The 72,089-nt window shown below is 31.5% G+C and overlaps 3 protein-coding genes and 4 pseudogenes across 3 annotated transcripts in view; 4 read left to right on the top strand and 3 right to left on the bottom strand.

Annotated features, from left to right (window-relative positions):
* Positions 1-13,322: 13,322 nt before the first annotated feature.
* Positions 13,323-13,858, bottom strand: LOC149060440 (uncharacterized; annotated as a pseudogene).
* A 1,636-nt stretch (positions 13,859-15,494) lies between these two features.
* LOC149060439 (uncharacterized) lies at positions 15,495-18,428 on the bottom strand (annotated as a pseudogene).
* A 2,520-nt stretch (positions 18,429-20,948) lies between these two features.
* Positions 20,949-21,725, bottom strand: LOC149060438 (uncharacterized; annotated as a pseudogene).
* A 13,727-nt stretch (positions 21,726-35,452) lies between these two features.
* On the top strand, positions 35,453-35,990 carry LOC149060437 (uncharacterized). Its single transcript, XM_089218640.1, has 2 exons — positions 35,453-35,637; positions 35,699-35,990. The coding sequence occupies exons 1-2, from the start codon at positions 35,453-35,455 to the stop codon at positions 35,988-35,990; spliced, it is 477 nt and encodes a 158-aa protein (XP_089074766.1).
* A 7,272-nt stretch (positions 35,991-43,262) lies between these two features.
* Positions 43,263-46,148, top strand: LOC149060436 (E3 SUMO-protein ligase KIAA1586-like; annotated as a pseudogene).
* A 22,767-nt stretch (positions 46,149-68,915) lies between these two features.
* LOC149060435 (uncharacterized) lies at positions 68,916-69,731 on the top strand. Its single transcript, XM_089219234.1, has 2 exons — positions 68,916-69,443; positions 69,530-69,731. Exons 1-2 carry the CDS (start codon positions 68,916-68,918, stop codon positions 69,722-69,724), a joined length of 723 nt encoding a protein of 240 aa, XP_089075360.1. The 3' UTR covers positions 69,725-69,731.
* Positions 69,732-70,882: 1,151 nt separating this feature from the next.
* LOC107172331 (E3 SUMO-protein ligase ZBED1-like) overlaps positions 70,883-72,089 on the top strand; it is a 2,767-nt gene continuing 1,560 nt past the window's right edge. Inside the window, exons 1-2 of the mRNA XM_089229116.1 lie at positions 70,883-70,923; positions 71,941-72,089. The exon at positions 71,941-72,089 is cut by the window's right edge and continues 140 nt beyond it. Of these exons, the coding sequence (XP_089085242.1) occupies positions 70,883-70,923; positions 71,941-72,089 (190 nt within the window). The remainder of the gene's footprint in view (positions 70,924-71,940) is intronic.

Below are 72,089 nucleotides of genomic sequence, written 5' to 3'. Positions count from 1 at the left end.
CATTGTACGAATTTGTTCCCAATTAAGTTGGTCGTGACCACTACCGATTTTGGGTAGAGCCTCTTTATTTATATTATTAGATTCACAATATTCTCGCAGGTTTTTTAATGCATAAAAAATTGTTTCATACGTTGGCTTTTGTTGATGTGAATCTTTAGTTATTATGAATAAGATATTACGTTCGTTGCATTTTATAGCTGCTATCTCCATGACTTGCTTATTTTGTTGAAGCAACTGGTCGACTTGACCGAATTTTCTCCTAAATTCTAAAGCTATTCCTTTAGACATTTTAAAATCTTTGGACACACAATGTCCTAGTGCATAATCTGCTGTGGCTTGAAATAAATCTCCTTCTACTTCTACAATATTTGAGTTCGTTATTATTTTCGATCGTATATCATCCATATATTTCTCGTATGCAAATGAAGTATGATGTGTAGGTTGTGCATAAGAACTGACTTGTGCAATGCGACTTAACGCATCTGCGTTTGAATTTGATGTTCCTGGCTTATAAGTTATCTCATAATCGTGTTCTTCTAATTGTAGACGCCATCTCATTAACCGAGCCCCCGGATCCTTGACATTAAACAGCCAAGTCAACGGTTTATGGTCTGTGACAACTGTGAATCGGCGCCCAAAAAGGTAGGGACGAAATTGCTTGACGGCACAAACTATCGACAGTAATTCTTTCTCTGTTGTGTTGTAATTCTTTTCGGCTTTATTTAACGTACGCGAGACATATGCAATCGGTAAGTCAGATCCTACTTTCCCCTGTGACAGAATGTCTGTGTCCAGTGAGTACTTGATTCATCAACCTTTGAAAGGTCACTGGGGCTCCTTTCAGCCCAAAACACATTCTTTGAAATTCGAAATGGCCTTGATCCGTGCTGAAACCTGTTTTTTTTCTATCGTCTGGATGTAGTTTTATCTGGTGATAGCCACTCGCCATGTCTAGGCACGTGAAGTATTTTGCTTTTCCTAGTTGATCAAGTATTTCTGTGATATTTGGCATGGGAAAAGCATCTCCAAGAGTAATACTGTTGAGTTTGCGGAAATCAACAACTACTCTGTATTTTTTGTTACCTAAATCATCTGTTTTTTTTGGGTACGATCAATAATGGTGCATTCCAAGGGCTATCGCTTGGCGTTATTATACCATATCGTTGCATTTCTCCTACTTGTTTAGCTATTTCTTCTTTTTGGGCGTAAGGAAGTCTATATGGCTTTTGGTGGATTGGTTGAGTTACTCCAGGAGTTTTGATTTCATGTTGCACTGCATTTGTATACGTCATTTGGTCTCCTTCTAAAAAGAATATATTTGAAAATTTACTACATAAATCTATAATCACTTCTTTTTCTTCTGTGTCCATATGGTCACATTTCAGTGTGTTCTTCAGAAGTTGGATACGATTTCCTGTATTTACATTAGTGTTATTTGACTGTAAGTTATTCATTGAAATTATATCGAAAATTTCATGTGATAAATCTGAAAGTTTTTGTATTGGTATAACTTGAGTTTCCTCCGTTGGATTCATAACATTTATAAGTATTTGATTGTTTTTTACAATGTTTAATATATTTCTACACAAAATATGTTCACCTATTTTTTGTGAATGGATGAGTACATTTGGTTGTTCAGCAGAATCTTGAACATCAAATTGTATTGGAATGATCATCTAATGTCTAGCTGGGATAGTAGTTGTATCATTTGTTTTGGAAGTTAATTCTCCTTTACTAACGTCAATTATGATTTGATTATCTTTTAAAAAAGGGTTTCCTAATATTCCATCTCCGCTTATTGGAAAGGTTGAATCAACTACTTGGAATTCTGTTTTGCAAATTGTATTGTTTATTGATACGTTTAGGGTTGTACTTCCTAAGGTATTGACTAATTGGTCATTAATTCCTTGCATTTGGTAAATTTTATCATCAGATACCATGACATCATCTTGAAGTGCATTTATTTTAATTATATTAAGATCTGCTCCTGTATCTATGAGGAAATTGGCAATTCCTTTAACACATTGTGGTATTTGATACGTAGCATGATTGTTTGTTAGTTTGATTTTGCATGTTAGAATATTTAATTTTGGGCTATTATTTTCAATTCGCGAACCGGACAAACGCCCTTTCTGGCCGGTTCCTTTTCGTTTCCCGAATTCGATTGATTATTATTATTTGATTTTCTTGTATCTGCATTTTTCTTCTTATAGCATACATCTATAGTATGACCAATTTTCTTGCAATAAATACACGATACTTGTTTAGTCTCCTGATTTCTTTGATTATTGAATCCTCTGGATTGTTTACTCTGCTGTCCAGTATCGACATTGTTGTATCCAAATCTACACTCATTTGTATTATGGTTTGCTTTTTGGCAATATTTGCAATACTTACTAATATTCATATTATTTGGTTTGTTATTCAACAAACGTTGTGTTCCTTTATTTGATTGATAAATCTTCTCTTCTTCTAAACTATCCTTTATGGCTTCTTCTAACGTTGAGTGATTCTTAGGTTTGACTACACCTAGAATAGTAGATGGTAAACTTTCAATATACGTAGTTAAAGTTGTTTCTTTTATGTAACTATGTATAGCTTTAGCGTCACCAGCAGATTTATCCTTTGTGCTTACGTTACAAAGTTCATGCAACAGTTTTTCTACTCTCGTTGTATAATCTCGTACCGTTTCACCTTGTTGAAATTTAGTAGTAGTAAGCTCTAACTGAAGATATCCGGTGTGCGTGTAGCACAGAAAGTGCCTTCTAAATTATCTCTAAGTATTTCCCATGTGGAAATTTCTTTATGTTGGGTTATCGCGAACGCCTTGCCTGACAATTTAGTAATTATAACTTGTAAGAGTACCGGTTGTACGGTTTCATCAACATTTCGCATGACAAAATTACATGCGTTTATAAATGGGTATATTTCCTGTACATTCTCTCCATTGAAATGTGGAATTAACCTTATTGCTGTCTCTAAGGATAGTGTGGTCGAAGTAGGTAGTGCCATTGTATTATTAGATTCTATAGTTTGAATATTATCTTTTGTACCTATCAACAATTTTGAATTAAAATTTTTATTTGTTATTTTCGATTCTTGTATTACGTTTTCTTTTTGATGGTTAATCAATAATCTAGTAACAGCCCTAGAGGATCCTAACAGACTTATGTCAATCGAACGTGATGGTACGTAGTTTTCGTCTAGATCAGAACTCTCGGAACTACTGTTACTATTATTAGATCTATCTGACATGCATTCAATTGTATACGTAATAATAATAATAATAAAAAAAATAACAATAAAAAATAATAATTAAATTAATATGACAAGATTATAATGGTTTGTAGTATCACCACTCCCTATAGATATAGAAACAATAATAATCATACAAATACTAATAGTAACAATGACAACGACTTATAGTCGTACCAGTCGACAATAATACGTTAAAAAAAAAAATATATATATATAATATATATGTATAGTAATATTTTAATAATTAGCTTACAATATTACCCATGAATGCATCGCATTCAGTTGCATTGTGCTCAAGTGATTGTGTGTCCCACGACGCGTTTGCGTTGGCGTAACAGCTTATCGCGACAAAGGCGGCTTTAGCAACACAGCGGTGGTGGTGACTGCACTGTGGCGACGGTGACGACGACAACACGTACGGCGGCGGCACCGTGGCTACAATGGTGTTGTGAAGAGTAGAACACGACGTTGAATAAAATGTGTGTCCACTATAGACGGTGCGCTTGTTGTTGACAACTGGAGCGCCCGTGAAAAAAAATTTTTTTTTTTTTTGACGATGGTAGCTTATATGCCACTTCTCAACTGATATTGATATACCTACGTGGACGAAGTAGTTTTAATATTTGCAAAAAAAAATATAAAATTACCTCGAATAGATATATATTAGATATATGTTATGAACGACACCGCGTACGCCTGTGATGTCCCGTTATATTTTATATTGTGTCTCCGGTTGTATCCGAAGACGACAATTTGTTGAAACCGTTCTCTGTGTAGTGGGTGATAATCAAATGTTATTAAATAATTTATTAATAAAAGAACACACGTTTTAGATTTAAATGATGATTGATATTATATACTTTATTAGTTTTTAAATTGACATGTAATTTATACTATAAGCAAGCACACTACTTAGCTCGAATGAGTCGAGTTTCAGACTAAACTGCCGACAGGACTGATACTATCGTCTTGTCGCGCAAAAGCAAAATAACTAAGATAAGACGCTTACTACATACAGGCGTTATTATATTCTGTAAAACAAACGTCTCTATAGTCTATAGTGTGGGCATATAACACCCCCCGGGTTAGACGGAAGATCATTATCCTACTTTTAAACAATTATTTTGGGTAATGATTTTCCTTTTCTTATTTTAAGTTCTACTTCATTTTGTTCCGTCGAACTCGGTTGGTTTACATTGGCATTTTTAATTTTCTTAAAATTAAATATTTTTCTTATTATTATAATTGACAGAATAATTGTTAATAAACAACATAGTATAATTAAACCAATAACATAATAATTTATATAAATTGAAGATTGCTTATAATATAAATTATCTTTTGGGATAGTGACTTCATTATCATCTTTATACTTTGAAAATACCACTTCTGGGGCTACAAATTCTTTTATTGTGTTAACATTATGTATATATTGAGTCAAATTCATAGTTGGTATGAAGTCTGATTTTAATTCTGAATAAATAGTTCTAAACGGAATCATGCGATAACCTCCTGAAATTGCGGAACATTGTTCGCTTAGGGATAATATACCTGATCCAGTTAATACTTCTGTAATTGAATCTTTATTGGAACACGTTAAAACTAAATTTTGGTGTTTTACCGTGAAAATCCACGAATTTGATGACATGAGCTTATGAAAAATCCCATGTTTAAATGAAGTGTATTTTATTTTACAAAAATCTGTTAATTCTGTTATATCTGAATAAGAAATTAAATTTATTTCACATTCGTTTGATGTCACTACCCTTTTGGCTAAAAAGTTTTTACAAATTTTAAAACGGTTTGTATCAGTACACAAACTAACATCGTTTTCGCTTAAGTTAATAAAATATTCCTGATCAATAGTTATGGCTATAAACTTAAATCTAGATTGTATAAACATAAATCTATTATTTTCTAAATATACTGGGTTTGGTAGAACATTATATAGTTTATACATGTTACTTAATACTAAGGGAATCGTATTGATGAATATAATTAAATCATTACTTCTAACGATTGTAGTTTGCATTATTCTATACAGTTCAGACATACCAGATACATCTAATTTTACAGGAATGTTTAAGTCAGGTGAAAGATTTAATTTTATCAATTTAATTTCATCTAGCAATTGATTTGATGATAGTACTAAAGGGTGTAACTTCCCATACATAGCCGAATGTAAGATTTGAATAATTTTTTCTATTTCTAAAGCATATTGGTTAAATATTAATTTTAGATTTAAAATTTGATTTTCCAATATAATTTTGATATTTTCATCACTAAACTCTTCACGTTCTGATAAAATAAATCGGCGAATTTGTCTTATGTTATTTTGTATTTCCGTCGTTGCGTCTATAGTTGGTTTATTGATCATTATTGCATCATTAGTATTCGCAGGAGTAATTATTAATTTACTTTCTGCTAAATTTTGAGATTTCTGACCACTTTTTATCATTGTTCTAATATTTGAGTATAATTTATAAACATCGTCTATTTTTATATACCCGAACAGAGTATATATCATTTCTTTTATAATGTTGGTTACATCACGTTTATGTTTTGAATGATCCTGTTCTTCAACTATTTGGACTAATTTGTTAGTCTCAAATTCAAATTCGTTCAGAACTTTTTCTGATGTAGTCTTAAACAACGAACAAATTTCAGATGTATAAAATTTCTTTTTTAAGCATAAGAAACTGCATTCATTTGAAAAACTTTCGGTCGCTTCATTACAAAGTGTTAGAGTTTCTTTCTGAACATTTTTGATTTGTAAATAATGTGCCTGATAAATGGAGACATTTAAATATACTGCTATCTCCCAATTTGCAGCTGTTGTATGCATGTCGGAGATATAGTCGAAGTAGATTCCTGGTGATTCTTTTGCATACGAGATGTTGTACAAGGGTTCTGTTTTAATAAGATTTTCCATCATACATATTATTCTGAAACACCATTGTGTATTATTTGACTACAAGTTAATATATAAAATATATTATATTATTATTATTATTATATATTTTTTTTTTTTTTACACTTAAATTTAATAATACGAAATTATATTATATTACACTATCCCTTTTTTTTTTTTTTTTTTTATTATTATTTTATTTTATGGGAAACACGGTTTAAGTTCGTTTATGTGCATTTTCACTTCTTTTCGTTCTTTTTGTATTATGACATTTTCATTGTCTTCTAATTGAGTAACCAAATACGGTCCAAGCCATTTAGGACTTAATTTGCCTTTCGGTTGGTGATTTTTTATCCAAACTCGATCACCTACATTGAAGTTAATTTCACGTCGATTTTGATCATATGTTTCTTTGGATTTTTCTTTACTTAATAATATGTTTTCTCGAGCTAGTTTGTGTGACTCTTGAAGTTTTTGTTTCAACTCGAAGACATAATCATTGTAGTTGTATCTAGGTTGAGGAGTTCTACTTAATGTATGTGGTATTGAGGCAGAGAATCCATATATTAATTCATATGGTTGGTGTTTGATTGTTGTATGTATCGTTGTGTTGTATACAAACATTGCATATGGTACATAGTCATCCCAGTCATCAAGATGCTTATCGACATAATGTCGAAGATAAGCGGCTAACGTTTGATGTGACCTTTCAAGTCCACCATTAGATTGAGGATGATATGGTGTCGTGTGCAGTTTATCTATTTGCAATAGCTTACAACAGGCAGTAAATATTTTACCCATGAATTCTGTACCACAATCTGTTAAGATTGACTCCGGTATTCCATGTTGGCATACAAAACCTTCAACGAATGCTTTCGATACCGAATTCGCATCATAAGATACTAACGGATATGCAGCAGAAAACTTTGTTAAATCGTCCTGTAGTGTCAATATATAATTATTTCCTTTTTTAGACGTGGTGATTGGTCCAACAATATCTAGGAATATACGTTCAAAGGGTTTTGAAGATGTAGTTGTTATAACCATGGGTTGTTAGACGGTTTTATTAAGGGTTTTATTTCGCTGGCATGATTGACATGACGATATAAAATTTTGCACATCTTTTTTCAATCCTTTCCATGTATGTTGTTGTTTTATTCTTTTGATTGTTCTGGAAATTCCTTGATGACCTCCAAGTGGTGAATTGTGAAATTCTTCTATAATCTTATATTTATCTTCTTCTGTATATGTGTCATCAATGAACACTAGTACTTTGGTTTCAGAACCTTTAAAATGGAATCGAATCATTGTGCGTATTTCAGACCAATCTAATTGATCTAATCCACAAGATATTTTTGGTAATGCGAGTTTTTTTATTTTATTTGAATCGCAGAAAATTCGTAAATTTTTTAAAGTTAAAAACATTTTTTCATTAGAAGGCTTCTGCCAATGTTTTTCTTTTGTAATTAGGTAAATAATAGTTTTTCCATTTACTTGTAACGAAGCTATTTCTGTTACCCGTTTATTTTGATTTTTTAGTTTTTTAATTTGACCAAATTTTCTTCTAAATTCGAGACCTATCCCTTTTTTCATACAGAAATCTTGAGAAACACAATTTCCTAATGCATAATCATCTGCAGCATCGAATAAATTACCCGCTGTTTCAGTAACATTATTGTTTATGATGACACGTTGGGATATTTCTTCAAGAAATTTCTGATATTCGCTAGTCGATTGAGGCGTAATTGCCGTGGTAGTAGAAACTGCTATTCTGCTAAGAGCGTCAGCATTTGTGTTCTGTACTCCTGGTTTATAAATGACTGAATAGTCGTATTCTTCTAGCAGAAGTCGCCACCTAGTAAGACGAGCGCCTGGATCCTTAACACCAAACATCCACGATAGAGGTTTGTGGTCCGTTATGATGTTAAATTTTCGACCGTAGATGTAAGGGCGAAATTGTTTAACCGACCAAATTATTGCCAACAGCTCCTTTTCAGTAGTATTATAATTAATCTCAGCTTTATTCAATGTGCGCGATGCATAGGAAATTGGCAAGTCTGACCCAATGTTTCCTTGCGATAATATTCCTCCTATTGCACAATTACTGGCATCTGTTGTAATATTGAAAGGTCGAGAAAAGTCAGGAAATTGAAGTATTGGTTCTCTGGTCAATATGGTTCTAAATGTTTGAAATGCGTCTTCACAAGCATCTGTCCAAATAAACTGTTGATCTTTCTTTAATAAAGATGTTAATGGTTTTGATATTTTACTGAAATCTTTTATAAATTTTCGATAACAACCTATTAATCCAAGAAATGATTTTAGCTCTTTAGCATTTGTTGGAGTATTATAATTAGTTACACACGATATCTTTTTTGGATCTGGTTTTATTCCTTCATCAGTTATCAAGTGACCAAGATAACTTACTTCTTTACTTAAGAATTGGCATTTCAGTGGTTGAAGTTGCAAATGATATTTACGAAATTTTTTAAATACATCTTGTAAGTTATTTTCGTGATCTTTAATAGATGTTCCAATAACGATTACATCATCCAGGTAAACAAAAAATTTCACACCGTTGAGACCAATAAGTACTTGATTCATAAGTCTTTGGAAAGTTGCCGGAGCTCCTTTCAGTCCAAAACACATTCTGTTGAACTCAAAATGGCCCTTTTCGGTGCTAAAACCTGTTTTTTGTCTGTCTTCCGGTCGCATTGGAATTTGATGGTAACCACTCGCCATGTCTAAGCAAGAGAAATATTTTGCATTTCCCAATTGATCCAAGATTGTATTGACATCAGGCATTGGAAAAGCGTCTCCCACAGTAAGGTTGTTTAATTTACGGAAATCAACTACAACTCTGTATTTTTGTCCACCTGAGTCATCGATCTTCTTTGGCACTACCAGCAATGGAGCATTCCATGGGCTATCACTGGGCCCGATTATTCCATCTTTCTCCAATTTTTCAATTTGGTTATCTATTTCTTCTTTTTGTGAATATGGAAGTCTATAAGGTCGTTGATAGATGGGTTGTGTTGTTCCTGGTGTTTTTATTTCATGATATACAGCGTCTGTACATGTAATTTTGTCTCCTTCGAGAAAAAATATGTCAGAAAATTCACTGCACAATTCTTCAATTGATACTTTTTCTTCAAGATTCATATGATCTGTTTTGAGTAAGTTCTTTAGAAGTTGAATCCTATTTTGTTCATTTTTGATTACTTTATTAGTATGTACAAAATGTTTTATCGATTCTTCATTTATAATTTCGTGTGATAAATCTGTTAGTTTTGGTATAGGTACCACAATCTGAGTTTCTGCTGGGTTAATTATACTTATGAGAATCTGATGATTTTTTACTTTATTTAATATATTTCCACATATTATTTCATTATTTATATTTTGAGCGTAAACTAGTATGCTCTGATGTTCTTGAATTTGTAGATCTGACACATCTACTGGAATAATTGTTTCACATCTAGCTGGAATAGTTGTGACGTCATCTAATGTTGATGTAATTTCCCCTTTTCCTACGTCAATGACAATTTGATTCTCCATTAAAAATGGTTTCCCCAAAATACCATCGCCTATAATTGGAAAATTTGTCGGAACTACATGAAATTCACTTTCGGAAGATTGATTTCCATTTATGCCTGTCAACATTGTAAATCCCATAGTCTTAACCGTTTGATCATTTATCCCCTGTAACATGAATATTTTTGTGTCTGATACTTGAACATCATCGTGAAGAGCATCTAGTTTTATTAAATTAAGGTCGGCCCCTGTGTCTACAAGTAGTTTTACGATCTCTTTTGTACATTGTGGAATTTTATATAAAGCATGATTATCAATTAATTTGATTCTGAATGACAAGGTTCTTGCAGGTTTAAGGCTATTGTTTTTAATGCTTTGACCGATTGGTTGCCCGAGCCATTCGGTCTTGGCCCGTTTCCCGAAAACTGTCCATTGGATTTATTTGTTTTTTTCTTTTTGTAACATACATCTTCGGAGTGTCCCGGTTTATTACAATAAGCACATGTTATCTTTTTCACATCTTTATTATTTGGATTTGAATGTACTTTTGATTGAAACTTTTGCTGGCCTGTATCTTGACTGCGATTTCCATATCTACATTGATTTGTAAAATGGTTATTACGATTGCAAATTTCGCAATACTTTTGATTGTTATTTTTGCCTTGGTTTCCTCCTTTAAGTATTCGTTGAGTCTCTTTTGATGATTGGTAAATTTTCTGCTCTTCAAGACTTGCCTTCATTGCATCTTCCAGTGTTTCAAAGTTTCTTGATTTAATCACTGTTCTTAAATGAGGTAATAATCCTTCTACGTACGTCGTTAATGTAATTTCTTTTATATATGTACGTATTGCTGTGGCATCTGTGGTTGGTTTTCCCTTTGTGCTCACATTACATAATTCATTGAGTAGATTTTCAACCTTTGTAGAATATTCATGAATTGACTCTCCTTGAGACTGTCTTGTTGATGTAAGTTCAAGTTGTAGATACCCTGGTGTACGTTTAGCACAAAAATTTGATTCGAGTAACTGTTTAAGTCCTGCCCAATCTTCTACATCGCGATGTTGAGTTATCGCAAAAGCTTTTTTACTTAATTTTGTACGAATAGCTTGTAACAAAACTGGCTTTATATCGTTATCGACATTAGACATTACGAAATCACATGCGCTAAGATAAGGATAGATATCAGCTGAATCTTCACCATTGAAAAAAGGAACCAATTTAATGGCTGTTTCTAATGAAAGAACTGTATTGTTCATTTTGGAAATGGTACACGAATTATCCACCCCCAAAATTTTTAAACCTAGTAGTTCGGTATTTTTATTTAATTGTTTTGGTAGGTTATCTTCACCTATTTGATCCGAAGGTACTGAAGTTGAAATATTACCTCTAGTATCCGAGAATAATGATTCTACACTTCTAGATTTCCTATGGTATCTTTTATTTTGGTGTGTTCGCGACCTAGTATTTGGGCCAGTTTATATTAAATTATTGTCAAAGTTATTTGGTATAAGAGTATTATAATCTTTATTTACTGTAGATGTATCTGGGCTCCTATCAGTGCTACTATTACCACTACTTGATTGAGTAGACATACATTAAAAGTGTCAGTTTGTTATTATAATGTATAATAAAAACAAAACAAAACGATAATAATAATAAAAAAAAACTACAATTATGTTACTATGTCAGTAGGTTAATAATAAAAAAAAATACAGAAATTTTATTCTATTATTCAAGTTAGTGATAATAATATTATTATAACATAAAAATATTTATATTTTATTATTATTTTTTTTTTTTTTTTTTTTACTTAGAGTATGACGGTCTTTGTTATTACTCCGGACTGCATAATAATTGACTTCTTTGACAGACTATCTGGATCCCTTGTTGAACTCGCCACGTCTCTCGGTGTCGTTCCCACGTAGTTTTCAAGTTATTTCGTTTGAAGTTCTACGCTCCGAAACCGGTATGCGCGGAGACCACACTGGTGGGTTTTGTTTAATTTGAACGATTAATTAATTTCTGTTTACTAATTAATCGATGTAGACGAGATGTAGTGTAGCTTATTGTACAAGTGTGCCTATTTGTATCGACAATACGTGTTGATTGTGTATTTATAATGAAATATTATGTTGATACCGTTTTTACGTAGGTGATATAAAACAAGTAGCACCTCCTACGGTGTATTTGTAGATGCGTGTGGCGTAAATATCGGGGACTATAGAATAGTTTCCTCACCAATCTTTAGGTAAAAGCGCCTCCGTGTGAATTTATTCACTCGTGTTCACTTTTTTTTTTATTTATAAAAATTATTTGAATATATTACTCACTAGACAGAATTTCTTTCAAAAGAAATTAAAATTAAAACGGCTACCGCTGCCACCAATGTTATGAACGCCACCGCGTACGCCTGTGATGTCCCGTTATATTTTATATTGTGTCTCCGGTTGTATCCGAAGACGACTATTTGTTGAAACCGTTCTCTGTGTAGTGGGTGATAATCAAATGTTATTAAATAATTTATTAATAAAAGAACACACGTTTTCGATTTAAATGATGATTGATATTATATACTTTATTAGTTTTTAAATTGACATGTAATTTATACTATAAGCAAGCACACTACTTAGCTCGAATGAGTCGAGTTTCAGACTAAACTGCCGACAGGACTGATACTATCGTCTTGTCGCGCAAAAGCAAAATAACTAAGATAAGACGCCTACTACATACAGGCGTTATTATATTCTGTAAAACAAACGTCTCTATAGTCTATAGTGTGGGCATATAACATATATTAGTTATCCTTCTGAAGTTGTTTCTCTTCCGAAAATTATGACCGCGACACCGCTGCCACCAGTTGTTGTGCTCGTACGGGTTGTTCCGTATGAACGTTGTTTTTTCGGTAGTGTGAGGGTTCGATTTTAGGAGAGAGTACAACAAAACAGTTTTAAAGATTTAAATACTAATATAATTTTATTGTGAGTCGAAATATATAATTCACTGTATAATTTATTATTGATGGTCAGAACGACGTACAAGTTTAAAAGAGCTAAGACGACTGACTACGGTTCCCTAGCGGGTGCCGTGTAGCCGCAATATTCCGGGAGTCGCCCACACATTAGGCGTTACCCGTAGACTACAATAATATACTCTTATATTCTAATACAACAGGCTAATACAATATACTAATAGCTAATGCGTTCATAACAATATTATAAAATGTTAAATTAAAAATGTTTCTATCAAAATGTATTAATTAATTCTTTTTAGTTTTTTAAATATTAAAATGAATTAATAGCAATATATCAAGTGTTTAATGATGGGTTTTCTTAGGAACATAAATAAATGAAAAGGACTTGCTGGTAAAATGTTATCTAAACAATTACTAAGTATAAGCAACACCATAGGCGTGTCCAGATCTTTGACGCAGAGGGTGCAACCTGGCCAAAGCCCCTTAGCCTCCCCCTTTTTGTACAATTTTTGTTAATTTCAAATTCGTCCCTATTTCAGATGGCATATAATAGATGTGAGTAGGTAAATAATTAGAATAAAATCACGTATAAATAATAAATATTATATTATATAATATATATGTGTCAGTTAGAAAATTTTAAAATAATTAAAGTTCTAGTCGCCGTTATGTATTGTTAAGATGTTTGAACTTTTCAATTATGTCTTCTGGATCTAATTCAGATCCCAATTCCTGTTCAACAAATACTATAAAATCATTGACTCCAATCGATCTTGCGTCATACAACTTCTCAGCTTTGTTTTTACCAGACTTAATTTTGAAAAAGATATCTCACAAGAGCAACTTGTGACTGGCATTGTTACAAAAAGAGTTAATATCTTATAAATATTTTGAAAACTATTACATAAATTATTAGTGGACAGATTATTTAACCACTGATAAATAGTTTTGCTAGTTTTACCAATTTCAAATTCTGGTAACGATTTTAACAATCTGAGTTCTGCTTCAAGTTCACTGTAATTTTAGTTAGACCTATTGGAAAGTAAAATTAAGTCATGTTCATGCAGGTTACACTGTAATAAACATCCAATTGCACTTATTAGTAAAAGTGTTTCTTGACTAAAACGTTCTTCTTATCCGTTTAAAAGGTCATCTAAAACTGTGTAGTACACAAAACATTTCATTTTTGTTTTTTTGTCAGAGGTAAAATGTTGAGTATTGTTGATTTCAATTCGACTAGACACTTTTTGTTTGTTTTATATTTGGTATCTCTATTTTTTGTGAACTACAAATGTCCAAAACTTTGTCAAATAATGTTGAATAGTTATCTTCATCGGTTCTTAAGTCAGTTAATGATTTCCTTAGTGCTTCAACAATTGATACGGCAGCTAAGAAGTCTAGGTCTAGTGATTGCAACCTTGCGCTAACTTTGCGAATTTGAATCAGAATAGGTTTTAAAACAGTTAAAGCAAATATAAAATTGAAACTTTTTAGATTGTTGATAAGTCCATTTCCATCATGTTATCATGATATACGGAGGAAAACATCGAAATAAATAAATCGTTATTATCACGTAATCTTGTTAATTGTCCCTAAATTTGGTATAGTACAATTGGTATGTTCCGACAAATGCATTTGACCCACTTTTGATTTTGATGCTACCGCTTATCAAATAAATAATAATATCAAGTCTGAATAGAGTGGTTATGTATATCTAAAATTTTAAATCCAAGGAATATCTTAGTTCCTGCCACCTGAAATCGCAGGGGGTGCCGGCGCATACCCTGCACCCCCCTTGGACACGCCTATGAGCAACACACTTTTAAGAATTTAGTTATAATCATTTGAGAAACTATTAAATTTAATTTTTTTTATAGTTAAATAACTATTTTTTATTTCCATAGAGACAAAATATTGTTTCTATGGGAATAATAAATAAATAATAATAAGGAACTTCTATAACTACCGATGCCTAGCATTAATTATTTATCACATAATTTATATAATATATATGTACCTACCTATCTTCATGTTCCAATATTTGGCATAACATGTGCAGTGCTCAGTAGAGGAGGAGATTTAATTACTCTAATTGTGTTAGATCTTTTTTGCCCCTTCAAAGGTGATGGAGAAGAACTGTAACTTCTATCTTTTTTTGCCCTGGCTTTTCTAGAACTTTTCATTTCTTCAATACCTGACAATTCAGAATCATATTGCGCCTTGGAAGCCTTTTTCCTTGCTTCTTCATATGATACTATAAATATAAATTAGAAAAAATAAATGTACTAATAAATTTATAATATATTATTTATCAGTCAATAATGTTAACAGGGATTGGAAATAAAGTTGAGGTAAATGCGGTTGGTTAACTCAATATGGCTGCAAGTAATCAAAACCTAGGTTCAATAACTGGTCTGTTGGCTTGATTTTTAGCATTATTTTCAATAAGTTAACAATAATAATTAATAAAAAAATGTAATTTACCAGCTGAACATAGAATTCTAGCTTTTAAAAATTTGTGATCAAATTCGGTTATTGGGATTCTTTTGACAATACAGTGCTTAAGAATATTTTTTTTTGTGGGCCAAATACATTTATTTTGATGATACCAAAAGTTTGGTACTGCCTCAACGGATTCATCCTCTAAATAATTGACAACAATCCATGAGTCCATTGTTATGTATATAAATTATATAATATGTACCTGAAATTATTAATTAAAATATTATAAGTTTTATAAGTATTAGAGTACTAATTTAAAATTATAAGAAAAAATTACATTATTTACAAAATTAAAATCTTAAATTAATGATTTGGATTTTAACATTCGGTATGTATTAGTGGTATGGCTATAATTTGATCATCATGTTGTATAATCATTATTTTTTTTTTAATATCTGTCAATATCCAATGTTTCAAAGTATCAGATATATTTCTTACTATAAATATATTAAATATGGATGAATCCATCGGCTTATTATAATATGGTAATACTGAATTAAATACTTTTCCCAGAATAATTATACCATGATGAGTTGTATTTATTATATTCATGCATTTAACTACTTCTCCAAATTTAGACAGAATATAACAATCTTTTTCATTATCCACATTTACTTTAAACTTTTCTAGTTTGAGGCATTTGTATTGGGTGCCAGTTAAATTAGTATCTATAGGTCCATTTTGGTGTGCATTTTCAAGTTTGGGAAACTTTTGTTCTACATTGTGTTGTTCCGGGTTGAAATTGTTTTGCAGTTCTGAATATCTATTAATGACTTGTTCTAAACATTGATCATGTTTCCGTACTTTAGTTTTTAGTTCTTTCATGAAATTTTCAAAAACAAATGCACTAGAATTATCCAATGGCCGAAACCTACGATAATCATCAATTAGATGTAATAAACCATGCACATTGAATGATACATGTTCGGTGCCATATAATTTCTCAAAAGACTCAACAAAATAATGTAGTAGTTTATCTGCAAATTGTACAATATGGCTGTGATCAGGACTTAATAAAATCATCATCGCTACATTAAATGACATAAAGTTAATATAAACTTCATATTTAACTACATTTTTCAAGACAATGGGACCAATGTAAATTAAAAATAAACGAAGTTCTGTGGCTTTCCAGCGGTTAATTTCATTAATTGGCCTAGTTTTTCTGACAAAATCACTGGTGATGTATTGTTTAATGTCTAATAAAGACTTATTTAATTTTCCAATAGAAAAACTATTCAGACGAACATGAACTGGACCTTTACTCAACCATAATAATATTAATTTCCTTGTAACACCAAGAAGAGTCAAGTGCATGTAGTCCATTGAAAATGAGGACACTAAATTTAAATTAGGAATTTATATCAACTTGGATGGTGTTGTCGAAGTATGGTGATCATCATACATAAGATTTTTATACGACTCGTGAGTTCTTTTAGTTATTTCTATATTAGAATAAGGAAAACATACACGGTTTTTATAGTATTCACCTTCTATAATGCAACGCGAACAAGAAAAAAATCCCGAATGATATTTAATTTTTAGAAGAAATGCACAAGCTGGTGCATCACAACAAAATACATCAATGGTTACTTTTATTGAAGTAGTTTCATTAATTTTAATGCCATTATTAACAAGATATTGAGCTTCTTTAACAAATTCATCTAAAAACAAGTCACTATCTTTAGGTTTCTCGTATCCATGATATATTCCCACAGGAAATACTTGTTTAGTTGGTAGTCCAATCACATAGGCTAAAATGTGCCAAAACTGGCTATTACTACTTTTGGACAATGGGAGGCCGTCAATGCCTATTGCTACTTTAATTTCACTTAAATTAGAAGTGGCATAACGAAGAAGTCCTGATTCTAATCCAAAATGAAAATATTTTCCAGTATTAACAGGCAGTAATTTTAATCCAGTTTATTTAGGTGTTGTTAATAATGATCTACTATCATTAGGTAAATTATCTGTATAAATATGTTTATTTTTCTTAAGAACTTTTAACAATTTATTGAGTGCAATGTGAGATATGTTACATTGGATAGCCCAGGCACTAAGGTCTTCTTTAAAAGTGTAATCTGGGCTTCTGGCTGGACTAATGTTATTTACCTATACCAGAAAAAATAGTACTCAATTAATTTAATCAGTTAAAATATGATACTAAAATTGTAAAATACAAGTAACTATTATGTATTGTTTAAAAAATAAAATATATATCTTTAACTACCTAACCTATATCATAATTTCTATTTTTCAATTAAATCAGCTGAATTTATTGTGTTAACAAAATTATTATTTTTCATATTATTATTAACACAATAAATGCAGATAATTGAATTATAAAATAGAATTTGGAATAATAAATACATATATTATATAAATCAAACATGGTTTAACAAATATTTAGGAGTTATTATAAAATACCTCTCAATATAACCATTTAATACAAAAAAAAATTATGATTGGTATAGCTATAATTAGAGATATTAAATAATATTAAAACTTTATTTTTGAGCTATTAAAGAGTTGTCTTAAAATCATGAATTATACTAAAGCATATTAAAATGATAAATGTAAGATAGGATATATAAGAATATGCCTATTTATAATTAAATAGATAAAAATAAAAATAACGATTAAAGTATGATCAAATGTTAACATAAAAATTGTTAACAGCATTTTTAAATTGTTTAACTGTCAATAGATCAAAATTTTAAAGTATGATAATGTAGGTATAGATTGTATACCATAAACCTATTATAAAGAAATAGTAATAGCATAGGTATACATCTTTTTTAAGTAAATATTCTAAGGAAAGTTGCAATTTTACTTAGTAACCAATACCTCATAATTTGGAAGAGAATGTAAAAATGAAAATAATGAGCCTATTAAAAATTATGCTATCTTGAGTCTTGACTTGTATAGTTTAGTTTATCTTACAAACAATCATTATCTTCAAATGTTCCTATTAAAACGTATACCTACTAAAAATATTACTCTAATTTAACAACAATGACTTACATCTTCATTGGTTAATCCGTTATTGATAGACAATGTGCTGTGATTATTAATATTAATATTAATATTATCATTTATGATAATATTACTACTATGTAATTCTTCACGAATTTCATCTGCAGCATCACCCAATGGTTTATCTCTCAGTTTATCTGTATCATCATCACTAACTGTAGATATTTCCTCGTAATTTATATCTGATGTAGAATAGATTTGTTCAAGCATGGCCATTTCATTTCTAATCTTTCTTCTCTTTGTTATATTAATATTATTTTTATTATTATTCATATTTAAATTGTGGGTATGAAATATATAGCTTTGGAATATATAAGCTGTTATATAAAATAAAATATCATATTTAGTATGAACTTATAAAATAATACTAATTAAACAATATACCTATCTACGTAATAAGTTCAATTCCGACTATGTAGCCTAGGTAAATTGTATACTTAACTAAGTTTACCAAATTTCTTTTTATACAAAATAGATTATTATGTAAATAACAAGTTAATATTACACTATTATTACCGATAGTACCTAATTAATTCTAACTTCTTTTTGAACATAGTTTCAATAAAGTTGTCTGCATCTATTAGACATTTACAACATCAAATTGGAGTACATCAGAACTGATTTTCTGTAGTTAATTTTAATATTAAAGTGAATTTACTCTGGAATTTACTATTATCAAACTTAAAGATAAGATCATTGTCAGGAAAAAACTTTGTTTTTTATTTGGAATTTGTATATTAATTATTGATTATGTAATTTTGAGTAGGTACCTATGTGTCAGAGCATGTAGGTAGGTACATGTAGGTATTATTACTCTAAGGTTAGGTACCAATAACAATCATACAACATTATATAAATTAAAATATATAAAAAAAAAAAAAAAACACAAATAATGTCCTTTATATAAGTTGTATACAATATGTAGTATAGGTACCTAGTAAGTTAATTTACTCATAGCGACTCACATAACCATAACAGAAATTTGGTTCTGATAGATGCAAATTGGAAATTTACTGTGGTACTTATTACATACGTTTTTATATGGCTACAACCATTGATTTTAAAATATACATTATATAGATAAATATAAACATAAATGTATATAGTATATTTTAAAATCAATGATACAACTACATGCACAGTATGTAATATCCTCATTATTAATAATAGCTATATACAATATAATATAACGCACACTATTTAAAAAACGTCACGCACTGTGCCAAATAGGTACTAACAAATTATAATTTTAACATATTAACCTATAACTAAATATACTAACTATATATACCTACAGGATACCTGTACTAATAATCGTATCTAACTAACTACCTACTCACTTTTTATTAATATACTAGTAGGTAATATCATGGGCGCCGTGAGGGGGGTGCAAGGGGGTGCAAGTGCACCCCCTTGGCTTGACAAAAAAAAAAATATAATTTAAAAATTAAATTAAAAATATTGTATGGTATTAAAACTATTTTATTTTGCATAATCATCTACATTATTTCTACTATTAATTGCTATACATTTATACTTATTTTGTATTATTGTCTATATATATTATTCATATTATGTATTATAATACTTATTTTTTAAATAATAATTGTAAACGCCTAGGTTTTTTTCCAAATTCTTCAATTGAATTTTCAATGAATTTGGTATCCTCTTCTAGTCTCTTTCTATGTACACTCATCATACACAATCCGGACAATCGGTCATCACCCATAGTGGCTCTGTTCCATGTCTTGACTCGTCTTAAAGTGCTGAATGAACGTTCAATGCTGCAAGTTGTTGTTGGAAGAGTTGCTCCGATCTTGATTGCGTCGGCTACAGCTGGATAAAAATCTTTTGACATTTCGATCAAATCTAAGTACCTACCAGTTAATTTATTTATTTTTATTAAATTTAAATCGCTACCCGTGTCTAATAGTAATTGAACATTTTCTGTATTAAAACTAGGTGATTGTAACATTATATGATTTTTAATTATAGCTGTTGAAATGCGTAAGCATCGCTCTGTGAGGGTTCTGCATCGATTATTTGATGTACCAATCTCACCCCACTCGAGGTTGGCATCTGAGCGTTTCCCGACGAATTTGCGTTATTCCTATCGTTTCGCTGTTTTGTGTAACAACTCGAAATTTCGTGTCCTCTTTTATTGCAATGACACGGCGATGCTGGTGCGAGGTGGTGCAGCGTCGGCCGGTCAGGTGTGGTGAGGTAGTAGTGATGTGGTCTGGGAACACCCAAGAACTTACACTACGGTACGGTGAAATATGGCTAGGCCACGTTTATTCACTAATCACGTGTTTGAACAAAAGAAAGAAAACAAAAAGATCACACTAAATGTCGTTGTCCGTGCACACGAGTGGGTGTTTTGTGTCGTTGGTCCGTGCTTCGGTTGTCGGTACGACGGTCGGTGAACGAGAGAGCGATCGGCGGCGGCCGGTACTCGTCCGGCGCGACTTGTCTTCCCGTCCCGCCTAGCCTTTGCGGCGTGGAGGGAGAGTTGACGGTGCCGCGTCGTTGTCACCCGTGGTGGTGGTTGATTAAGTCGTAGACCGGTCGCAACGGTGCCTGTACTTTGTACTGGCTGCCGCTGCGTACCGTGTCATACTCCCCCGCCAAACCACCACACGGGGTACTTGTACCAACGCCGGTGCTCGTCGCGGGTAGTCCGGCTTGCGCTACCTCTTGCTAGTGCTTGAGGTAGGCTTGCCCTACCCATGTTGCCTAGGTTCTAGGTGACCCGGCCGGAGTGAAGAACGACCTGTTATCGTACTCCACTTCCGGTAACCCCTCCAACGACAGACCTGGCGCAGCTAGCCAAGCGTCCTCGGCGGTGTTCGACACGGCCGTTGCTTGGCTTGACTTAGCCGGGCTGGTGGACGGACCCGGCTCCTTGGAGCTTTGCTCCTCGATCGCCGGTTGGTCCACCTCCATCGCTGCCTGTGGTGTTTGTTCGGACGAAGGTTGGCTGGCGGCCTTCGGTTCCGAGATCGGCACAGTGAGCTTAGCTAACCGGTGTTGTTGGCTTGCCTCGCGCTCCCTGGCCTTTCTCTTCTCCTTTAGCTGTTGGAACTTTCTCCGGTTCCGTGCCAGCTGGGCCTCCGCCTTCACCTTCACCACCGGTGTGGGGGGTACCCCTGACGGGCCGGGTACCAGTGCTGGCTCCCTGGGCGGCGGGGGACCAGACGAACTTGTTGACTCGGTGGTGGCCGGGTGTGTGGTTGGCCTGACGGGTCTGTGTCTCGGCGGCCTGGACTGTGAGCTATTGCGGCTGCCTATCGTTGACGTCTAAGGTTGTGGCCGCAACCGGCGCTCGATGTCCGCTGTCCGGTCCGCCCAGCCCCTGTTGTAGATGGCCGCCCTCACCGGGTCCTGCAGTAGTTGGCGCGTAGTCATCCTACTGACCTGGGCAGCTGTCGTTGGTTGGGCCGCATCCACTAGCCCGAGCCGCGCAATCAAGTCGGCCACCTGCTGCCACTTTTCCCCGCTTTGGTCACTCATGTTGTCTGTAAACGTCATTATTGCAGAGAAAAGATACATAATTGGTCGGTGTGTATATTTGTTGACATCGACAGACAAAATTAATCTATTTTAATTTCGTCCCGCTGGTGCGCGTTTTAGGCAAGACACATGTAGTTTTCGTGGTGGCTGCTGGTCGGTCAGGAAAACTCCTTTCCCGACTTGCTTTGCCAACCCTACCAGTCCCCACCATTTCGGTGCGAATCCGGCATGAAAATTACGATGTGCTTTTGATAAGTGGTGTGCTCTGTAGTATACTACGTCGCCCTTGCTGAACTTCACCGGTGTCCCGGTGTTCGCGCTCGGTTGTACCACTACCTTTTTGCCTAAGACTTGTTGCTCCCGCACTACCCTCTCTTCTTGTGATTTTCCGATATTGACCGGTGTTGAGCCTGACAGTGCCCAATCTCCGGGCCTCTTGCACTCGTCCCGAGAACGAGGACCGCGGGTGGGTAGCCTGTCTGTTCGTTACACCTGTTCCGTATCGAAAATAGAATTGCGGGTAGTTTCGTGTCCCAAGATTTGTGGTTGCCGTCGACAAGCCGTGCGCGCAAACCTTTTTTTAAATCCTGATTTCGGCGTTCAACTGGGTTGGCCCTCGGATGGTAGATCGGTGTTGTCCAACCCTGTGTTCCCCATCGTTCTAACGCGTTCAACATTTCGTTCGACACGAATTGGGGGCCGTTATCGCTGAGACACACGCGCGGGTAACCGAAACGTGAGAAGAACTCGCGTTCTAGTGTTTCGATTATTGTTTTAGAGGTTGCTGTGCCTAGGGGGTAAGCCTCGGTCCACCTACTAAAACAGTCGGTTGCTACCAGTATGTACGATTTTCCCTTACTGGAACGTGGATATGGTCCCATCAAATCGATACTGATAACTTCCCATGGTTGTCGGGGGGTTCTGGGTTGTGTCGGATCGTTTGGGCGCGAGTTAAGTGGTTTCGTGCACGCGCAAACGTGACATGCACCGACATATAACTTCACGTCGTTTTTCTGACCTTTCCAATAATACCGTTGTCGAACCGCCCTGTATGTCTCTTTCCAACCCGGGTGGTTAAATAAGACGTGGTCGTGATACCTCCATATCACATGTTGTGCTTTGGATTTTGGTATCGCGACGGGGGTGTTAGGGCCAATGTTCACACGTAAGAGGCCGTCCGAAAAGACATATGTGTCGATTTTCGATTTGGCGCTCCGTGTGTTACACGCTGGGCCGCCTAACGTGATATTGGCAATCATATCGCGGATCGTAGTGTCCTCGGCCTGCCACTTTCCGAGCGTGATTGCGGTGAGTGGTGTGTCGTCCCTAACGTGGTTGTCGTGTATAGAGAAGATGTGGTCCCTTTCGAAGTCAAAATTGGTCGTCGGCGGTGTGGGTGGGCCTATCAATTTTTCCTCAAGCAGGTCTTCGTCTATAGGGGTGCCGTGTACCGGATCCCGGGATAGCAAATAGGGTGCTTCGTTTTGTTTTCCCGGGAAGTGTACGGTACTAAAATCTAAATTAGCTAGTTGTAGTGACCAACGTGTTAATTTAGAATTTTTGTCTTTTGCCCTGTGTAACCACGTTAGTGCCGAGTTGTCGGTTAGGAGTTCGAAACGACGGGTCTCGAGGTATGGACGAAATTTTTCGGTTGCCCAGATTATGGCTACGCACTCGCGTTCGACCGCGGCGTACCGTGTTTGTGTCTCACTAAACTTTTTGCTTGCGTAGGATACTATGCGTCTTTCCTCCGGGCTGTCACCCCGTTGAAAAAGAACTGCACCTGCTCCGATCTCGCTTGCATCAGTTTGTAGGCAAAACGGTTTACTATAATCGGGTGGCGATAATTTCGGAGATGTGACTAGCGCGTTCTTAATTGACATGAACGCGCGTTGTTCTACATCGGTCTACTTCCACCTTACTCCCTGTTTCAATAAATTTGTTAGGGGTGCTATGGTGTCCGCGTAATTATCCACGAACTGGTTGTACCAGTTGCACACTCCCAAAAATTTTCTTACGTCCTTAACCTTTTTTGGAACCGGAAAATTGTCTATGCAGACCAATTTTTCCGGTTGTTTTTGTATCCCTTCCGAGTCTACAATGTGCCCCAAAAATGAAATTTCGCGAAGACCGATTTTACATTTTTTTGTGTTGCACGTTAGTCCGAACTGTTTGAGACGCTCGAGAACCTTATCTAAGGGGGCCTGGTGTTCGTACTCGTTTCTTGAAAATACAACTATATCATCTAGGTATACTTGTACGAACTCGTCCTGGTACCCTCTCATGACTTCATTCATGAGCCTCACGAACGTCATTGGACTATTTTTTAGACCGAAAGGGAGGACTCTAAATTTGAACAGCCCTCTACGTGTCCGAAAAGCTGTGTATTTTCGTGCCTTTTCGTGGAGTGGTACCTGCCAGTATCCGCTCCGCAGGTCAAGTACACTGAAAATTTTTGCACCCCGCATTTGCCTAATCATTTTAATTAAATCAGGCATTGGGTATGCATCGGATTCCGTCACGTCGTTGAGCCGCCTGTAGTCGACACAGAGACGGTATGAACCGTCTTTTTTCTTTGCCAAAACTACTGGCGCAGCCCACGGCGAGGTGCTTGGTTCCACGAGCCCTTGAAGTTCCATATCGCGCACCATATTGTCGACAGCATTTTGTTTCTGTTGTGGGTATGGATATGGTTTTAACGCGATCGGTGTCGGGTCTTTAAGCAAAATTTCGTGTTCAATTAATTTGGTACGTCCTACTTTTTCACTGAATACTACCGCGTATTTGTTTAATACTTCGGTAAGTATCGTGCGAGTTTCGTTGTCGTTTCCAAATTCTAATTGAGAAAAGTCAAGACTAGTGGTGGGTGGTTGTGACTTCCCTTTCCAGCATGTCGACGTACGAATTTGCCTACCCATGTGTATTGTACACGCGGCGTAATCCCAGGAGACTTCGTTATCTACGAGAAAGTCATGTCCTAGTAACGCGCCGCAATACAAGTTGTCTAAAATAGTTTGTGAACTTTCGGCCTTTTTTAGGGGCTTACTGATCACCCATCACACAAGGGGAACACTTATGTGATGACCCATAGACCGAACCGCGTGGTGTCCTTTGGACACGTCGGTAGAATCTATGGGCTTTTGTACACGCAATGGGAAATGAATCCCAAAGATCTATTTAAAAGGGAAAAAGTAAATAAAATAATATTAATAAATAAGAAAACGTGGCAAAGTTGAAGGTAATTATAATAGTGTATTTTGCATGGCAATTACTATTTAGAAACAATATATATATATATACTAGTTAGGCACATGGCAGAGTGCACATAACACAGAAAAATATATAATAATTAGGCACATGGCAATGCATAAGAAACAAGGGGAAAAAAAAAAAAAATATATAATAATTAAGCACATGGCAATGCATAAGAAAACAGGGGAAAAAAAATATGAAAAGATGGAATACCAATGTTACGGCTCCGACAAGCGGTTACCGGCAAGGGAATGGTATGTCAGACGACATACCATTATATAAACATCAGAGAGAAAGGACCCACGGCTCCGCAAAACGGTTACCGGGGCATTGCGGACAAAATGAAAGAAAAAATATATAAAAAAAAAACATTATAGTGATATATAATAAAAAAAACCAGGGGAAGTAGGGGGGAAAAGATATTTTACGACTGCAGCTGATGCCTTGAGACGTTGGTAACCGGTGGCTGCGATAGGCTGGCCTCGTGGGCCGTCGACACCTCAACTCGTGAGCGACATGGCCCATCTGCACCGGTTACAATGATGACGATTGAATATGTTGGTCGCCGAGCCATCCTCGGCCCCAGATCTGAACTTAGCCCATCATGTCGTCGACGGCAACAGATGAAAAATTGAAAAAAAGAATGGCGATGTTGACCGCGTGGGTTGACCGGACCGGATCGTCGGCAGATTGAACACAGGAACACAGGAACAAAGAACAACACGTACGTGGACTCGAACCAGCGATCTTGAAAAAAGTGTCGAGGCATCAACGGACAGCTTGGCTTGTCGGTGACCGTTGACGAAATCTTGAAAGAGTGGGGAAGCAGTGTCGCTTTTTGCGGGGAAAGACAATATTATTGGGCTTCATAACGTCTTGTCAGCAGGTACTGGCGGACGCGATCGTATCGCCGACGGCGGCAGGTGGTAACAGCTGCCGAGACAGACCGCCGGACACTGCCTTGAGGAGGGGGCGGGGGACAATAATAATTATGTAATAGGACTATTGTTCGTCTTAATCGCAACGCGCTATGGTGATTAGATAAATACAATTAAAGTAATGGTCGCAGACCGATAGGTATGGTGATATATTGATTAAAGGGAAAGGTGGGTTCAATTGAATAATGATATTGTAGAGGCTAAAATTCTGTGACGTTACAAGTTGCCCCTATTCTGAGGGGCAACTATTCAATATTCAATATTCTTTTATTGAGCGCCCCTATTCTAGCTTCGAATGTGGAGGTGCCACTGGTTACCGCCGTGTGACCATCCACCATTCGGACTGTGTCTGTTTGCCCGTAGATGTGTGATACACCGTATTTACGGGCTACGGCTGGGCTTACATACGATTTTTAAGCCTGCGAATCTAATAAAGCAGTTACGAAGCCTGACGGAAATTCGAGTTCGACCGCAGGGGTCGGAATTTTGTCCGGGCGTGTTCGCGTGCCGTTATTATTTGTATTGCCATCGGTTGTGCGGGACAACTGGTTCTGAACCGCGACAGAGACTGTTTGGTAGTCGGTGTTAACCGCCATTACCATACTGTCCCTATCGGTTGTCACTGTGCCTATCCGATGGTCTACTTGCGCAGACTGACCTAATGCGGAGGTGTGTGAAGCGTGTGCGCTTGTGTCCCCGCCACCCGTGTGGGTGGACACCCGTGTCTCTGTTGCCTTTGTCCCTACACCTGTAGCTCCCCCAAGAGCCGGTTGTGGTTGAACACGCGTGTCACCGGTGAGGTGAGCGTGTTCGGTGGTGGGGTGGTGTAGGTTGGGGGTCTGTGACTGGGTGTCTATAGTTGTTGTGACGGAATAAATTTTCGTAGTTGGCTGTTCGTTTTGACGAACTACCACACTACGTGGCTGTCGAATGCCTAATTTTTTTCCGTCCGTAATGCCGACCTTTGGTGATGGTGCGTGGGGGGGTGGTGATGAGTCGGCGGGAAGGTCTAGTCCCCGTCGACTCCCCCTCCGTTTCCCGACCTAGTCGGTTTGTGTGGGCACACGCTGTGCCAATGGAGTTCCCCACAATATCTGCACGGTCGTGACGGTCTTGGTTCTGTTGAACCTACCGGCACTTTTTTTTTGACCGGGAATGACTTTTGTGGGGGATCCCACCCTTTTTTGGGTTTTGGGGTCCATTGTGTGGTGGGCGGGTTGGTTGTGGTCGTCACCGGGTCCAAAACGTTCGCGATGCGTCGAAGCTCACTGAACGTTACCGGTCGGTGTAGACGTATATGCGTACGGAATTCGTCGCGCGTTAATCCGGCGATAATACCTACCAATTCCGATTCGGGTAGGCCAGTATTTACGCGGCGTGCGAGCTGATTTTTATTTCGCACAAATTCCGTTAGCGATTGCCTTGGCGTTTGTCGTGTTGACACAATGTCGGCGCGCAAACGAGACTGAATTTCGGGGTTATTGAAATTTTCGAAAAATTCCTCCCTAAATTCTGTCCAAGATAGGTCGAGTGCCCTGATAGAATTATACCATGTACTCGCCGTTTCTTTTAATTGCGGCTCGACCGCCTTGAACCAACCCGCGGGGTGTATACGCGCTTGTGTCAGAATAGCTTCGGTGTTATCTATATACCTAACGGGGTCCTCAGCCCTTGTTCCTGAGAACTCGGGTAAGGAGGACCTGGCCGCTCGTAAATCGTCGTATGGTATAAGCACCGATCGTTCCTGCGCGCGTGTATTGATCATCATTAACCCTTAAATAATCATAACGGCGTTATTAAGGATCAAAATTACTAATAAAATAAGTTGAAAAAAAAATATGAAAAAAAAACTGTTACAATACAATACAATATGAACTGCAATAATGCTTTTAAAACAAAAAAAAATGTGTCTATGTGTCTTTCATATTTTTTTATTGGTAATGCTATGGACTAACGTCCCGCATTGTCTAGTTCACGGTCAACTAGGTACCAGCCGAACCAAGATAGGGTAGGATGCGACCAACTTTGTAATTATAAGAGAGAAAGCATTTCGTGGAAATCATTAACGTTAGGGCAACACGTAATCATGTGGTTAGACGACTATGAAAGATCGTTGATAGGTGTGCACAGGATGTGGGATTATGCATCATTACAAAAGTTACAAGAAACAATGTCATAATGTATTATTATAATGTATATTTTTTCATAATAATAATAATGTTAATAATAATATAAATTATCGAAGTCTGTAGCCGCATGGGATACGCATTTAGCTCGTACGTGGGCGAGTGGCATTTCCGTCAATCTAGATAACTTTACCACATCCGTGAGAACAGCGACAAGAGCAAGTAGACTATGGGGAGTAGAGGGTAGCACTATATAAGGGACCCCGAAACGGCCTGTATTCAGACGCGACTTGACCAGACTAGCCAGAGCACCTTCACGCCAGTCTGTTGTTTAATTTAATTCATTGGACTTAGAAAAATTTCTTACAAACAATATTTTGAACTTAGAAAATATTCGAATCAAACCGAATTTATTCTATCATTCAGAATACTTAACTTACATTCAGCTTTCATGTTATAAATAAATATATGTTTTATCACAATAAATAAACAATTAATCTAATTAAGAAGAATTCTACGTTGTGTAATTATCTCAAGAGTCACCTTCCAAACATCATCCTTGACTACTGATACCTGTAGGCGACGTGATCACTACAGTAATAATATAATTTCTAATTTTTTCGTTAGGTTAGGTTCGCAATCCGTTGCAGGCAAACAATTTAAATACTTATCAGTAATTATATTTTTAATAATAAATAAGTAATAAAATCAATTTTAAATTCTCAATATTACTATTATTTTAAAATTCTAAAAATTCAAAATTTTGGATTAAAATTTGATGGGTTTAAGCTATTAATTTCAAAAAAGTTGAAAAGTCGTTTTCAAGTAAACTTCATGACGAATTCAAATACCTTTTCGGAATTTGTTTCCGATAATTATAGAACAATCAGTACAGTTGGCAAAATATAGGTATATTTTGGTAGAAATCACAGCCTGGTGGAATCCCCTTAATATTCTAGAATAAAAATAAAAATATAAAGTATTTTTTTTAATTAGGTATTTGAAATACAAGCTTTACTTTAGAAATAGGAAAATAACCATTATTCAATGCTGTACACAGAAAAACGTGTTAGTACGAATATAAATAAAAGCGTATAATTGTTGAATATAATATATTTTTGTAATTTTAAAAATTAAAACATATATTTTTTAAACTTTTCAGGTGTTGTGATTCTACTTTTTCCGCGAACTATTTCCCAACAGTAAGCATTGCCTTATTTACAGCAGCATCACACTGACTCTCATTGTAGTTAGTATTAGTGGTAGTTGTAGTTTTAGCTATAGTTTTAAATAATAATAAAAAAAGTAGTTTTAACACGCCCCCCCCCCCCCAAAAAAAAAAAATAAATAAATAAAAAGATTTGTAATTAAAAAAAAAAAGTAGTTTTGTGGTAGTTGTAGTTGTAAGTAGTTTTAGTTTTAACGAGGTCCCCCCAAAAAAATAAATAAAAAGATTTGTAATTAAAAAAAAAAAGTAGTTTTGTGGTAGTTGTAGTTGTAAGTAGTTTTAGTTTTAACGAGGTCCCCCCAAAAAAATAAATAAAAAGAGTTGTAGTTAAAAAAAAAGTAGTTTTAGTGGTAGTTGTAGGTTTAGTTGTAGTTGTAGTTGTAAGTAGTTATAGTTTTAATCTTAGTTGTCGAAGAGGTTCTTATTCAGACAGCAGGAAGTGTTGACGAATTGTTGATTCAGACACGAAATAGTCGAAGAGGTTTTACTTGGACATTAGTCGAAGAGGTTTTACTCAGACATTAGTCGAAGAGGTTTTACACTGACATCAAAAATTGCCAGCGAATTGTTAATTCCGACACAAAATAGTCAAAGAGGTCTTACTCAGAAAATAATTTTTAAGCTTTAAAATGAGTTTAAATAAAAAATTGCATGATGTAGCTCATTACATTAAGACTCAATATCCAAATTTAAATTTTGGGAATGTTTCAGTTTCTGACAGTTGTGTAAGCAATATTTGCAGTATCATATTTAATACAGAACATGATAAAGGTTTAAAAAAATCAATTGCAAATGCTATCAATAGAAACACTTCATCTCTTCGTAAACGTATAACAAGTATGAACAATACTGATTTATGTAATGTGTCAGAAATGAATAGCACAATAATAAAATGTATTGAAAATTGTTATTATTCTTCTAGTGATTCCTTTAATTACAATAGCAAAATACTAAATGACATATATAAATACATTAAAGTCACTGCAAATCATGTTAACCGCATGAAAGTGTATAGATAATGTAGGAAAGACATGTGTCAGTGTGTGCTCCATCAGATGACACAGACAATATGAAATCAAATACTATTATTTATATTAATGAAAATTCTTATATTAAAAATTGCACTTCAAATTCTGAACACACAGAGCCTGAACTTGTACAACAAGACCATGTTTCAATTGAATACACAAATGTCTCAAATCAAAGTGATAACAGTTGGATGATAAGAAATCCACTAATACCTTCTAGTACACCAATTCTACCAGAAAGTATTAGCGTTGAATCTGATTTTGTTACACCAAGTAAATCAGAACGCATAAAAAATGTTGCACTTGTGGCCAGTCCCCTTAGAAATGCGTTTTTTAAGAAAACTCCTGTTAAGTCTGATGTTGTGCTGCCTTTGGGAACAAAATAATGTTTTCCAAAAAAATACGACAGTGAAGAATGTCTGTTTTTTGAAGGAATTTTCAAATTTTCATATGTAGAGTGGTCCCATATGTTGTATACACATGTTGACAGTAAGAAATATTGGAAAAAACTAAATATCCTATTATGTTCAGAAAGCGCATAAGAACGTATGTGAACAATACATGCGTTGTTAATGCGAAAAAGGTGAAATATTATAAAAACCATTGCAATATGTACATGTATTGTAGCCATGAGGGGTATAAGATTTTTAGAATTAAAGTCCAGCCTGAAAACGGAATATTTGTGGCGAAAGTGTATAGTTCTGGTTTAAATTACGATCACAATCCAGAAGACAATGGTCTCACAAATCACGTAAAAGGATTTCAGCGAGACTTTAACAAAGAAGCGCTAAAAAAGACTAAAGCATTTTCATTCAGGTCTGATGCTGTTGACATGGCATCACCCACTCAGTTGAAATGTGGTAATTTGCAAGGAATTAAATCAGATGACGTCTTCAGAAAAATCAGATCAGAGGCCCTAACTGCTGACGATTATGATAAAGAACATTTTCATGATATTTTATTGATGTGTAATGACAAAGAAAACAACTTTGTAAAGTATGTTGGTATACCGTCTGTACACTGTTATAGTAACGAGCAGTTGGATATACTAAAAAATATGATTAACCCTTTCAGACCCGAATTATTTTAACTGATGAAAAAAAAAATTTTTTTTCATTATACATGATGATAGACATTCAATGAAGATATTTCGCAAGTTTCAGAAGATTCTGACCATCTGGACCGAAAATATTACTATGTACATTGGGTATATAATGTAATGACTGTATGTACATTATAATGTGCATTGGGTATTCATAGATAAACACATATGAACATCATAATGTACATTGGGATTAATCAAACATTTCCTAAAATTATCACAAAATAATATGGCATGACTTTTACCTCACTAAAATAAATAAAATAAGTAAATTATTTACTAAGAATATATATAATCTGATAATCATAACAAATAACTATAAAAATTACCATTTTTAAAATAAAAATTTAAAATAAACATAGGTACTGCTACAAATGAAATAATACATAATAAATTAAGGAATACCACAGAAAGTATCATAAAATATAACATAGGTATTATGACTTTTACCTAATTAAAATAAATAAAATATGTAATTATAAAAAATAACTATTAAAAAACTACTATTTTGATAATTAAAATATTATATAATAATTATTTAATATTTAATAATAAATATATTGACTACTTAAATTTTAAATAAAGATTTATAAATTGAAATAATTTCGAATTAAAACGTACAAAACAATACAGTATAAATAGTATAATTATATTCGATAAGCGTAATAATTCCATTATGGCGTATGATCCACTCAGTGTGTTTAATCCCAATGTACATTATAATATGCATAGTTTACCGCGTTTTTCTGAAGAAACAAATAAAGATAAGAAACAACTGATTTATTAGATAAACACATGGACTTGTAATTGTTAATAACATCATGTACAACTATTTTAGCGCTATCTAGGAACAATCATAGTAATTTCTAAAAAAAAAAACGACAAAATAATCAATGACCTCTAGTTTTTCTTAGATTAATTTACAATTGCATGACTTATGAAAGTAAATTTATTTATTTAATCAATATATTTCGCACAAGTACATAATGTGTGACCATTATTCGGTTATTTGGTTAATAAATCTGTTATCAGCTCTTTCAAAACGACATGGAAAATGCATGCATTACACCAGTAACAGGGTATTTGGATGCAACTGGCACAGTAGTCAGGAAAATTGACAAGAACAGCAAAAGGGTTCTGTACTATGTTCTAGTTGTTAATGTCCCATTACCTAGAAACTCGAGTGTCATGTGTCCTGTTGTTGAAATGATTAGTTCATTCCACGACATAGTTGAAATTTCACAATGGTTGAACGCTTTTAAAGCATTCGTTTTGAAACACAAACTGACTTGGCCCGTATTCACAAACATAGTGACGGATTTCAGTTTTGCACAAATGAATGGCTTGTGTAGTTGTGTATAGGATGGTGTGGTGATTTAATTCCATATTTGAATACCTTAACTGGTGTTACATGGTATTGGTAGAAAACAATAACCGGTCTAATGTCACGATCATAAAAATCTATGTGAATCATTACACAAAAATCATTATAAACCATGTCTATACATATTTTCAATCTGAGACAAACGACAGTAATATTATGAAAAAAATTTAAAGAAATAATCTTATTGATTGGATATGTTTACTGTTTAACGCAAAGAGTTTGGAAGATGTCGAAAATTGGTTCAAAATATTTTCAGTAATACTGTTGTCTCCACATAGTACAGTAAAAACCAAAAATGCAATTAGTACGATGAGAGACAAGTGTAATGTTAACCATCAATTGTCGAATGAATCGAACAATGAAGACAAAGATTTTTCAAAAGAAATCAATTAATTTCTATGTGAATCCGACACGAGTAATTCAATGATGTACTGTAGATTTCAGTCTATCAAAGAACATGTTAAATCTGAAGTCTTAAATTGTACCGCCAATAATGAAAATACAATTATTAATGAATATTATGATGAATCATATTTACACCAGTTTATAGTCAAGTGTGTACCTTTCTTAGCATTGTAGACACCTATTATGAATAATAAAGTCAACAATGGCATTGAAATTCGCCAGAGTAATATCACAGTTGAGTCTTGGTTTAAAATGTAAAAGTTGACATACTTGATGGAGACCGAAGGTGGAAATGCGGTCGGTTTTTAAGACTTATGAGAGAGCGTGTTGCTTAATGTCCATAAACAAATAAAGTATATTACTAGAAAAAAAGCTTGTACGCGTGCACTTGATTTTGCAATGACAATAAGTCTACGCAGAGACTTCCAAAGGAAATGAGAAAAGAAAAATCTCAGAAATTACTTTTTTTTTTTATTATAAAGTTTCCCTGACAAAATCATCTAAACTTAGTTTTATAAAGTACAATTTTTTTTTTTTTGGCTATTTATAAAAAAGGTATTATCATAATATAATGTAATAATTAACTAGGTTGAAGATAAGCTACTTTAGGACATCATGGGGACGACCACGTTTTAGTCTTCGATTGATGGGGCTGACATTTAACCTGTAATGCAGTGGACCGCTTGCTTTGCGTAGATGACAGAAGAATCTTGCCGATAGGTCCTTAATGTAATTCTTAATAGTTGATAAATTGAAGTCGGTGTGCAGGGCATCGTTTCGCATAAACCAAGGGGCATTTGAAATCACACGGAGGACTTTGGATTGTAAAACTTGGATTTTATTCGGTAAAATACGATTGAGAACGTTATTTTTGGTAACACGATTGAGAACGCTCGATATTTTTTTTTTCCAACGTTGCCAAATGTAATCGAAAGATAATTTGAGCACGATAATCGGCTATCGAACGATAAAGAACGTTATACCTTTTTGGCTGAACGATTGATCCGGTTGATATTTAATATTTATCGGACGTTTATCGGATATTATTTATAACTTAGATACCAGATATACGAGAGAATGACTTCGTCGCACTTGTCGTCGCACAAACGTCAACGAAGTATTCGTCAGTTTATAAAATATTACATTAAAATATATTAAATATTATAATATATTAAAATTTTAAATTATTATTCGTCAAATAATGGTAAATAATGAAATTAAAATTATACGAAGTGAACGAGGTGAAGATCTAGTACTATTAGATAGTAATAAATATCGTTTTATTCGGAAACGTAAAGACACACGGTTGAAATGGAAGTGTTCAAATAATAAATGTACTGCAAGTATTCTAACAGACTCAGAAAAAAAATTATTGATTCAAAGACTCGGTAAGCATTATCATTCCGATATCCCTACCTCTACTTTAGAACGTCAAGTTGTACGTGAAAACTGCAAGCGAAAAGCCGTAGATTGCATTTCAACAAAGCCGAATAAAATAATACGCACTGAACTTTTAAAAGACAATTATTCGACTCTATGTCATAAAGACTTTAATACGATTAGGAAAACCATGTACACCGAACGAAGAAAATATTATCCACCATTTCTTGATGAAGCATTTACTCAGCTTAAGGAAAATCAAAATGAAAACAGTTTTATGTGTAAAGGTCAACAATTTATTCACGTACCTGACAATCAACTGTTTATATGTTTAACTACAATACAAAATATGGAATTTATGACGACTTGTTCTGACTTTTTTGGCGACGGTACATTTGATTATGCACCGAAATATTTTGTTCAGCTATACACAATTCATTGTTTTAAAAATGGCCATTATGTGCCTGTAGTGTACTTTTTTTAAATGACAAATTAAAAGAAACGTACAGTAACATGTGGAAGTTTATTGTTGATTTATGTTTTAAAATGACAAACCGAGTGTTAAACATTACTAATTTGCACTTGGATTTTGAACTTGGAGCCCATAAAGCAGCGGTAGAAATGTTCCCTCAAGTTAATATTATTGGTTGCAGATTCCATCTAGGACAAGCATGGTGGCGAAAGGTAAATTAAAAATAAATTATACTTATAATTATTTTATTATTTTAATTTTTAAAACAGTAAACTTTTAAAATTATAGCAATAAAAAATTGGGAAGTATATCATTTTAATTGAAACATTTATTTTTATTTTAGATAAATAGTGAAAGTAAACTTCGAAATGCATATAAAAATTCTGATGACGCCCTAGGAAATTGGCTAAAAATGTTTTTTGGTCTTCAATTTATAAACCATGAAGAAGTTGAAGATGCATTCGTGGAGTTAATCGCTGTTTGCCCAAATGAAGAAATTGGTCACATTTTTTCCGATTATGTTTTAAATAATTACATAGAGCCTGGCTGTCCGTTCAATACGAAATTGTGGACAATGAAACCTTCGGAAAATCCCAGGTAAGTTTCAAATAAATTAATGCATGCAAATTAATAATTACTACAATTAATAACTTTCTAGGACTACCAATGCCGCTGAAAGCTTTCATAGAACATTTAACAGCCAATTTTACAGTTCTCATCCAGCAATATATATTGTTATTCAAACACTAATTGAAACACAATCAGAAACTTCATTAAAAATAGCAACGATAGAACAGGGTAAAAAAAAAGAAATGCCAATAAAACAAAAGGAAAAATTAATTAATATTCATAATAAATATATGTGGTATGTAGCAAATAAAAGTTCAAGTAATTTATTAAAATATTTAGAGTATGTTGGATTACGCTATCCCGCTATAACTAATATATAGGTAACTCATTTGTCATTACATTTTTTATACATAGGTATTACATTTTTTACTATTTTTTTTAAATATTTATTACATATTTTTATAATTCTACATTTTTTAAATTTTTTTAAACATATTTATATTACATATGACTTTTTTCTAGAATATTTGTTAAATGATAAATAATATGGCAACGTTGCACATAAATTCGTTCTCAATCGTATTCTTTTATGGGTTTTTTTAGGGTCAGTGGTAAGTTCTTTGTTATTTTTAAGTGTTCTCAATCGTTTGGCCAAAAAGGTATAACGTTCTCAATCGCTCGATAGCCATTTTATTTATGTGGGTAGGTGCACATTGACCCCAGACAGGGACAACGTATAGTAATAGAGGACGAATGATTTGTTTGTATAGTAGTAATGAGCACTTCCAGCTCAGTGATGTTTGCCGATTTATTAATGGATATACAATTTTTTAACGTTGGTATCCTTGTTGCATTTTATAACTAATATATGTGGGTTCCAGGTAAGTTTTTTGTCCAGAATGACTCCAAGATATTTAATGTTTTGTGACCACGGTATATTGTGTCCGTTTATTTTTTTATGAATTATAATTAGTTCTACGAAGTGAGAAAATGACTGCTGTGCTTTTGGTCGGATTGAGAACGATTTTCCATTTTTGCGCCTATATCTGTATTGCGTCAAGATGAGTTTGGATGTTTACTATTACATTTTCGATTTTATCGGAACTAGAATAAATGACATTATCGTCCACATATAAGGCTATTTCCGTGTTCGTTGTTGTAGGAAAATCTGATATGTAAAAGTTCAAAAGTATTGGAGATATTTTTGAGCCTTGTGGTACTCCTGCAATAATTTGTTTGATGTCTGAGTTTGTGCCATCTATTTGAACGGTGAAACTACGAGAGTGGAGAAAAGATTTGATGATGTTGAAGATTACAGTGGGTGTGTTAAGACATTTTAATTTATAAAGTAGTCCGTCATGCCAGACCTTGTCGAATGCTTTAGCTATGTCAAGAAAGGCCGCTCCAGTATGTTCTTTTATTTCGAATCCGTTGCTTATATGCTCTGAAATACGTAGTAGTTGCTGAGTTGTGGAATGGTTTGGTTTAAAACCAAATTGGCAGTGAGGAATTGCATCAGTTGCATTTAAAAGACTAATAAGTCTGGTGTGAATAATTTTAATATAATAATTTTAAATATTTTTGATATGAATTTATTCTATGTTCTTCGAGTAGTAGTTTTACTTTTTTGGTAAGGAAATTTAGCTTCTTGCGATCTTCTGGTCTCTATGAAGTTGCCATTGTTTTTTTATATGGTGTTTGTTCTTTATAATTTTTTGTATTGATGGGGTAATTTTTGAATTGTAATTTTGACCCAAAGTGGGTTTTGAGGGATGTACACTGTTCTGCCGCATAGGAAATTGTTTCATGAAGGTGAGAGATTGCTACATCAGCCAATAATGTATTGGAGATATTCTTAGGAATTTTTATATTATCTGAAACGTATCGTTTGAATTTATCCCAGTCAGGTTTCCCGTTTATAAGTTTGCGAGTTGGTTCAGATTGTATTAGTGATGCACCAATTAATATTTTTACTGGCAAATGATCCGAATCCAGTTCGAATAGGGGTTCTTGATTAATTATTAAAGAAGTTGATTTAAGTAATACAACGTCTAAAATGTCTGGGCTTTTGTTAGGATCATAAGGGTAATGCGTGGGATTATCAGATGCCGAGATAATCGCTGAGGAGTTTGATAGGTACTTATATAATTTCCTCCCATTAACGTTTGTTGTGTTGCATTTTCAGTTTACGTATTTTGAATTTAAGTCACCAATGATAACAATTTTATTATAGTTGCTTAATATTACGTCGAAGTCGGTTAGTACATATTATAGCTTGGGGATTGATATGCGCTGACTATAGTAGTATTAATATTGTTAATTAGTAGTGTTATTCCTACGGCTTCCAAAGATCGTAGACGAGGTAATATGCCTGTTGGTGTTTTATTTTGGTGCGAATTAATAACGCGACACCACCTGAAGGCTGGACCGCTGTCCTATCATTGCGATCAATTGAATAGCCATTAAATTTAATCGAGTCGGTTGTACATAAGTGAGTCTCACTTATACAAGCTATATCTACATTGTGATAAGATAAGAATGCAGCGAAAGTGTTGCGGTTCCGTTTAATGCCGTTTGCATTCCAGTTAATGATGACGATGTTACTAATATTAATTAAACTAGTTGACATTTAGATTATTTAATAATGTAGGAAGATTAGTGATTAATTTTTGATAATTTCTGAGATAAGAGAAGTGAATAAAGGCATTAACGATCTAATGAGTTCATTAGTAATATTTGTGCTGTTCGATTGATCATCTACTGTTACTTCTTTTTTGCTTAAGTTTGTTTTAACTTTAGCGGCGTAAGATTCGCTTTGGATATTTATTGTTTGAGAACGTGTATAGGGTTGGAATGCATTTTGTTCTTTATGTTCAAGGATAGTTTGTAAATGTTTAGGTGGGTCTTTATGAGACTTATTAGCTTTACTGTGGGTTTTAATTTGTTCATAGATTTTACATCCTTTATAATTTGCTGGATGATTTTCATTGCAGTTTACGCATGTCGGTGAGCTATTTCTATCTTTAGTACACTCCGAGTAGTGGTGTTGTTCTGGGCATTTGACGCATCTAGGAGGTAGTTTACAGAAATTTTTTGTATAAGTATGATTAAAACGTTGGCAATTTTGACATTGAGGAATGGAGTTATCGGTTTTTCGATTTTCTACCATAATTATGCACTGAAGAAGACGATCTAATGAAAAAATATTTTTCTCTGATTTATCAAGGATAACATCGACGATTGGAATTGGTGATTTATGACGGTTTTGTAGACGGGTTACAGACGTGACATTAAATTTTAGAATAGATAGTTCCTCGAAGATTTCTGCTTCAGATATTGATGTTGGTAGATTTCTTATTATTATAGAGATATTTCTATCGTCCAGAAGTTGGTATGTATGATATTTAATATTGTTTTCGGAAAAATATTTTGTAACCGAACGATAGTCGTCGACGGTAGATAGATTCAGTTTTAAAAATATATTTTTATTATGGAAATTGAAATCCGCAGTTATAACTGGCGAGATTTTATTTAGAACAGCAATATAATCGGTGATTTCATAAATATATAACGGAGGAATTTTTTGCTTTACCTCTTCGATGTCCTTATCAGTAATTTCTGTGTTGACGTCATCTACATCATTAAGATTTGAGAGTGGAGCACATCTATTTTTTTTGACATGCTGTGGAGAGAGGGCGACACTGCTGGAACGTTTGTGTTGTCCTGTGTTGGACCTGGTATTTGACATGCTTGCGATGCACCATACAGTGAACTTTGTATATACGCACGACAGTTAGATAAGCGAACGATACAAATAAAACACGACCGGTTGCGATAAACGTCGCACGAAGACTGAAGAGAAATTACTAGCCATTACCATTTAGAGGCAAAAGAAAGTTGGGGGGAAAAAAGAGAAACAACTAAAACATCTCCAACCCACCATGTACCGTCCTTTCAAAGCCATGTCGTTAAAAATCCCTAAGTCTTTGACCACTACAGCAGATGAATATAAAATTTCGCCCAAAATGGTCTATGGTATTAAAAGTGCTCTGGTTTCAGATTGTGATAATGAGACTAAATTCACTGTTGACAAGCCTATAACAACAACGTGGATGTATATGATTTGACAAAGTCATTGGATAATAATTGTTTAATGAAATCGGTTTCGACACCTGGCAGTTATAATTCTCAGTTTTGACGGTCAGTGCAGCAATCTATAGATTTACACAAAAATATGCTCCCTAAAGATTTGACGTACTACAAACCAATGCCAGCAGATACTATATACGCGACAGATTATATAGTTGGAAAGTTGGAAGTTATGGGCACATATTACCTAGTCACCAAAAAATTGACATCTTAGACGACCTGTACCTCCAAGATTTTGATTCATTGTCAGCAAAAAATTGGTTGAGTAACTTCGTCATAGATCTCTGATGTCATATGCTTTTAAGCTGGGCTTAAAAAAAACATACAGGTTTTATCATTCAACCATGCAAAACAACTGTTTGAAAAAAGAGAAATTGTTGAACAGCATAACGAAACTACTTTTACTCGGGATAGTACGGTTATTCTACCATAGTTAGTGCATAGTCATTGGATAGTGGTTGTTTTAAATTTCAAAACCGAAAAGTATTACATCATGGATCCATTTCAACCGTATAACAATGATATTAGATTATCAAAATTTATAATCAATGTATCCGAAATGCTGAAATCAAAAGTAATTTACGGAAACGAGGACAAAAATGTCCAATTCAATACGTTATCACGTATTGAATGCCCTTATAAGAACGTTCCACAACAAAATGATGGATATAAATGTGGTGTTTATTTAATACACTACGCAATTAACATTATGGACGGTTCTGAGTTCAGTTTAGAGTTTAATCCTACAAATTATAGATAATATTAAAAAAATTATCTCTTAGAAAATTCTGACGACATGACAAACATATGCCTATACTGTAGCCGGCACTCAGATAAGCACCGTAGTCTCCCCGAAGATGACTGTGTTGAATGGGTATCGTGTTCAGTGTGTTGCTGCTGGATAGCGATAAATTGCATTCCTAAAAAAGACAGATTTGTTAATTATGAAATCAATGATTTCTTCTGTTTATTGTGTCAGAAGTGATGAAACTAAAACAATATATACAAATATTAACTATACAGTTTAGGTAGGTGAACAAGTGTATTGTTCTATTATGATTGATTTATTTTAACAACAATAGTAGCTATGTTTAGAAAATAAATTTTTGGTTTTAAACTGGTTTAAACCTGTTTGGTGCTTAACTAAAGTCATACCAGATAAATAATTGATAATGTCATAAATGTAAAATAAAAACACTTAAGAACTTATGAATTATTCAATCAGTAACTATAAAAAGATGTTATTTGAAACAATAATCTACCTATCTAATAATAATGACATCACAGATTTTAGATACCTTTATAAATTATTTATTGGACGCTAAGAAAATATTCTACAAAACACCAGATACCTGTTAGAAAAAAATAGCTCTGTTTAGTCAAAATGCTATAAAAGATTGTTTTTAATAGTGGGTGAAAATAAATATATAGGTACAGTATGTTAAGTAATAACCACAAAAAAGTAACTTTAACAATATTTAAATTACTTTTCATTAAACGGTATAAGATTTAATTAATTTCATTAGCTGATTCAAGCTAGTCTTGTTACAGTAACGTGTAAAATTAGTTAATCCAAACACATATTTACATAGGATTGTAAAATACCAGACATTTAAAACACTTCTTGTACCCACACTAGTTATGCTATAATTTTAATAATTGACAGTCCGCAGTCTGGTATTTAAAAGTGGGACGGCATTTAGTGTTTTGATTTATTTATATTTAATGTTTAAGAATATACTCACTAAACGTTTCAATAACAATCAGTCCAATATAAAAGGTACAATCAATATGGTATTCGTGGTTGTTGACCTCTCCAAAACAAAATGTTGATCAAGTTAAATTTCTGAAATTAAAATGCGACTAGAATGATAATTTGTGGAAATTTGTTACATAGATAATCCAAATCAGTATTAAAAAGATATGCATTTCATAGATAAAGTTGTTTCTCACGCAGTTATAAGTTATTGGTTACTCCATAATGAAGTAATCAATTATGGAATTGAGTGGGATTCTAATTAAATTAAATACACTACATATTGCATATCAAGATGAAAATGAAATTACAAAAGTAAATTATTTCTCAAAAGTATAACTTAGCCTTTCCTTCATTGTTTAGAAGTTCAAAACACAAGTACGTAGGACATAAAAATACAATATAAGATAAATAATTGATAATGACAAATACAATTAATACACTATTAATTATTATAATATTAACACTTGCTAGTTTAAACATTATAATATGCTTTAGACACACTGGGTTTATGACTGGTTATTGTTCAATATTCATGTTAAAATAGCAGTTGTTATATGTATTTATTTTTATTTATGTATGTATTGAATCTCTGTTTTTTAGGCTCAGATTGTAAACTAAAATATAAAATATAATTTTCATAAACATAAAGTTAACAGTCATTCCTCGAACCTAAAATTTTAATTTATCATAACCTATCATTACAAGACACCTACCTATATAACATATTACATTATTGTAAAATTTAAATACTCCAGAATTTCCGTATTCCACATTACACAAGTTTCATAGTGATTTCAGTAACTAAATGTTGGATTCTTGGATTCTCAAAATGACCCCAAAAACAACACGATTCCGTACGATTTTATGTGCAATGTTGCCATTTATTATATTTATTTTCAATTTGTCATTTAAAAAAGTTGATGAAATTTTGTCAAATAAAAAAATATGTAAAAATATATAAAGTATAAGTTGTACAAAAAAATATGTAAAATAATAATTATAATTTGATACCTTGATACTTGTTACAAATATTTGATTATATTTTTGTGAGTTAAATATTCTTTATATTCGTCAATTGTGTGGTATAAACGTTGTTTGTCGGCTAAGGCCATTTGATTAAAACGTCCTTAAGATACTGATTTTATTTTTGTGCAAGTCTCTTCTTGTGTTTCCTTCAGAACTGATATAACTAAATGAATAGAAGGATGTGGACTATGAAACTGTGCATTATATGCAGTGGTGTAGTGGGGCGTATACCCACTTCTCTGTTTTTCTGTAAGTGCGTATACTTATAGAATAACACGTGATACGCGGGTATACGCGTATGGAAATGCATTAATTCTATAAAACAATTTGATAAATAATTTTTAAAAAAAAATGTACAAATCTTATCGATTTGACGGTTTCCATATTAAAAACAGTTGCTTATACAGTATTACTAAAGGTATTTTAGTATTTATGACTGTACTACACTGCAATTAGACATTAATATATATTATACAATATAGCCGCAGCGGCTGGTATCCTGACCATAGAGTTATTTATAAACATTGTGGAAAAATGTATTATATGTAAGTATGTAACTGATAAGACACTACAGAACAACAACAACGGCTTGAAGACTGGAGTTAGGATCACCAGTTACAATAATTATCTGTGCAGTGTGCAATATGTCTCGTGTTTTCTCGTCTTTTATTACATATTCGACTAATTAACTGTTATATAATATATTAAACATTAAAATATGGAACCAAAAAAAAATAAGCCTAGAAGTGGCACATTACTATCATATTTTAAAATAAATCAAGTAATTATTACTTAAGTATTTAATTTTTGCTTAGAACTTAAATAACAGTTAAAAATTAAAATTCTTTGATTTGTATCTAATTTATGATTTATCTAAATAAGTAATAATTTTTGTTTTGATTATCAAATATTTAAAATTATTCGTTATTTAGGTCAAACCTATGACATTTCCCATTAAAATATCTGACAGTTTAAATGAAGAAGTTGTTGATGACCCAAAGTCAGATGTTAATAGTTCTGTAGGAATTAATGCTGATCATGTAAGTACATATTTTTACTTAATTAAATTGTCAATAGTAAAGCGCCAAGAAAAAATTATTTTATTTTTGTATTTAAAATATATATTAAATAAAGGCACCTGCACTGGTTGTTTTAAATTTTTAAGGAAACTAAGTAAAATGCAACAATAAAAATATAATACAAAATCACATAAAAGTAGTAATAAACTAATAAATTGGTTATTTCTTATTCAAGATGATATTACAATGATTACATTTATTACATAAATGTAAAATGAAATAGGTATACAGCTAATAATTTCTAATAAAATAAATTGTTATTAACATGTATTAATTTATCAAAATCGTATACCTAACAATCAACAAATAACAATAAAAATAAAAAAATTCAATATATACACTTTTTTAAAGTTAATTTATTTATTACCTACTTCCTGCCTAACAAATATTTTTATTATGTAATTCTGTTAATTTTTTCATTTGTTTTTGAAACAAATTATAAGAAAACATTTGGGTTTTAACTTGTGATGTTTTAAATATTTTGTTTATATAGGTGATACTAATTAATTGAATATATCATTTCAGAAACAAGACCAATGGCATCCTGTATGGTCACTTGACCAGTGGCTCGAAAGAAAGTCAAAACATCCTTGGTTAATTTGTTTGGAACAAAAGTTGGGTTGTATTTTTTGTCAAGAGGTTGGTTGTTTAAAAACTTTTAAAAAACAAGGAGTAGAACTTTCAAAAGAATGGATTTATTGTATGGTTGATAGTGGTAAACACTTAAATAAGAAAACACGATTAGCGAGTCTTCGAAATAAAATTAAGAGACATGCTGAATCTAGTGCTCATCTTTTTGCTTGCCGTGTTAAGAAAGACAAGGAGTCTGAAATGTTAACTAAGAGCTTTGAAGGGCAACTAAATAAAAATCAAGATTCAAATGAATATGTTTTCCGTACTGCATACTTTATAGCAAAGCATAATAGACCATTTGACGACCATTCAAAGCTTGTAGAATTGCAAAAATGTAATGGAGTGCACTTAGGTTCAATTTTGCATTCTAGGTACTCATGTACTTCTATTGTGAATCATATTGCTTACAAAATGAGAGAAGTTATTGTAAAAAATATAATTAATTCTGGGTCAAAGATTTCTATTTTAATCGATGAGTCAACAACAGTTAGCTCAAAATCGTGTATGGCGGTATTCATTAAAGCTTCAATATCTTATGTGGATCCAATATTTATTTTCTTGGATTTAGTGGAATTGGAAAAACAAACTTCTGAAAACATAGTTGACCAACTTTTAAATTGTCTGTTTGCTTCTGGCTTTCAAGATTCTTACCTTCAGCTAAACTGGGTGTCTTTCGTTAGCGATGGAGCCAGTGTTTTATTGGGGGAAAAAAAAGGAGTGGCCAAACGTTTAAAAGAAAAATATCCATTAATATTTTCATGGCACTGTATGAACCACAGATTAGAACTGGCTGTAAATGATTGTATGAAAGATGTTTCCTCAATTAACCATTTTAAACATTTTATTGATAGTTTATATGTATTGTATAATAGATCACCTAAGAACCACAATGAACTAAGAACCTCATGTATAGAATTAGACATTTTATTTTTAAAGGTAGGATGAGTTCTTGATGTCAGATGGGTAGCCAGTAGCTTCAGAGCAATAGAAATTGTATGGAAAACTTTTGCGGCGTTATACAACCACTTACATAACTCTTCAAAGGATAACCTAAGAGATCAAAAATCTAGATCTAAATATCTTGGATTATGTAAGCGATTGGGAAGTCCAGAATTTGTCTTAGACTTAGCACTAATGTGTGACATACTCAAAGAATTGTCATATTTATCTCGTGAATAACAAAGTCATTCAATTACATTGTTGCTGATGAATCAATCAAAAGAACAATCAGAGTGGTTGATTCTTTTAAAACAAAACATGGAGATTTTATGTTAGAAGCTTTAAGTGCACAAAATACTATGATGTTCAAAAAAATAGTTCTATCAAGTAATAAAAAAGTAATCCTTTTAAACCATAATCAGTTTTTGACAAGTATATGTAACAACCTTCGATCACGTTTACTTGAAACAAATGAAGAGGAATCTTTTATTTTAAATGATATGCAAATTTTAAATGAACGTACATGGCCTTCCGCAGTTGAAAATATAAGATTTGGTGAAGATGAAATAAAGAGATTGACAAATAGATTTCTATTAAATACAGATAATGTTATTCAAGGCTTTCGAAAATATATTGACAATAAAATTATCAATGAAGATTTAAAAAAATTGGACATTTTAATAAGAACATTGCCGGTTTCCACGGCGGAATGCGAAAGGGGATTTAGTCAGATAAATTTAATTTGTTCAGATCTCCGATCCAGATTATCCATTACTAATATTTCCAATTTAATGTTTATAAACATTAATGGACCACCAGTTACATTATGGAATCCAACAAATGATGTGAAAAGTTGGCTGATCAAATATAGATCTACAAATGATAACAGATCTTGAAAAGTTGCTCAGATAAAATTAAATGAAGAAAAGGCTAGTCTATGGAAAATTTTATAGTTTATTTTGTTGTAAATATGTTATTAAGTTGTTGTTTATTATTTAATAAGCTAAGATTGTCGTAAGGTGCTTAAATAAATACCATATTTAAATTCTTTAAATAGTCTTCAATAGTTACTTCAAAAAGAGTGTGATAGATTTTATTTTGTGATTTAATATTTTCCTATACCTAATCATGTTTCTTGTTTTTATTATTTAATAATAATTAATAATATATATTATATATATTATTGAAACTTAAAAATCCTATTTGTATATTAAATCTAGGAGAAAGATTGTAAATTTTAGAGGTTAAATTGCGGCAAGGTATCGTAGTATAATGACGTATGCAAATGCAACTATAAATATAAATATAATAATAACGAAGGATATATAGGGGGGGGGGCAAAGCCCCCCACGTTTCCTATCACACACATTTAAGCGTATACTCACTAAAAACATTACGACTACATCACTGATTATATGTCCTATGGAAACTTTCCGATCCATTTGTTGTACCAAAAAAAAAAATTTGAAAACAAAACGTTATAGATATTAATTTTTTATATCAATAGTTTTACACCTTATATACAGGGTGATTTTCTAAGCATGCTCGCCCCACTTTTATGCTTAAATTATGCATATATTCAAATTCTGATTTCTGGAATTTTTTAATGGAATGAAAGACGATATTTTAGAGTACTTAGATTTTTCACAACATTTAAGGAGTATCCTGTGGCAATACCAACTTTGATTTTTCAAATGAGATCATACATGTTCTAAAGCAAAATGTGAATCAGCTAATTTTTCTGAAAATTTTGACGTATTGTAATCGAAATTTGAACGAAAACTTCCGAAGTTTTCTCCTTTAAATACTGAGGAATAAGGATAATAGTCCATTATACTAAATACTTCGTAAATGGATACGAACTCAATAATTATAATTCGGTATGCAATATAAAATATTAGTTAATAATTACTACTTATTACTAAATGCTTATGGATTAATATTGCACCTGACAATTTTCAAAAACAAAGGAAATATGTATAAAATAATTTCCTTTCTATTTTATCGTCTACCTATGTTATCTTATAGCCTATAGGTATAAGCATAACTATTTACTTCGAATAAAATACTAAATAATCGTAAGTAGTAGGTAAAACGAGTGTAAAATAGTTAAAATATGTAATAATTAATTAGAAATACATATTGTAATATCGTAGGTATTACTTAGCTATTACACATGTACTTATCGATATTTATACACATCCAGGAAAATGCTTCCAGATTACGCACATGCTCGAAGATCGGGTAAGGTAAGTAAATTTAGATATCGGCGTTTAGATAAAAGATAATTGCCAATAATAATTGCGATAAGCCACGAACCAGACTTCAGTTATTAAAAGTTGTCGGCTATGGCTATCTAGTTTGTTGTATACATATACATATTGTGTACATAATACATATATCTGTGATTGGTATCAAATGTTTTGTCCTTTCTATCACTCATTCACTCCACCAATCAAATCAAAATTTATAAAGGTGGACTTTTGTTGGGTTATGTTCAAACAAAAAAAATTAAAATAATGATAATATCAGTTTTATTTTGATAACACTACCACGGTATATCTTAAACCGTGACCACTACCACATGATATTATCTCCACAATCACCGTGGAGATAACACCACGGACCACGATTTAAGATATACGCACGGACTAAAATATATGTATACTATTAAACAGTAAAATATGTTACACCCACCCATAGAGATTACTCTATGCACCCACCACAAGCTATGGTGTTTTATTTTAATTTTGTTAATTTTGTATTATATTCAAGAACTGAATATTATTGTTCTGTGATTATATTAAATGTGTCGCCATGATAAGAGTTGTTATCACAAATAAAAAACAGTTAGAAAATTGTTCGAGATTTTGCCTAGTTGACTTCAATTTAAAAAAGGTAAAATATTAATTATTATTTTATACGTTTTCCGTATATTAAGAATCCCTAAAAAAAAGTTATGTATCATAATTTATTGATAATAAGAAATATACAATGTATAATTAATGTACATATAGTTAAGCTTAAAAAACTGAAAATGTTTGATTTTAACTAAACTTTGCACCAAACAATTTTTTCTATTACGCTTTATACTTGATGAAATGTTTCAAATTAATCTGAACATTGTATTTTAGTTTGCCGAATGTGTTCATAGGAGTTCAGGTTCCAAATCCTATCACAATTACAATGCAGATAAATCTTTTGATTACTTGAAGAATGCTAGACTTAGACTCGAAAGAAGCATCAAAATCTTATCATATTTCTAGGAATATGATATGTTAATTAGGTATTTTTTCTATTAAGAAAATAGATTAGGTAATGAATACTAGTGTAATTTAATTTTTATTATATTTTAAAATTATTTAGACCAAAAATCAAAAAAACAATAGATCTTCATCTGAGGATGATACATCTACACTTAAGAAATTAATTTTTTTTTCAATCAAAGCAAGATTTTTATTCATCTTATTATACTCAATCCAGCAATTCGGAGGATCGGCGTGCTTATCAACTCCACTCTTGCGATTGAATACACAACATCTGACCTGAAAAATTTGATAAAAATGTAAAAATGTTTACATATAGATATAATTATTGTGCAATCCTTGTGAAGTATGTAATATATTTTAAACTAAGAAGACACTATACAGGTATTTATGGTTTCCATCTTAAAAGTGCGTGGTACAACAAATTTACACTCAGCAGATCACGTTTTGTTAATTTAAAAATTAGAGTGAATCAACCTATTATAATATTCAAAAAAAGTATATTATTTCTGTTTGTGTATGGGTTTTTTTTTTATTATTATGAATTGTTAGCAAGTTTTGAGTTTATAATTTAGCAGAAATTAAAAATGCTCATAATAGCCCGTAGTCCAGATTTGACTCCCCTAGATTTTTTCTTTGGGGTTTCTTAAAAGAAGTTGTCTATATAACCCCATCGGCTACTATAGAAGAACTTAAAAATAAAATAGTAGACGCCTGTGCTTCAATTCCTAGAGAAATGTTATTAAAAGTAACCCACCATGAAGTGTTGAAACGAATGGAAATGTGCTTAAAAGTAAATGGTCAAAATTTTGAACATTTGTTAAAATATAAGTAATTATAATACTAAATATTATTATCTTTTATTTAGTGAAAAAATATATTCGTTCAATATAACTCTTTTCATTAATTAATTGCCAAAAGTATTTAAAAATATTAAATATATGTAAACAATACATTTGTCAGTAACATTAACTAACAAAACCTATAACTACCAAATATCAAAAAGTGACCACATTAATACTATAATATAAACCTTTGTGCTTACGGTGCAGTTTAATAATTACAATTTAATGTGATACACTATTTCAATTTCAATAGCTATAGATAAAGCTGTTTATGGTCTATGATATCTTTGAAAATATAACAATTGTTTAAATGAATCAACTAAAAAATTTAAATTCAAAAAACCACAATATTCTGCTTATGTAGATTCTGATATTAATGCACAACTTAAAATATGAAAACTACTTTTATAAAAAGATTTCCAATTTCAAATGAAACTTAGAATTAGTTGAAAATGAAAATATACTTGTGTTTACCAAAATTATTTTCCTTATTTATGTATTATACATAGAAACATTGATAATCATCTTTGAAGTGCAATATACATTAATATAGAAATAAATGAACATTTTTAACACTGTGTGTTTTAGAGTGTAGTCACGTGCAAGATTTTAGTGAAATAACAGCAATATCCACGTTGCTAGATAACATTTAACCATTCTGAAAGTAAAAACAATGAATATAATTAACTAAAATTTATTTATTTAAGTCTTTAAGCTAATGTATTTTTTATAAAATTAGGTAAAACTACTTACATTTTAAAATAACACTCAGAGGCGTATTTATATATTTACTGCTTGTAGGCCTGCGGAAAATTGCCGCCCTTAATTATGATAAAATAAAATTTAATTAGGTAGGTATGCAAAACAAATTTTAATTACATTTTAAATACATATATATATATATATATATATATATATATATATATAAATAATAATTTAAGTTGAAAAATATTAGAAAAAAAGGAATTACAAAATGTTTGTATACATTCTAAATGTCTTACATATAATAAATTATTTATTAAACGATCGGTTTACGTCGACATTTGGTTTTGTCAAATGCGTCAATTAAATCCTCGCAATTCAATTCTTTTAACATTTCATTTTCTATAGAGAATAATGCTAAGCTGTTTAACTTCTCATCATTTTGAGTGGACCTTAAGAAGTTTTTTACACGTTTGAGGCATGAAAATGATCTCCCGGTAGTACAATTGGATACTGGTACACTTATGAAAATTCTTAATGCAGTGTCAACATTTGGAAATATTTCAATATGTAAAGACTTTTCTCTCAAATACTGACACAGTGTGATTGGAGTTAAAATATCGATGTCAATATCGATATTACTATTCAGTAAATAAGATTGCAAATGTAAGCATTCTGACGAAAATGTATTATCCAAATCATTCGGGTACATTTTTTGCAATTTCTCGGCGGACTCAACTATTTTCAAAGAATTTAAAGATGTAATTTTTAGTAGTACTTCGAATAAATCACAAAACGTTTTGTAGGACTGGTGTCTTTTTTCAAGTTCATTAGTAATTTTATCAATGATAACGTAAAATGTTTCAACTCGAAATTTATCTCCACCACTTAACTCAGTTTGTTCAGCTTTTTCATCGAAGTGTATTTTTTTTTTTTTTGTCGAGTTATATCAACATTGTACTCTGTAATCTTTGATATTTTTATAGCTTTAGTTTCATATTCATTAAAATTATCTCGGGTTTTTTGTACTAGATTAATAAGTGATGTATAAATTTGAGAAACTTTATCATTTCCAATTTCAACACATTGTAGTTGCTTAGGTATTTGATGCATTAAATCGTTCTAATATATAATTCCAGAAAATTACCACAAATGATGTTTCTAATTTTTGCATTTGATTATAAAGACCATTTGATTCATTTCGCGTAGCACATTTTTCGAAAATGTCATCCTTGATAGTGACCAATGCATTAATAATTTCGTCCCACGAATTATATAATGCTCGACATGCGTCTGCGCGAGCCGACCACCTAGTATTCGATAAACTCTTAATTGTATTAGCATTATGTTTCATATTTAATTGCAAAATTGACCATCTATGCGTTGATGCGGAAAAGAAGTTGTATAATTGTTGTATAAATCCAAAAAACATTGATGCTTGTGAGTAACTTTCAGCAGAAGATATGCCAACTAAATTTAACGAGTGTGCGCTACATGGTACATAATAAAAGAATGGATTAATTTCTTTTATTCGTGCCTGAACTTCACTGTATTGGCCTGACATATTACTAGCATTATCGTAGCTTTGCCCTCGACAGTCAGAAATGTCAATATCGTGTGATTTTAAAGTATTGGTAATGGCTTTAGTCAAATCTAAAGCTTTATGTCCTGGATTTGAAACAAAACATAAGAATCGTTCTACAGGAAGACCTGTTTCGAGGACATATCTCACCATAAATGATAATTTGTCGACGTGCGAAATATCTGGCGTCGAATCAATACTTATTGAAAAATATTTTGTAATTTTTAATTCTTTAACAATATTATGTTTTAATTTTTTCATCATTAATAAAATAAACTCCTCACATATCACGTGAGATAAATACGATGTAGAGCCACTACCTTTATTTCCAAAACGAACTATATGATCGGCTAAAAACGGATCAAATTTTGCGATTAATTCGAGTGACATTAAGTAATTACCATTGTGTACAGAACCAAAACACGAATCATGTCCTCGAAAAGGGAGTCCACGAGAAGCTAACGATTTAATAGTTTCGACTACTCTCTTCAACACATTTCTCCAATATTCGATTTCTGTATCTAATTGTTTAATCAATGAATAATCAATACGCCCCAAGACATTACCTCTATGTTTTAAATTAATAATAGCATCTCTGTGCTCTTTACTATTTTCGTGGTAACTGAAACGGCTAATAGCATTTTTCCAATCATTAAATCCTTCAGTAACAAGTTGAGTTTCTAAAGATGTTTGAAATATACGACAAGGCCCACAAAAAACTACTCCTAAACTCGGAGAATAAACTAACCATGAACGAACAATTATTTCTCCATCAATCGTCTATTAAACATAATGTTGGTCAAATATCTTGTTTTATCACAATATACACGTTTGGAGTTAATAAAACCATTTGTCATATTTTGATTAAAACCATTTTTTGCAACATAGTCGCGAAATTCGTCGTTAATAACCCATTTAACTGGGTCTGTCTCGAAAATGGTTTCATTTACTATCATATTAGTTAACTCATTTGACCCACAACTATCTTCAGGTTCAATATTGTCCACTTCAACAGATAAACTAATTGTTGTTTCACTAACCTGAGCATCTGTTTTCTTCGGAATATCTATAGTGTTAGTGTTACTATTACTACTACAACTATCAGAAATAGAAGCTGGATTTTTAAAAAATCAGTCAATTTGTGTGTTTTATTTAAAACATTATGCAACTTTTCACTTTTTAATTTGGCAATTTTTTTGTATTGGTCACCACTTAACCGTTTTCTATTCGTACTCATATTCACAAAATAAATAGGATAATTAAAAAAAAAACCAAAAACGATATAATAAGTAGACAAATAAAAGCGATACAGCTACAGCAGTAAGAACTCTACACTACGCAATACGGCCAGTACTCACAGACTGAATTATAATTAATTATTATCACTTCTCCAGAAATAAAATAAAATATCAACAAAATATTCGTATAGAACCGGCGTGGCGGCGTGCCGTCTTGATAATATTAGATTATACTATTATTATTATTGCCAATTGTTATAAATATGTTCAATAGACGCTCACTGACCGCGCCGCCGCGGCGTGAATAATATTCCCAATAGACGGCGCGCGGCGGTAAGAAACTATAAAAATAATAAATTCAAATTCTATTTTAAGCCAATGCCATTGTTTTCAATAATTTAAACTAATCTTGTATGCTGTTGTGGCTATTAGAGTATTTTACAATAACATAAAACGATATAATAAGTCTCACCAAGTCAATATATAATACCATAATTATCGAAAAAAAAACCCTTGAAAAATATGCCGCCCCTCAAAATTTGCCGCTGTAGGCACGTGCCTATAGACGCCGTGCAGCCACCGGAAAACAGCGCGCTCTGGTAGTTAATAGTTTAAATTATTACAGGATACAAATATTCGAATGAAATAGGACTAATACTTAGGTAGTTAGGTATTACGAACAAAAACTAGCATTTATGCATCATTATTTATCCATATTTTACATTTTACTCCACAATCATAACTATAAATATGTTCGTCATCATATTCATATATTAAGTATTAAAACTATTCATGAATTTTCATGTTTGTTGGTAAATAAAAAAGAAAATATGATCACTATAAACATGCAAACTTATTATTGTAATTATAGGTCTCAGATCTAGGTCCTAGGCTAGTAGTGATTATTCATTTTTTTAATAAATCTTATCTTTTTATATCAATATAATCAGTCAATGGGCACTTTCAACTGCTATAAATTATTTTAATAGTTAATATACTAGTCAATAGATACCTATGTACCTACCAAAATTCTAAGCTCAAGTTTAAGAATTTACAACTTTCGTTTTATTTTCAAGTAGGTCAATTTTGTTTCATAATGACTGAAAATAAAAATTCTCATCAAATTTGTTGTGTGGTTAACTGCAATAATACATACAAGAATACTGTATTTTACAACTTTCCTAATCGATCGTATCAAAAAGATTTGAAGTTTCAATGGATAAAGGCTGTTAACAGACTCGAGTAATTACCTATTTAGTTATTAGTAATAACTTAATTTTCCAACAATAACATTTCCAACCATTCTACCTTCAACGTCTACTGTTTCGTCGATCGAAACCCATATAGGGCCATCTTGAATGATGTTTCTAATAGAATTAAGTGTTTCCTGGTAAATTTCTGTCATGTTATTTTTCCTAAGAGTACTTTCGTCAGGAATTAATTGCCCCATATACTTTGTTAAAAAAGCATTCAATGATTTATTTTCCAACTTGGAGATTGGAATATCCGCATGTATAAAAGCACGACAAAGTTCGGAATTAAACGAGTTTTTATTACCTGAAGAAGTACTGGCGGAAGTAAAAAACTGCTGTTTGAATTTTTGTCGTCTTATTTTACTCTCTTTGTGTTTGGCGGTCCCTATATGTTGTACTACTAAAAAACGTTGTTCAATGGAAACAGATTTCTCACACGCAGAACAGTACAAAATCTCACCATCACTCTGAAAATGTTCGTTTGGAAATTCTAGTACATAGTTTTTAGCTTTTCCAACTTGGGACACTCGAACTTTCGGCATAATTTAACACTAACACTAACACGGCCAACACAAAATTACACGTCTAAATAAACACACGTCCGGTTCGTCGATGTGGGTATACTGACTCGCTGTCAGTACTTCAAACGCAAACACGTATTAATAAATCGTTATCTATCATTTATCGAGGTAACAAATGTCGAATATAATATTATATCGACCATAGATTACGGTCGATTAGTTCAATAATTGGTATTATTTTGTTTACGTACTTTTTGAAACATAGGAAATCGTATACATCGTATACAACTATTAATAAATCGTAAATTGTCGAAATATGTTGGGAAAAATGGAATTATTGAGAAATATGTAAAAATATGTACTTATGACAAAATATGTAAAAATATGTAAAATAAAATATAGTTCATTACAATGGAAATCCCTTGAAACGAATTTATCACTTACCTAAATTAATTTATCAAGTCACAGTAAAAATATGTATTTACATATAAATCCGAGCCCTAGTTATTACATTCTAAGTTACCTACTAGTAAAATCATAACTAAATTACTTATGTTAAATATTTAAAAATTATAATTTCTTAAAATTCTTAGTAACGAAAATATAATATACCTAGAAAGAGGTACTTAATGGCTAATACTAACAAAATGATTTTAATTTACCACTTTTTAATAGCTCTTTACTATGTAATGTTATAACTATGTTATACAATTAGTTTACTTTACTTATTACCTCATTATTATTTTAAGATTTAATTTAATTTAGAGACAATGGGAAATTTTGGTTGCCTAATCCTCGCAGTGTGATATGTAGTAAGCATTTTGTTGGAAACAAGCGTTCAAATGATCCTAGAAGTCCTTCTTATGTACCTTCATTATTCCCTAAAGTGTACAAGAAGAAACTAACTGATTCAAACCAAGCAGATGAAAGGTACAAACGGGCTTTAAGCAGAACGATTCGAACTACAACTATAACAGAAAAAATAGAAACTGATACTAGAAATTGTTTTTTGGTAGAAAACTTTAAGCATTGTTTTCAAAATATTGATTGAACTTATTACATTAATTGTGTTACAATTTCAAATACGAATATCAAATAACAAATATTTTTTCTTAAAATACCATTGAAACGTGCGTAGTAATATCCTGTAAGTACTTCATAAATAGTCAACCCGGAGCGCTAGCTGTACTCCTGCACGGCGTTTATAGTGCCTGCATATAAATACGCCACTGATAACACTGCAATACAGTGCCTACTTAATAAAATGTTAAAAAGTGACAATACTTTTTTTTAAGTTTTTAAATATTCATAATTATATTTATTTTAATTGAAGATTTAAGTATGAGCTTCGCAAAAAAAAAAAATAACAACTAGGTATTATGTTTTCCTGAAATCAAATATATGAGATAAAATTATGTTTGATATTAATTGAAAAAAAAGCATAAAAATATTTTACTTACAACTATATGCAAATACTATCTATGAATAATTTTGTCCACAAATATGTTTTATTTTGTGTTTTATAGATTTTACATTTTAGATTTGTTGGATATCATTGATATCATATCAATAAACCTCAAATTTAATCTTTGTATTGTGTGCCTGAAACCAGGGGCGTCATTTGGGGGGGGGGGGGGTGCAGGGTGTACATTTGCACCAACATTTTTTATAAACGCCTTCTTTGGCCTGCCAACAATAAATATAAGCGCTTATGTACTTAAGTGTTATATATTAATATATTATATATATTTTATATTTTTTCAGTATTTAAAAAATAATAATAAATATTATAGGTACTAATGGGTTTTATTTCCAAAAATGATCGATGTGGTTGTACGGTTATATCATAGACATAATATAAAATAATAATAATATAATTACCTAGGGTCAAGTGGGGTAATTGTAAACTAAATTCACAAGTTTTTAACATGACTTTAAACTATGGCTTTTTGGATAATTTTTCTTTTTTTCTTTTAGCATTATCATTGAGTTGCACATCTGAGAACTATAATTTGATTACTATACACAAAAATTTTCCATTATTTTATAAATTATAGCATATTTACAATTGCCCCACACATTTACATTTACCCCAATATTTTTGGGGCAAATGTAAATGAATACTTCAGTTTGTATGCATTGGATATGAATAAACTCTGGGGCAATAGTTATTTAGTTGTCATAAGTTTATTATTTTACATTGTCATTTAATTATCATTCATTTTTACATTTACCCCAATATTAATACCTGGCGTGGGGCAAATGAGAACCATCATCATTTTTATATTTATATATATTAGGGGCAATTGGAAATGAAAAAATAAAACTGATTTTATTTATTAATGTGAGAAAAATTAACGATTCTTTATTCTTTAAGAAACATCCTTATATATATAACAGTTAATATAAAGTTAAACAATTTATATGACTAAAAATTAAAATTATTATCACCTTTAAAATTCATTTCAGTCAATACCTATGTAAAGTAGGTAGGTAGGTACTTAAAATTAATTTAACAATTTCTTATTTCAATAGTTTTAACATTTTATAAATATAAAAGTGGACAACATAGTAACTAACATTTGACTAGTATCAGTTTAATTTTTAGGAACTACTTTTCTTTTACAGTCACAAAGCCTTGAAACACATACATGGTTTTTCTCCCTTGTTGTTTCTGATTTGGATGTGGAAGCATTGCAATTATCATTTCTGGTGTTATGGTTGAAATGTCGTTGTCTATGAAAGAGAATACTGCCCCATAATCATCTTCCTTTTTTAATCCTTGAACTGTTATTTCTCCATCATCTTCATCAACAGTTTTAACCAAACAAACATATTTAAAATGTGTTTTTTTTCTTAGTCCGCCAATAAAGTCAACTAGTAAAAAACATCCTGGTTTTATATCGGACCATATTGGAGTTTGATATTCAATTTCTTCAAGTCCATTGTCATTAGCCACATCATCATAATTCTCTTCCAAACTTTGGTTGTGAAAATCTATTTCCATGGTTTTCTCAATTTGATCATCATCAATTTGAATTGGTAATTTTTTTTTTGGTCTGCCTCTCAAACCTTTTTTTTGTTGTTTGTCCGATTTTTTGGTTTCAGCTTCTTTTAACCTAGTCATTACTTCATCTGTAGTTAAAACTTCACCATACATAGCAGTTTTTAAACGAGGTATTTGTTGTTTGGGAACAACAGGTGTTATATTTTGAGATTTTAAATTTATTAATTGATTTGAAAAAATCCCAATGATATCAACTGGCGTTATATCAGATAGAGCTGTTGTTCCTAAATTATCAATTTTATTATAACTTGTAGATAAATTATTATGTTCTATAGAGGTTGAAGCTAAATCACTTGTATTCTTACTATTACAATATGTAGATAAATCATGTTGTTCTATGTAGATTGGATAATCAAGAAATTCAGAATTAATTTCATTAAAAGGTAAACAATTATTTTCTGTTAAGCTTGTGAAAGATTCAGAGTTAAAACTGATTTCAGGAATAATATTGGTAGGCTCAGTTAATTCAATAGAAGTAGTAGGTTGGTTAAATTCCTTAAGTATTTCAATTGTCTGCAACTGTTCTTGGTATTTTTTATTTTTGTACTCTTTGAGGTCAATTGGATCAAACAAATCTTCTGGAAACATAGCCGAGTCAACTGGAAATGTACCTGTATTTTTAAAACCTGATATAATGTTTACAGATTTCATTGACTCCAACCACACACTACCCAATAGCTCTGAAAATTTGCCTTTTGTCAATCTTCCAACTCCTTTACCTACCATTTGTTTACCAAATTGAATAAGTTTTTTATCCCATGCAAATTTTAACGGACCAAAAACACACTTGTCAAGTGGTTGAATTTTATCTGTTAGATGACTAGGAAATTTTACCAACACTATGTTATTGTCAATAGCAGATTTCAATATCCTAATACTTATGTGTGAACAATGCCCATCAAATAAAAGGAGAGCAGTTTGGCTTTCATTGTTATTATATTGACGAAGTTGTTGTACATGATGAACAAAACACTTACTAAACCAGTTAAAAAATACAGACTCTTCCATCCAACCGTTCTTACTAACAGCATAAAATGTTCCTGAAACAAATAAAAAAAAATATGTAAATTGGAAAAATAATGTATAGGTAACATCTGTTAATAAATAATATACCTGGATAGGCTTTAGGTGAGGTCCATCGAGCTTGAACGGCACATCCTTTGAAAACTATTAATGGTGGTAAATATTTACCATCAGCTGATACACATGCTAATACAGAAATTGATTCTCTACCTGAACCTCCAACTATACGATTAAGAGGTTGTCCTTTTTCACCAATTGCTTTTAGTTTTGAAGGGTCTGTGTGGAACCCACTCTCATCTGCATTAAAAAAGAACTCTGGGCGATTCTGCATATTATTTGCCACAACAACATCCATCAGTTTTTCATAAAAATCGTATACTACTTCTGGCTTTCTAGCATCTTTTCTTACTTTTTGTAGTTGTTCAGGTTTTTTAAATGATAATTTAGGATGCCTTTTCATAAATCCGTAATACCAGTCATCTCCAGGAATACCATTTTTAAATGGTGTGATAAAATTACTTTGCTTAATAAAATGTCCAACTAATTCTTTAAATTCATTTTTATCGCATGGATAACCCATTTTTGATCTAGCTATTAAACATTTTTCAAGTACTAATTCTATCTCATCAGAGAAAACACGAGACCGACCAGCTTTTGTACATGACATTGGAGTTTTTCTTCCTTTTATACGGTTAAAAACTACTGCCTTAGGAACATTAAATTCTTCAAAAGCTTGATTATATGTAAGACTTCCGCTTTTAACAGCATTCACAGCTTTTTCTAAATCATTTGGAGTATAACTAGGGCCACTTCGTTTTTTCACATAATTTCTCACCCTAAAATAAAAATAAATATTACTAATACAATTCAAAAATTAACTTGTGAACTTGTTTATATCAAATAGTAAAAGCTTGGAATCAGAACATGAATATTTAGGTATTGTTTAACTACCATACATAATTTTTTTTAATATATTTTACTGTTCTCATTTACCCCAAATTAATGTTTACAATAACCCCGTAACCAAAATATTTGGGGCAAATGTAAATTGTAAGTTATCTTAAGTAATAGTTATTTTAAATTAATTAATTATAACTATTATGTTCACGGATGTATCAAGTTCAAGTTTAATGTATAATAAGTATAAATGTACTTACATTTTGAAGCAGCAACGCAAAAAATAAAAACCGGTACAAGTTAGTATCACAGTTTGAAATTAAGGTGATTTTCACAACAACAATTTATTAACATAACCTAAAAATATTATCAATTATCTTAGTGCACAACTCCGAAACACATGTCTACCACTATAAAACACAACAAATACGTCATTATTACTAAAACTAAAACTTCCAACAATGCTATTTTCAATTACCCCTATTTACAATTACCCCCCTTGACCCTATGTCTAAGGGTTATATATATTTTTTATTCTCTACCATGATATTATTACCATCGAATATATAAATATCTGTGGGTATAATATTATGCTGATATAGATTTCTTATCACGCTCCGGTATCTCCCTACTCGTTATAATAAGAAAACAACATGACATATAATTCCCATCAAAAGGGAAAAAATTGTCTAAAAATAGAACACCACAGAATATTATTTGTTTACATTTTTAACCTTGTCACTTACTTTCTACGGTAGAAATGGTATTCTACAGTAGAAATTCTACCGAATTTCCTTCTGCAAAATCCTTGATTCTTAAAAAAAAATATAACCAATTTGAATTTAAATGACATTATTACCTGTTTAAAAGATTTTCCAGTTGCTTTTTCAGAAACATTAAAAATAATATCTTTAGTTTTAACTTTACCTATAAGTACGGCTTCTAATGAAAGATTTTTTTCTTCACTTAAGAGAGTCAAGTCTTATATTAGATCAACTATGGGAGATGAGCGCTTAAGTGACTTATTAGTGGTTAGTGTGGAGAAAGAAGAGGCCAATAAAATTAATCTAAATGATGCTGTAGATTCATTTTCAAAGTTGAAAAATCGAAGATATCCACTAATGTAATATAATATGTATTAAGTAATTATTACTTTATGATAATAAATGTTTTTATTTGTGTAACTAAATGATTTGTTATTAAATTAAATTTAAGTTGTTAAATTAAAATTAGATGTGGAAAAATTTAGAAATATGAATTAAGTATATTGTGCCATTTTGAACAAGGTTTAGCTATATTATTTATTTTGAGTGTGCAGGGAGAAAAAATGTATAGGTTAGGTTCGATTAAGTACTATTAAGGTGCTTTATATCCATAAATTTGCTTACCAAATACAACTGGCATCCACAACATAATATAAACTTATTAAAAGTACCTACACATAGTTCTTCAAAAATAGTAATAATATTGTGATGTTTTCATACTAATATAAGTGATGTATTAAATACATTTTACAAATATTCTACAGTTTTTGTCCCCACTAGACCCCCCCCCCCAAAAAAAAAAAAAAAAATTTGAATGGCCTGCAAACATTTTCGCACCAACAAAAAAAAAGTTGAAATGACGCCCCTGCCTGAAACCAAATATAAAAATTTAAATGACAATTAATAAAACTGAATAATATAATATTACCTAATTTATCATGTAAAAACATTGGTAATCATCTTTGAACTGCAATATACATTAATATAGAAATAAATGAACATTGTTAACACACTACAAGATTAAATTCCTTAGTAGTCTTCTTTCAAACTATCACTGTAGAGTGTAGTCACGTGCAAGATTTTAGTGAAATAATAGCAATATCCACGTTGCTAGCTAACATTTAACCATTCTGAAAGTAAAAATAATGAAGTAAATTTATAAAAATTAATTAATTTAAGTCTTTGAATTTGAACTAAGGTACTTTTTATAAGATTTGGTAAAACTACTTACACTTTAAAATAATCTTGCAGTACTGTGTCTACTATATAAAATACCAAAAAGTGACAATACTTTCTTCTAATTTTTAAATATCCATAATTATGTTGATTATAGTAGAACATTCAAGTATGAGCTTCGCAAAATGTAAATAACAGCTAAGTAATAATTTTTTCTGAAATCAAATTATATGAGCTAAAATTAAGTTTGATATTTATTTATAAATAAGTATAAAAAAATATTTTACTTACAACTAAGTGTAAATACTATCTATAAATAATTTTGTTCACAAAATATGTTTTATTTCAGGTTGTATAGATTAATTTCATATTTTAGGCTCATTTGGTATAAAAAAGACCTCAATTTCAATATTTGTAATGTTCCTGAAACCAAATATAAAAATTTTAAATTGCATTTAATAAAAACTGAATAATTTAATACTACCTTATGTATCATGAAGAAACATTGGTAATCATCTTCAAAGTGCAATATATGTGTACACATCAAACACAATTTATTAACTTTGTAAACGCCATGCGATAAAATTCTTCAGAAAATCTTCTCTACAGTCGTTTGTAGTAAAATGCAAGTTTTGATTAAGATAATAGCAATATCAATGTTGGCAGTGATAATATTAACATTACTGAAAGTAAAATAAATTTAAATTTAAAAATAATGAAGTTAATTTATCAAAATACATTTAAGTCAATCCTTTTTATAATGGTATAATAACTCACCCTTTAAAATGAATTTGCAGGTAAACTAGGTCTACTCAAAAAGATGAGTATCAACTTATACTTTTTTCTGATTATCACACAATTATAAAATTATTTGAAAAAATCAAAATGTTGACTTTTTACTGAAATAACTCAAGTTAAGTTGAACCGTTTGCAAATCATATTTTACTGTAAATTAGTGAATCACTTTTAAGCACATGTGCACACGTGAATAAGACTGAGTACATAGACCTATATAGCATGCCTGCAAGCATAATGCGTATTGTATTATGGACATTATGGTAAATTTTTACAATTATGAATTATAATTAATGATAACTTGATAAAACCTTACCAGCCCTATCAAATTTTGATAAGGGGAAATAGAAAATATTATCTATCTTACTCTATGGTTTATTTTTAGCACACTACTAGCAAAAACATGAGGTATAGCGCTCCAAGCGGAAATATTCCTTAGAAATAAATATCCACATGTATTTTTTTACAGCTGTTTAATATCACTATAAGTGATAAGTCGTTTATCATAGGGCGGATGTGTTACCTGTATAATATCTTTAATTGTGGTCCGTTCCAATTTATTCTATATTTTACGGCAATTACTAATTTCCTTTTATCTCTTATCTTAAATTTATAGCCTGTGCGTAATCTTGAAGCAATTAACCGGACAAGTGAAAATATGGATACATGTGTAGTACGTAGCCATATTTATTTGTATTACATGTATTTCTAATTGATTTATTACATATTAGAACTGGGAATCATGTTCATAATATTATTTCACACATGTGTTACCGACTACTGACGATTATTTGATATTTTATTCTAGGTAATGGTCATGCTATGAAAATTAACAAAATTAACCTATTAGATAACATACTCGATAAAATAAAAAGGATACTTATTGTTTTATACATATTCCCTTTGTTTTGAAAATTTTGAGGTGTAATTTCAATCCATAAGCATTTAGTTATAAGTATTAATTATTAACACATATTTTATATTGCATAGCGAATTATAATGATCGAGCTCGTATTAATTTACAAATTATTTAGTATAATAGACTATTATCCTTATTCCTAAGTATTTAAAGTAGAATAACTCTGGAAGTTTTCGTTCAAATTTCGATTACAATACGTCAAAATTTTCAGAAAAATTACCTGATTCATGTTTTGCTTTAAAAAATATATATTCTCATTTGAAAAACCAAAGTTGGTATCGCCACAGGATACTCCTTAAATGTTGTGAAAAATCTAAGTACTAAAATATCGTCTTTAATTCTATTAAAAAATTCCAGAAATCAGAATTTGAATATATGCATAATTTGAGCATAAAAGTGGGGTGAGCATGCTTAAAAAATCACCCTGTATAGTTATAACAGTATTACCGAGGATTTTCTGACGGCTCTTGAGCCCAAATTGCTGGTGGAAATAAACAATCATTTTCTACGTAAGTATGCAATATGTAATCAGAAAATATGCATCCTATATCTATATTTGGACATATAGATACAAGTTCAACGAATGCATTTTCGATGTCATGTGGTAGTACGAATGGCAACCCGAAAAATAGTTTTAACCATTTTCCTAACTCATCGTCGTTCGTATATGATGTTCGGAGTTGCTGCTCAGAATTTATCTGTAAAGTTAATACAATACGTTAAATTTTATCATTTTATTGTGTGTATATTTATAATATGTCTTAATCGTAATTACTTTTCGCCACCATCTTAAGATCACCATCAGATGTTTAAGCCCATCTTTGAAGAGATGATATCCCTAAAATAAATAGGATTTCGTAAAAATTGAAACTTAAGATTACATTTGTTTTATTGGCCAACGCTCAAGTTCTTATATAATAATTGTAGGGCGATAATGCAAAACGTACTGTTTTGTATTTACGTTTTACATATTTTCAGGAAAGGTCATTTTTTGCTATTCATTAAATAATTGAGATATACATGTTGTGAAAATCTATACAAATAAATAAAAATCTATGAAATAAATTTCTGCAAATAAAAATATTTAATAATATTACACTTTACTAATACTTATTCAATTAAATTTCTTAAAATTAAGAAATATACATATAACATACAGGGAACCGGTGGTAGTATCTAAATAGACATCAATTTTATTCTCTTCGACATGGTAAATTGTATGCAATGTATGCATACATATAAATTAAAGTAATTGTAAAAACATTAAGCAAGTTTTACATCGATACATTTTCAATACATTAGTTTTATTCAAATTATTTTGTAAAAATTTCATATCAAAACTTAGATATTCGTTAATCTTTTTATAATCTGTGTTAGATTGTCTTAATGTCTTATTGTCTTCTTTGAGTTTATTATTTTCCAATTTTAAAATGTCATTTTCTCAAAGCAAATTTTTATATAGCATCTCATAATCAGGTACCGCATTAGTAGTACATTCTGTCAATAGTTCTTACGAGTTTTCTCTAAGTGACTGAGCAATTATTAGGCTATGGCTCTGTAAACATATTTATGAAGTTTTATTGTGGTATAAAATATCATACAAAATATGTAAATGGAAATGCAAAATTTAAATTATTAATTATAATTTAACAATATTTTTATTTTAAGAGGACGCATAATATACTCGCATATGTTGTCTCCGTCTTAAGGTGCGTCCACACTGGTGAACGAGCGTGAACGAATGTAGATTCGGTCCAAACATTCGTGGATTCTATATTTTGTAGTGTGGACGTACTCACTACTCGCGAAGCCGAACGAATGCCTTCGAACGCTTTCGTTCGCGTTCGTATACGATCGCTCGGGGGGGGGGGGGGGGGGCGGTACATCAAAGAGAATATTATTTTGGTATGGACGCAATTCGTCACCAATTGGTATTTCCCTGAACGATTGTTGTTCACTCAACTTAATAGTTATAATTAGTGTTTGAATATTGTACCAGTGTCGTATTGATTTTATACAGAGAATTATAGGTTCAGAGTTTTAGTTTAAATTTTTAAGTTTAGTGTTTTTAGTTATAATTCAAACTAATTAAAATTTTAAACGACATGGAATGGAATGATGAGCAATCTTTAAAGTTAATACAACTATGCAAGGATCATCCAATTCTTTGGGATCCCACGTGTTCTCAATACAAATTGGGCAAAAAGAAAATTGAATATTGGAGAGAAATTACGAATGAACTCAATACAAATGTTGTTGAAGCCAAGAAAAAAATTGAAAGTCTACTTGCATAGAGAACGGAACCGTGGAGTTAAGCCGTCTGGAGCAGGCAGTGATGAAATTCACCACTCGAAATGATTTGCATTTCAACCGATGCAATTTTTAAACGAGAAGTTTAAACCTAGGCCTACCAAAGACACAACTGATTCACTTGTATGTACATATTATATTTGTATTTGTATTTTTTTATTTTATTTACTGTAGTTTATAAGTTGGCATTGCTACACTAGAGAGCGCCTCTTGGCCAGTGGCGGATTGTGCCACCGGGAGGCCGGGAAGTTTCCCGGTGGGCCGGAGCCGGTCATAGCTAACGAGCCTATCATCCTAAAACAGATTTTATAATTTATTTATACTAAAATATTATGTTCTCTTTTATTTAAAAAAAATATTATTTTTCGATAAAAATATTTTTATTATCTACATGACATTTTGTGCATCATACTATGTTAACTATAAGTTATAATATTATGTGTAATGCGTTAGTACATATATTATTATCTATAAATAAAAACTATACTAGCTAATTTGTATGATAAACCCGGTATTATCTCAGTAACTGGAAATACCTAACCGAAATACAAACAATCAATCAAAATGCAGATATCAAGCGTACGACCACGGTTGTATTCATACTGTACACATAAATATAAATTTATATGTCTATGCTTGTATTGTAGTGTGCGCGCGATTTAGCATGCGGCCGTTATGATAACATTGATCAAAGTTGACATTAATATTTTTGTTTAAATAGATTTTGGCATCGATTAAAAATCTAGACGCACGAAGAAGTGTTGTTTTATAATTTGGTGACTGGTGTAATGTGTTAACGTTTTTTTTAAAGTGTTTTTTGTTAGAGTAATCAATGTCGGAAAATAAACGTAAAGGCGGAGCCCAAAAAACTAGGGAAAAAAATAAAAAACTTTTATTTTCACAAGCGAACAAATGTAGACCAATCTCGGAATTATTTTCAATCCCACCAATTCAAAAAGTGAGTATCTATAGGCTATAATTAAAGAACAACAAAACAGACAACAACAACATTGTTGTACCTAACAATTTATAATGTTATGTTTTATTTTTTTGTTCAATACAAAATGATAAATCATTGCATCTGTATTAAAATAGGTACCTACCTAATAATTTATAAATAAGAATACTGATTATTTACTGAATTATTTTAATTGTTTTAGAGTAATAATTGTACTACTACTAGTAATGTAATACTACAATTTCTAATGCTGTCAATGATTGCAGTAGTGATGATACTTTCTTAAATACTGTTGATGTGGTAAGATTACAATTTAATTAACAAACTTATTAGTTTAAAAATTTATTAGAACATAGGTAATTCTTTACATTTTTATAAATGGTTTAGAGTAATCAAATATTAAGTAATAATTCAAATTCTGATGAAGTTGTCAATTGCAAAGATGTTAATAATACATTAAATATACTAGAAAAGGTAAAATTAAAATTTAATTCTTAAATAAATATCTATAAATAAATAAATCATAATGCTTTTAAAAAATATTTCTTTTATGTCTATATTGTAACATAATAATTGCTAAACGTGCTTGCAAACTAAATATATTTTTGTGTATTAAATTATGTGTAGGAGAATGTTATGAAAGTTTGTGCTTTGGTTAATGCTGATGTTGATGATGACAAAGATATTGTTATGGTTGAAGATGATATTATTATGGTTGAAGATGTTGACAACAATAATTTGTTAGATAATAATTTTACTTTAAATTATTTTCAAAAACCTATGCTGTCTAGTATCAATGATTTTTTTAAGTATCATCCAAAACAACCTCATGTTGAAAAACTGTTTAAATCATCTAAAGCTTATTTTAGAAGCAATAGTATTAAACGCCAGTGGCTAAGTTTTGATAATCAATCAAAAAGCTTGTTTTGTAGTGTATGCTTAGCTTTTTCTTCAGAACCTAATCTATTCACTAAAGGCTTATCTGTTGTATCATTATCTGACACATGTATACCAACGTATAGAAGAACATGAAGCTAGTAAAACACATATGTCTTGTTCTGAATCATATCTTTTACATACAAGTAACAAAACTATTAATATATTACTATTTTCTGATTTTAAAAAGAAAAAAAAAGAAGAAATTAAAAAAAACATACAAATACTTCAGCGTGTCATAGATATAGTAAAATTAATTGGTAAGAGAGGACTTAGTTACCGAGCTCATAGGAACGAATCCGCTTTGTCTTTAAATAATCCTATTTTAGATCATGGCAATTTTTTGGATATATTGCTTCTTTTAAAAAAGTATGACATTGTCCTAAATGAACATGTTGATTCGTTAACTAATAAGGCTCAGCGTAAAGCAAATAGTGGAAACTCTAAAGGAAAAGTTTCGAAGGTTACTTTCATTTCAAAAACCACAGTCAATATGGTGATCGATTCCATAAGTACCCTAATTAAGAAAAACATATCTTCACAGATTTTAGAGGCACTTATGTTTTCAGTACAGATGGATACTACTCAAGATGTATCAGTACAGGACCAATGTTCACTCATTGTACGGTATGTGAACTCCAGTGGTGTACATGAAAAACTTTTATCAGTTGTAACTATGACAGAAACCAAAGGAAAAAGTTTCCATGAAATGTTAGAAAATAAATTGTTAAGTTGTGGACTTAATATAAAAAACTGTATTGGTAACTCTACTGATGGGGCTTCGAATATGCAAGGTCAGTATAATGGGTTTTCTGCGTGGCTTACTAAATCATCACCAGGACAAGTACATGTTTGGTGCTATAGTCACGTTCTTAATTTAGTCTTAATAGACTCTACTAAGTCTGCATTGCCTGCAGTAAAACTATTTTCTTTACTTAATGAAGTCGCTGTGTTTTTCAAAGAATCTTATAAAAGAATGAATGTTTGGAAAAATACTGTTGGAGAAAATATTAAAAAAAAATTGGTTTCTATCGGATTGACGCGGTGGTGGTCAAAAGAAAAATCTTTACAAACTATTTTTGGTGAAGATAACCTTTATGTGCAACTTATAATATCATTAGATACAATTCAATCATCCCCTGACTTTAATCCTGAAATTAAAGCAAAAGCTAGAAATCTAAAAGAAGCATTTATGAGTTATGAATTAATATTAACAGCATTGATTTACATTAAAATTTTTAAAATTGTGGGACCTTTATCTAGATATCTACAAACCTCAGGAATTGACTTGATAAAATCTCAAGAATTGGTAAATAAAGCTTTACATAATTTAAAACAAATTCAGAGAGGTATGAAAGATGTAAAATCTGAAGCAGATCAATTCATAAATATAATTGAAGATAACCATAAAATGGATATTTTAATTGACAAAGAGTTCCCAAAAATCAGATGTAGGCACAAAAAAAAAATGGCTGATGAGATGACATCAGATCAACCTATACTTGATGCTGAAGAAAAATTCACAGTTGAAGTTCACAATATAATTTTTGACAAAACAATTTCTTGCATGGAAGAAAGGTTCTCCTCCAATAAAAAACTGTACTGTGATTTAGCATGTTTGTCACCAAATAACTTTAAAGATTTACATGATAAAGAATTACCATCTGATACATTACTTGAATTGTCCAAAGTCTTGAAAAAATTTGATGACAAATTGACTCATGCTAAATTGTTAGATGAATTATTAAATTTTTCATCATCCTGGGATCAGTTAAAAAGAACTGTACCTGAATACTATGAAAAAAGTAGCGAAGATGATATTGAAGAAGAAATAAGTGATAAACATGGCACAAATGTTGAAGAAGTACACTGCAAGTCTTGCATGAATTGTCCTCACTGTTGCTATAATGTACTTTTGAAGTATAATTTGTATAGTAATGCATACCATTTTTTGTTTCTTGCTTATAAGTATCTGCTTACACTTCCATGTACACAGGTAATGACATACATTTCAAATTTTATAATTCTTATTTTAGTACTTCATTATACGGTATATTTTAATTACTTATTTTGACTTATCAGGTAGCATGTGAAAGGTCGTTCTCTAAGCTAAAGATAATCAAAACACGATTAAGAAATTCATTGAGCGAAGAAAAGTTAGAAGCATTTATGCTTATGAATGTGGAAAAAAGTATATTACATAGTATAGACTCAGAAGAAATTATTGACATTATAAAAAATAGTAGTGATTTCTTAAATAAAAAACTATCATATTAATTATTAAGTTTTGGCCAAGTTCTACCTTATTCAATTTTTTAATTTGTATGATATGCAGGCGTGCTTCCACTGTTTATCACAATTGTTCATAATGTCATATGTTGAATAATATACCTATACAATACATCACTTGAATAATGAATATGATATAATTAATTGATATATTATATATATTATGTAATACATATATATTAATAATACTTTTATGGTTTATGTAAGTAATAAATTAGGAATATTAAATAATTTATTTAACCAAACTAAAATTATTATTATGTATTACCTATTATAATTTTACAACATTTTCAATAAATTTTTTGTATTTATGGAGTTTTGGGCCGGTGAAACGAAATTCTCCCGGGCTGGTTAAAATTCAGAATCCGCCGCTGCTCTTGGCTATTTTACTAGTTAAGGTTGTCGTTAGTTCGTTACGTCTCATGTTTCTTTTGCCTTCAACAGTGTAATGTCCATGGCAGACATTGGCTTTTTCTTATAATAAATAAAATACAACTTTATTTAAATGTTGTATACTTTTTTATGTTTAATCCTAAAACATTGCATACTTTTATTGGCAAATTTATCATTGAACATATAAAATACATAGGTATTTAACACAATACATTTGCTCATCTCCTTTAAGCTTGATTGAAATGGAGGTGAACTTAAGTAATTAGGTAACTTAAGTAAAGCATTTTTTAAACAAAAAATATTTTGGTACAGATTAAAATTAATATTTAACGATATACACAACTCAGTTGCATTATTACTGCAACTTTTTAATCTGAATAGTTTTTTACAATTTATCTTAAGTACATTAATATTTTTTTTTATACTTAGTCTTATAATTTATTATGCTTACATGTAGGTATGAAATTTTTATTTTTATAAGCTAATAAAAGTTATTTTTTTTTTAATAATTTATCAAAGTCAAACACTTCTAAATCATTATAAATGAAATCTGTACTATAAAAACATGGTAACTTTAGAATATATTTTATTATTTTATTCAAAATAGTTTTTAGCTTAATTAAATGTTTTCCCCCCATATTTAAATACTAAAAGTAATAACTGGTTGCACAAATGAAAGATAAATTAATCTTAAATATTTCTTATTATCTTATGCTCCTAAAAATAAAGAAACATTTTCTAACTTGATATAACATGGTCGATATGCTTTCTCCATTTAAAGTTGTTATACATATGTAAACCTAGGTATTTTATGTTACTGACTTTATCAATAGTTATACAAGTACAATTTACATATTTTCAAGTTATACAAAGTTCAGAGTGATCAGTTATTTTAAAATAATTATTTGTAATTTCCTTTTGAACACTAAAAAAATGTGTTTAGTTTTTTAAGATTAAGCTCTAGGAAATTATTATCAAACCATAATTTAGTCATTTTAAAAACTAGATTAGATACCAATGTTATATAGTACAGGGTTGCTACTAGTGCTGGACATCAAATCCGGATAAATCCGTGTCCGGATCAATCCGGTTTGAAACAATCGTCATTAATCTGTTTATCCGGATTACGGATTAAAAATTATCAATCCGGATTATGATACCAATCCGGATTAATATAATTATTGAGTTTGTAATTATTGTTAGTTGTTACTATTCAAAATTAAAAAATCAAAATAATTTGATGTTATAAGAAAACAGTAGGTAGTAGGTATTAGGTAATACTAGGTATCTACTAAATGCAATTGATAGTAAGTACTAGGTAGGTAGTACACTAGTACCTACTAGGTACTAGGTAGATACTAGGTAGGTACTAAATTTAGTTTTACAAATGTACTATACAAGTTAATTTAGATTTGTAGATACTATTAAAGTATTTAAATTAATTTACTTAAATAATTAATAATACTAGCTAATGCCTATTTTTCTTAAATAATATTAATATTGTTTTTTTTATATACCTACCTAAGGAACATTATGGAGTCACTTACGGATAAAGCACAATTTAAACAAAACACTGGGTGGTGAGCATGCTGTTATAAAGAAAAGGTAATATAATAATATAATTTTAACAATATTTATTGTTTTTCCTCCTCAAAAACACATATTTATCTGAAGCTAGCTGCAACTGTCAATTAATATGATTGAATAAATATATTTATTTCAATACTAATACTTTGGAAATTCAGATATTACATTATTAATAATATCTTAAATCTTAATAGCTAATTTGGTATTTGTATACTTTCATTTAGACCATTTGAAGGAGATGATGATGCTGAAGATATTATACTGAATGGTGAAGAATCTCATTCTGAAAACTCTCAAACTGTGTCTGAACCTGAAGTATCTACATCCATTGCAGTTTCATGTTCAACTCCAGATTCAATAAAACAACAAAAAA

Source organism: Diuraphis noxia, unplaced genomic scaffold, assembly GCF_037042655.1.
Source record: "Diuraphis noxia isolate RWA-SAM2 unplaced genomic scaffold, SU_Dnox_SAM2 contig0001, whole genome shotgun sequence".
In the NCBI taxonomy this organism is placed as follows: domain Eukaryota; kingdom Metazoa; phylum Arthropoda; class Insecta; order Hemiptera; family Aphididae; genus Diuraphis; species Diuraphis noxia.
The sequence above is the reverse complement of the archived record's forward strand: the minus strand, read 5'-3'. Positions and strand labels throughout refer to the sequence as shown.

Coding starts and splice junctions, on each gene's coding strand:
- LOC149060435 (XM_089219234.1), top strand. CDS start 68,916: ATGGCTGATGAGATGACATCAGATCAACCTATACTTGATGCTGAAGAA. Junction 69,444..69,529: donor TTACACTTCCATGTACACAG/GTAATGACATAC, acceptor TTGACTTATCAG/GTAGCATGTGAAAGGTCGTT.
- LOC149060437 (XM_089218640.1), top strand. CDS start 35,453: ATGTTTTTTGGTCTTCAATTTATAAACCATGAAGAAGTTGAAGATGCA. Junction 35,638..35,698: donor AAACCTTCGGAAAATCCCAG/GTAAGTTTCAAA, acceptor ATAACTTTCTAG/GACTACCAATGCCGCTGAAA.